The sequence below is a fragment of the Ambystoma mexicanum genome, chromosome 9, assembly GCF_040938575.1.
Source record: "Ambystoma mexicanum isolate Mex_15411 chromosome 9, UKY_AmexF1_1, whole genome shotgun sequence".
NCBI classification, from domain to species: Eukaryota; Metazoa; Chordata; class Amphibia; order Caudata; family Ambystomatidae; genus Ambystoma; species Ambystoma mexicanum.
The window spans coordinates 1,406,844,815-1,406,916,903 of NC_090931.1; positions in this window are offsets into that span (position 1 = coordinate 1,406,844,815).

Here is a 72,089-nt window from a genome sequence, read left to right on the forward strand (position 1 = left end):
ATGCTGGCAGCCACATTGGCAACTAAAGAAGCATGCATTATTGGAGAAACCCTTTGCAGGGTGACTTAATTGTTGCAGCCACAGATGTGGGGGAATTAAATCACACTCAGAGGCACCCTTCAGGCAAGCACCAGGTCTTGCCTCAAGAACCCCTATGTCAAGATGGGATGTTACAGGTCTGGGCTTGGTGAAGCATCAAGAGACCCAGAAGGCCACGAGGGAGAATGAAGCAGGTCTTTCCTTGGTATGGTATGGTATGGTATTGTTTATTTAAATAGCACCTATACACAGGCAAGTGTTTCAAAGCACTGAAGGAGGGTGGGAACACAGGGAAAATACAACAGTCCCTCAGAGCCCTTGAAAATCTGAGACGATAATATTCTGCACAGGCAGAGTAAGTACATAAAATACATTTAACAGTAGGGATGTAGCGAATAGGCCTGACAGCTATTCTGCAATTTAACAGTACAATTAGGAGTGAGGATCTAATAAGTGCACATAGGGTCACAGGGAGAGGAGGCCAAGTGCACCTGGTCGGTTGAGACTGGGTTAAGTACAGAGAGGGCCACTCTCTTGGGTTAATTTCTCAGAGCGTTGAGTGTGGGTGGGGTGTAGGGCCCTGAGGCAAGTGGGAGAGAGGACTGGCGGGGGTGCTGGGTACCAGTGAGACTCTGAGGTACACCTGTAAGGTACATTTACCCACCCAGCAGAATTCCCTTCCATCACCAATCTGCACTTCAGCATTTACCAGCAAAATGGCTGTGCTGGCACTGTTGAGCACTATCGCCTTGCCTTAAAAACTGTGTTTTGCGGTCACTAAAATAATGGCTGTGCTGTCTTTGCCAAGCACATATGGGGCAAGATGGAACCGGGAACACACCAAGAAAGGCTGCCAGTGTGTTTCCTGATATGCACCAAAGAAGAGTGTTGAAAAGCAGCGCTGCTTGGCTGCAACCTCCAGAATTTCCCATGAAAAAAGGAAATATTTTGCATTAAAATGGTGGAGCCTGATGCCCTTTCATCTGTTCAACAATACACAGTCCTGATCCAGTGAGACCCAGCTATGCCCAGCCATATTCAGGTTGTGTTCAGGCAAAAGAAAACATTTTTCACTGGTTGACATGCTGTGACAGGCCAAAAATATGCGAAATCACAAGAAACTTTATTCCCAGCCATATGGAAAAACACTTGACCTTTGCTACAAAATATCCCAGATAAACTCTTCAACAGAAACCCTATATCTCTGTGCACATTTCAGTTTCAAGGGATCTTTGTTTGGACAGATGCCTGTGTATTAAAAACATGACTGGGGCTTTGGAAAGATTCAGAAAATAAATGTAAGATGGCCGCATTTGAAAGTGACATCCCAGCAGAATTAACAATATATTAAAATTGTTGCTTTTGCAAAAAAGATAAAGGTCTGTTTTAAAAGGGTAATGTTGAATAAGGCCCTGTCCTTGGCTAGAAATGTAAGGGGCTGAGGGGTTTGTTTGAAATCTAAGATAATGTTTTAGTCCAACAGCCTTGCTTTTGGCTCAGGACATTTTTTTTAATGCATTTGCTGTACTGGGGAACCAACAAAATAGTGTTTAAGAATTGGTGACAAGGCAGGCGCTCGGTTGCCAGTCAAGATTTCCTGCATTTGATTTTTTTAATTTGATTTAGTTGATACACAACTTTTCTAATATTTAAACAAATACAAATTAGATACAGAATGCATACAACCAGACAGAAGAAAATAAAAAACAAAAAATACTTTTCATTTAAACTTTACACTTCAGATAATTTATACATCAGTGTGCTAAAATAATCATAAAATACTACCACTTTACATTTATCTTAATCAGCAAATAATACATAAGAAAAAAGGGGCAAAATACCCGAGGAGGGCTTTAGCACTTAAGAACACCCACCATTGCTAGGCACAGCATCATTGATTTATACTAATGAGATAAACCCTGCGCATCATGGTGAGTGACTTCATCCTTTGGAAGAACCAGTCTCAGAAATTGCACTATTGCAATCGGAACTCTTTCTCTTGGAGTTGAGAACAGAATTTGCCATTTTTGCTCTCCTGAGACCTGAGTGTGAAATGCAAGTACATTCTGAAAACATCTTTCCTGAGCCAGCTTTAGAATTAGACAATCGACCAACAAGTGTTGAAGAGTTTCCTTTTGTCGTGATTCTAGGCAGTTTCTACAGTAGTTTTGGTCTGTAGTAATCAGTTTGCACCTACACAATACATCGCGAGTGCCACATAGATTAAATCTAAACCTTAGGAACTCAGCCCGAATAGCCGGCGACGGGCATTTCACCAAGTATTGGGCCATCATTCCATAAGGTTTTACACCAAAAGCCCAGATGTTAAAGTCTTTATACTGTGTACACTTAGATAGTGTCCTAGCCCAGTCTGCACGATAGCTCTTCACTTTAGCGTGCACCGGATTCTGTAACAACAATTCAAGTGTTACATCTGTGTCCACCATGTAATTCAATACACACTTCAACCATTTCCTCGGGAATGCGTTTCTGGATTTTAGCAAAGCAGCAGCAAGAACCTCTAGAATTGTGCCACTATTTACACCTAACAAGCACTTGCGTAACAAGGCGCAATGTCTCCAACTTGCCTGTGCATGTAGAGATGACAACCCCAATTCATAGCGTGTCAGCGCAATTGGTACTGCCTTGGGCAAGCCTAGAAACTCCTTCCAGTATTTTGACGTTAAGGCCTCCTATGGATGGATTTTGTCTAAAAACGTACTCTCGACACCATACAGCATAATCGGGACCACTTTCATTTTATAAAAGTCCACGACATGTTTCAGGGAGAATTTACCAAATGTTTTTATTAGAATTCTATACTGGGAGATCAGTTGCAGTAATTTGTTCTGACCCACATCTCCCTTACATTGTCTGTTGGTAATTTCAATCCCCAGATATTTGTACTGGGACGCCCTTACCAACTTAGTTTCCTTTATCGACCATGAGAGCAGGGGGTATTCCTTCCTAGGTGCCAACGTGGAACTACAAGATATAACTAGAGATTTAGCAACATTAATGATCAATCTGTTTCCACAAGCATAATCCCCTAACCTTGCTAACATGCGCTGTAGACCTTGCAGAGTTGTGACAATAATACCAGGTCATCCACGTATAGCAGGTAAGGGATGAGCCTCTCACCTATCCTAGGAGCGTCTCCCTTACAATCCAAAAATTCATGTCCCAAGTCAAGAATGAAAAAATTCAACAAGAACGCTGCCAGCGCGCAACCTTGTTTTAGGCCACGTTGGGTTTCAATTTCTGGTTACAGCTTCCCATCTGAACTAATGCGGACCCGCATCAATGATTTTGAATGAAACAAAATAATTAGGGACAGGAGTGAGGTCGGGCACTCGTGTGCTTCCAATTTTTGAAACAGCAGATCTCGATCCACGGAATTGAATGCTGCTTTAAAGTCAATAAACCCCATATACAGGGGTTGTGATCTTTCTGCCTGCTGTGCCTTGATCAAATTCAGTAGCATTATATTTGGAATAGTTCCTAAACCCTTTACGAAACCGGATTGCAATGGGTCTGTCAATTTTTTAGACCTCACCCATAATTGTAGTTCCCTCAGAATTATACGACAATACAATTTCCCTGGGGCATCAAGCAGAGAGATGGGCCTATAACTGCTTGGTTCTAGTCTGTCCCCTTTTTTGTAGATGTGTATGGTGAGCGCTTGAGTCCATGAGCAGGGCAGTCTCTGAGTTACATTTACTAGCTGGAAGATTTTATTCAGAACAGCTGCCCATAACTCTGGAAATGATTTCAATTCAAAGTTAGATAGAGCATCATGGCCTCTTGCCTTTGAATTAGATGCTGATTTAATCAAAAATAAGCTATCTGCCAAATCAACATCTAGATGGAAGGGCACCATTGGTCTAGAATATTCGGAGCACTCCTTTGGGACCGGTCGGGCATAAAGCTGAGAGAAGTGTGCAATCCACTTCTGGGTTTGGATTGCACTCACCTGCAAACTTATCTGTGAACCAGTAGCGGAGTGATTTATGGACGACCACATTTTCGCTATGTTCTTACCTGCTAGAAATCTCAACATACTTGCTCCATCCTCCTGGAACAGAGCCACCCTCTGACCTCTAACCCAGTTTCTATATACAGTTTTCAGTCTAGTGGCCAGAGTTTTCCTAATCATTGCAGGCGCAATTCGAACCGCTCTAATATCAGTACGCAATCTAGCTTTCTTTTCTTTTACCTCTTTGTTATAAACATGGAGATGTAGTGTAGATAGCTTGGTCTTACTGCTTTGTGGATAGGAAACATGTATTAAGTCAGGCCGTTCATTAGGGTCATTTCCTACCAACAAAGTGTAATCAAGATGGCCCCTTTCTAGCAATAGGTCACGATTGGTTACATCCTTCTCCGACCATCACAGTTTACTCCCACCAGCATACACTGCACACGTTGGTTCCAAATACTTAAAATAATTTCTAATGACTGTTGGGTCGCACCTCCAATGTACTTTCAGTATATTATGGTCACTTGCATTTGATTTTAACACACAAAAGTTCGCTACTGCCGGCCAGAGAACATCATTTGCATATATATAATCAAAGATTGACCTACTATCTCTTTTTTGCCCGGTCGGAGCAGGGGGATATCAGTTCCAAAGCCTCCATTGAGCACAATCAGACCTCTAGCTTTTACAAGAGAGTCCCACCTTCTCCATCTGGTTTTGTTTTTACATCCAGCCTCACTCAAACAATTTAGGTTTAGATCACCCACAACAACAATTCCTCTTATATTCAGCTCCAAAACCACCAGATCTAGAATAGTGTTTAGGTCATTAAAGAAGGAGTCATCCGACATGGCAATTGGGTTCCAGTAGATGTTTAAGAGTGCATAAGCCTCTGTACCGACCATTACTTTCACCAATAACATATAACTGTTTGACATAGCCCAGAATACAGAGGCCAGGCCTCTGCCCATTTTTACTGCTATGACAAGTCCTGACATCGAGCGGCCTACCACAGGTTTAATGGCGGGAATCAAATGTAATTCATGATCATCCCAAATTGGGACATCGGTGAGCCATGTCTCCTGCAAAAATACAATGTCATATTTACTCAGTTCATTCTGGTCATTATTTATGAGGTGGGTAAATCCCCTGGTCTTCCAGCTTACCAATGATATCAGCTCCTCCCGCCCCCCTCCCTCACATTACTTCTGTACAGGTCCACTACTTCTCAAAGCAGGAGTTGGGCAGACATGCTGACCCAGTTCGTATGTATTGATCTCTGTACCTCCCATCTGACTGCTCCTATACAAGGTCGGGGCGGGCTGCTTTGGCATTCTATCTGATATCAGCTCAAGAGCGAAACCCAAAGCAAACAACTCCTCCTTGGCCTGCCAAATTATATTTTGGACCACTCTGGACGTCAACCACAATGTGACTGAGTTTAGTTGTTTTTTTGGAAGACATTCTACTAATGAGATATCAGAGGAGGCAACATCCTGTAATTGAGGAATCTCGGAGAAGATTGCCATCACTGCCCGCCTATTGAGAACATATTGTGTACAGGGTGGTCACCTACAAGATAGTACTAATGGAAATGATGCAAGGATACTTCTCGGAGGGGGCTTATGAATTGTACCTTTAATCTGATTACCCCTAGCATGTGAGTTCACATCTTCTACTTGAGAGTTGGATCCTTGCATTTTCTTCAGGGTACTCTTAATTAGGGAAATGATCGGCCCCGGGATTTGGGAAATATCACCAATGTTATCTTTCTGTGATGATGCACCTTGGGGCTGGCCGGACATACCACATCCTGGGGGAGCATTCACTTCCACACTCTTTATAGGCTCCCTAGACTCAGCTCTTATCTGAAGCAGTTTGTCCGGGGACAATCTGCTCAGACAGGAAGACGCAGCACCTACTGCTCTTTCCAAGACCAAGCTACTATTCCCCATATATAGCACATCTGAGCTACCAGACACGCTCGGCTTGGCCGGCGGCAATAGTAAAGTTGGGGTTACTTTTGCCATATACTCATCAACAGCTTTCCTGATTTCGGCTCGATGTACATCCAAGGAAGAATCTTTTCCCCCTAACTCAGGCTTCGATTTTGGAGGAGTTTTTACCTTCATCATTTTCTCTGAGTTTGACGTTTCGCTCATACCACTGACTGGCTTTGACAACTCAACCACTAGGTTATCCAATGGCGGATATTCCAAGGCATTGACAGGACGAAAATTCAAAGAACCATTTCTTCGGTCAAGTGTCCGCACTTGATATTTTTGTTTAATGGCATGGGAGGCAGCAATGGTGGGACGTTTGGGTACTGGGATTACCTTAAAGAACTGTTTGACAGACAATTTCCCTATATTCTTTGGGATTTGTTGGTTCTTCAGCAACTTTTTCTTTTCGCTGCCACCTTCGCTGGTTTGATTTTATGTTTATCGGGGGACTCAACTATCTCGACCATCTTGCCCTTTAATTGTTCTACAGGCAAATCCTCAGTGCTAGCTTGTAGGACTTTCAAACTGTCTTCACCCAGTGCCATTTGCCCGCCTCCCCCTCTTGAACTTTCATAAATGACATCATCGAAACACGGGATCACTGATTTAACAACATTTAGGTTTAGGTTCAGGTTTTTGTCATTACCCATTAAACTGCTAGTATCGGCGTATTCATATAAGGTTTCCATTCACTTGATAACACACACTTATCCATAATTTTGACTAGTGGCTCTACATTGGCCACTAGGAGTAGAACATGTCTGGGAGGCTTCACCATGTTTTCGAGTGTCCCCTGCTTTCACGCTCCTGAGAGGACTACGGGCTGGCATTCCCGATTTTAAGGATAAGTGCATTGTGCTCATTGCGCTCCCTTACCTATCTTCTCTTATTACTTGGAACTCCACTCCCGGAGAGCCCCACAGCTGTGATGCTGCTGCGAAGTGGCAAAGCGGGACTCTCCGGGACTCCATGGGTGCACGCGCGCAGTGCGCGTGGGTGTACAATTTTATAGTAACGCCCACAGGAGCGTTGCAAAGCCTGCACAAATGAAAATAAAAGTGTAAGTACACAAGTACGGGGCTTATTAGGGTCCACTATTCAGTGTTTTGCTCTATCTTCACCTTGTAGGTAACGTAGTCCGGCAATGATAAAGTTCCAAAGCTGAAGGGACTCCAAGGAGCAGGCTCGTGTGCGGCAAAGCGGGACTCTCTGGGACTCCACGGGTGCGCGCACGCGGTGCGCGCGGTTGCACAATTTTATAGTAACGCCCACAGGAGCATTGCAAAGCCTGCACAAATGAAAATAAAAGTGTAAGTACACAAGTACGGGGCTTATTAGGGTCTACTATTCAGTGTTTTGCTCTATCTTCACCTTGTAGGTAACATAGTCCGGCAAAGATAAAGTTCCAAAGCTGAAGGGACTCCAAGGAGTAGGCTTGTGTGCGGCAAAGCGGGACTCTCCGGGACTCCACGTTTTCCTGCATTAGCTTCTCCTCCAAACACATGTTTTCATGACTCCATCAATCTTCAGGGAGGGTGTGTTTCTTTGCTTTTTCAGGCGGGTCTTCATTTCCTTTTCAGGTGTGGCAAGTTAATTGACTCTAAGGATTCTGGTACTTGTATTTTTCACACTTAATTTATCCTGCAGGTGGCTGGAAAGAACTCCCTCCATAAAACAAATCTTCCCCTTGATGGGGCAGGGAGAAAGCCATGGTTGTGGCTCTCCATTGGAAGGCATGATGGACCAACAAAACAGGTTTTCTTGCTTGGCTTCAAAGGACATTTGTGTACTGGCAACATGAGTGGCCTTCCCCCAAAAGGAGCCACCCCCTTGGAAACTTTGAATGGACCAAGAGGAAGCATATCACACGCTCGTTAGACTTTGCGTCTGGGCTTCAGCCTGTTACAATAGAGTTCCAGGACACTTAGGTGTGAAATTGCAAATAACACATCCCCTCAATTTCAACAGGGGGGCTTCAAAGCCAGCTCCAGAACAGCCTTGGAAGCTATGCTTACTTAAGCTTATTTGGGAGACAATGCTGACCATCTGGCTCAAAAGACTATTTTATTAATAAACTTTAAGACGTTTATCTCTGCAACCGGACCACTCCGGACTGTAAACGTTTTACAGTTTAAATGCAATTTTGGTGGCTTTAAATTAAGACGTGGTAGCCTTCACTAGAATGTTGGGGACTGAAATGATGGAAAATTGTATATTCTGAGGAAAGTGTGTATGGTGCCATGTCGAAATGCAATACTAACATGCCTTATAATAATAGGTATACATATATAAAGTTATTGAATTTCTCACTGAAAATTATGAAAAGTTATTAGAAGGACGAAACAAAATCCTACAAACATGGGAGTGGGAGTAATATGCTCTGTGTGGAATATGTAAGTTGCCTGTATGATTTGTGGAAGCGCCACTACTGTAAAAATGTGTGCTTTATGTCCTAAAATGATTTTAGCAAAAGTGAATGTAGGATGGATCTGTACCTTATAAAACACACCCCATAAAACTCAGTCCCCGTCTTCAGTTCAATCTGCCCCTAAGGAGGAGGCAACATAACATAGGCAGACCTATCAGATTCTTAGGGGTAGGTCTAGCTTAGTTCTGCCCAACAATAAATCCTGTGATGTCACCCGCCTTATAAAAGTAGAGGCTCACAGAGACAAGGACACACACTCTTCTGAATTTTCCAGCGCCTGCGTATCCACACTTTTTATATTCATCCTGCTGATTCCAGACTCCACTTCCAGGAAAGGGATAGTTGGTTCAGGCCCTCCTATCCACGCAGAACCACGCTTCAGAACTAAACCCCATAACAAAATCCCACTAAATTCAGGGAGAAAGGGGAAAGGTGGCTGAGCCCGCTTTGGGATTCTCCAATGCCGCCTGCTTGCCCTGCTACACTGTGCCGTGACCAGACCTTTGCCCAGCTGTCTTCTGCCAGGAGAGTCCCGCGCAGTGACCAGATCCTTTGAGTCCAGAAACCCGGTTGGCTGTCCCAAATCCCAAACCTAAGCGCGGATTGTGAGTATTTCTCCATCGCATAGCATCACATAGTATACCCTATCGTGATACCTTGTCTGTGTTCCACTCTCTTAGTCATCCCATCCATACCCTGATAACGTGTTTAAGATAGTCTGAATCTTCTGTGTATTCTGTCCTTGATCTCCCAGTGCTAGCTCCATTCTTTCACTCATAACCGTCTTGCATAAGTCTGTAGTCATATTTTTAATAATTTAAATGAATTGCCACATAGAGCAGAATGTGGGATACAAAATTAACCTTGCAAATTAACCTTGGAGCGTACTGTGTCTTTCTTTAACAATCTAGCTATTACATCTAGTTTAAGTGAAACTTGTCTTTTCTTTTTTAAACCGATTTTCTCTTTTAACTGCTTTTATTTTTAAAACCAAATTTTCTTTCACCTTAAAAATCTCATCCAGTTCTCCAGCTAGAGACACACTTTCACTTTCCTATTATCCCTGTGATGTGCATCTATCACCCTGCCTAAAAACCGCATTCCGATTTTGTCTATTGCACCCGTTTTTCAAACCGTTTTTGATATTTAAACCTGTTTAATTTAGAAAATGCAAATTCTATACGTGTGATTCTGGCTGCACTGTGTTGTCACTCCAAAGTGGATTTTTGAACTGTATGCGTTTTGTTGGTACCTTGCTTTGTAGTTGCTAGTGCTATTACATCCCTGGTACTGTGATACATCATATTTACCTCACATATTCAACCGCACATTTAAATAGATTATTTATCAATTCCGAGTGTCATTTATGCAATTGCAAAGGTTTAGTATCTCTGACTCCTTGCTGCTCCTTTCTACACACTCAAAATTAATTGGGGTTTGGGAGAGCATTGCAGGGGGAAATCTTAACTCGGGTGCTACATACCCGAACAGTAAAATTGCTTCTATTCATCTGTGCTTTGGATATGTTCTAGTAGAAGGCCAACCTAGAGTATTTCATCAGTTTACATTGATGATTGAGCCCAATATTAAAATGGTGTATTTTTCTGTGAATCTAAATTCCCACCAACCGGCCTGGTTCATGGTCCATTGTGACCCAGGGTATTTGTAAAAGGGGGTGTGAGACGGGTTGAGTGCCAGCTAAATCTGAATTCTAGGAAGTAAAGAAAAAGCATTCTAATTGCGCATTATATGCTAGGCTAAGGGCAAGGGTCTTGGTCTGGTGTGTGATGCCCGATTAGAATGCTTAACAAATTGGGGTCTCGTGCCTGGGATTGGGTAAATGTTGACACCCGTGGCAGCTTAATACAGCAGGCTAACCTTCAAGGTAGTGATACTTTGTGTGGCTGGAAAGCTGTGCTACGCTGTAAAAAGAGCCTCCCCAAGAATAGACCCTAAGTACCAGGCCTGTGTATAAAATGAAAGCTGAATCAATTCCAAAATAGACAAAAAGCAACAGAATAAAGATTACCCTGACATAAATACATTAATAAAGAAAGAACACTTTCCAAAATGATCACAATAGAGATAAATATGGCCAGGGAGCACCTTCTGCACAAATAATTTGTCATAGGCGAATGGGCAGAGCAAGATGAGAACGTCTGGCTAGCAGAAATGATGCAACAGGTCACTGCCATGGACATGGACACGTGGCAGGACGGTGGCCTGTTACATGAAGCTTTGAGCGAGTTGTACATGACTCCGAAAATTAAAGAGGAGGAGATTAAAATTGTCAGAATCACAGCCTACATGTATCTCCATATAGGAGAGATGCGGGCAAAGCATGAAGAAAATAGAACTCATGTGCAAAACCAATCTGAATTCTTAACTCAAATCCAGACTGAGCTAAAATTGGCAGAAGAAAAATTGCAAAAGAGCAAAAATTGTGGGGTTGGACTGGAAAATTACATTAAACAGCAAAATTAGTACTTGGCCCTACAACAACAGAATAATTCAGACCAAGAGCCCCAATTAAATGCATTGAAAGAGGAGTGCCAGGAAAAGGCTGACTCTCTAGAAGAGAGTCAACAAAAACTAAATCAACAACTAAAATATAATAAAGTTTGCTCAGAACCGATCATCGTATTGCAAAAGCAGATTGAGAAAGTGGAAGAGGAAAGTTATAAATACATTATTATAGAATTTCATCAAGAAGGCCAGAAATTAAATATTATCAAGCAACAAAGAGATAACCTGGATCAACAGAGGGGTGCACTGCACGATTAAAAAGATGCCCTATGTCAGGAAGTCAGCAGCCTAAAAATAGATCTACAGGAAAGAGAGTTAGGCCTCCAGAAACTAAATGAATTGAAAAATGAATATGAAAAGTTAATGGAGCACACCAGAGCAAGGTGCTCTGGAAGAGAACACCCAAACTAAAAATGCGCAAACTCAGGAAGTGAATCTCCTGCAACAAAAATGATCTCATTTTTCCTTATATCTCATATCTCATTATTCCCAAACCATACAGGCAGTGCAAAGAGACAATGAGACCCTCTGTGAGCAGAACCAGGGACTCCACAAGCAGGTGGCAACTCAAGAGCGGGCCATGGAGGCCAGTAAAGCCTTGATAGTGGAAAAAAAAAGATCAGACCTTTGCCTATTTTCAAGAGGTAGGGGCTGAGACGGAGAAACTAGGGAGGTTGAGAAAGAGTATGCCAGGCTGAATCCAAACTTGAGGGACCCTGAACAAGTAGAGAGGGATAGGGCTACTCCTGATCCCAGTGTGGTGCCCTCTGTGCTAAGGGACTGAAACCCATTTAATACTTTGTGCACTGCTGACTTCATGTCTACTGGTTGACATGAGCCAGAAACCATGAGGCCATCAGAATTAAATAGGCCTAGCATGATGGACTGACAGGGCAGCGCCCCTTAGAAATTGATGGACAGGCGTCCCTGTATAGATACAAAAATATTATGGTTGATGTCGCTGACCAGGAAGCCTCCGATGAGGAGAAAGTCAGGGAATTAGATCTGCAGAAACACTATCTCTAAAGGGACCATTTGGTTCGATTTGCACAAAAACAGCATGAAATGAGGCCACAAAAGAGCATTCTGAAGACCTCCACCCAATCAGCACAGTGGGGGGGAATCCTCCGCCAACCCTGAAAGCAGGGAGGAGTCAGAAGACTACTCTCCTGTGCGCCACATGGGAGAAGAAACTAGACCCGCCATTCTGCACCCCCCTCACAAGCTCAAAGAATCAGGGAGCGCCTAGAAGATCATAAGGGGTCCTACAACAGTAGCACCTCTGAGTCTGAGGGCGAGTGGAATCAGGTGACGTAGAAAAAGAAGGCAAATAAACAAAAGAGAGCACTGGTGAAAGACCCCATTAGGCAGATCAAGGCCATTAGGAATTTCATAACACCGTACCACCAAAACGCAAAATATTCTGTTTGGGAGCATTTGGAACTCTATGAACAAATGATGGACACTTTTCACCTTAAAGATAGCCAGAACTGCACAGATTATGCCAAATGGGTGTTCTCTCCGGAGTTCTCCAGCTTTTTTGCTGGACTGGAAGACCAAAACCATTCAAGATGGTCCACCTACAAGGTGGCCATCTTCAAGCACTTTTCTGCCCACAGAAACCCCCAAGTGCTCACAAAGCGGCCTACAATTTGCAATGCGGAGAAGATCAGGCCCCACGAGAATTTGTGCAGCAGCTAAAACACGCCTTTGCAAAAACTACCAGGAGGGTGCACACGGATAGCAGAGAGTGTATAACTATCTACTTCCATGCGCTTCCAAAATACATTATGACACAGCTGGTGAGGGATTTTCATGATAAAGGACCCTGGACTGGGTAATAAAGCAGGCTACCTGCATTTATGATGTCCAAAAACCTGCAGAAAATAAATAAAAAAACAACCAACACCCATGCTGCTGCTAAGGAGGCAGAGGTGAAGGTTGGCCTCATTTTGGACCTAGAAATGGGGGGAGAGCTAAAAGTGCACCTACCCAAAACCAGCAAAATCAGAGGCAAAGAAAGCCTTCTAACCAATCACCAACCAGTGACAGTCAGGGAGGTAATCCCACCAATGGGACCCCTAACTCTCCTGATTATGTAAATCCCAGATACAAGGGCAACCAACCTATCTTGAGGTATGTATGGACTCCCACAGCCCAAGGGGGGATCCAACCAGGTAAGTACTGCCCCAGGAAACTTCCTTCCGAACTTCCCGCAGGAGGGCAGTAAGCCTCCAAATACGGGGTTGTTTCTTTCCGGTATCTGCAAAACCCCAACCTGCAAGAGAACCCTCCTTTCTTTCAGTCTAGACCACACAATCTGGGAGAGGGGAGGCCAAGAGTGTTACCAAAATCCCCAATACCCAGTGTACTGCGGGAGAAGGGATAGTTACCCTTCCCGTGAATCCCCTAGGTATGAACAAAGACCGCTGTACCAGCCGGAACGGGTGTCAAAACTGGAGCGCCAGGTCCAGAACCTAACACAGGATCTGAGTTATATGTTGAGGGCTCAGCAGAACCCTCAGATGAACATGGCGGCTCAGAACCCCACAAACCCAGGGTCTGGCAACCCAGAACAATGGCGGGGAGAGAACTCAGATAATTCACTGGTTCTAGAGGAGGAGGCACGGGGGAGGAGTGTGTAAAGCCTTAGAGGAAGCTTCCTTCCTCACCCGTGAAAAGCCCCTGGACACCTCGGACCCGGAAGTAAAATCCCTTGCCCCCGAAAATCCGCAACCCAGGGAACAGAGGGTGGGTAGGAGAAATAAAGACATCAAGAAGGTCCATTGTGTGGAGGAAGTTAGTGTCCTCCAGTTTGAAGGGGAAGAATCCTTAGAGGACGGGGGAATTCCTCCCAAAATAAAATGGGTCACAAGAGATCTGAATGAAGACTGGGTGGTTGCGGGGACTGATTCAGAGTCACCCATCCCGGAACCCCAGAATGGTCATCCTGAGAGAAAAATATGAATGGAGGGATCCTCCCAACAAACTGGTTCTAGGGACTGCCTCCATTTAAGAGAGGGCAGCACAGTGCTTTGGGAAAAAGGGGATTCCAAAATCCCATCTATTTCAGGATGCCAAATTGTTATTATAGATTCCCAGACTCCGGAACGGAAAATTGTCCAAAACTCAACCATGTCAAAGTCTAAAATGAAGAAATTGACCACCCAACTTGCCCAGCATGCTCATTACCTTTTCCCACTTGAGGAGAAAGAGGGGAGATTCTGTGCCCCCGTTTGAGAGCAAGGATAATGTGCATTTTCAGCACTGGTGGACACTGGATCCCAAGCCACTCTTCTGTCAAAAAGACCCTTTGTGCAGCTAAATTTAGGAAGGGGGCGAGACCCCAGATCCCTCTCATGTCTCTTCCTGGGCAACTCCAGAACTTCGATGGGAATGAAATTCCTGTTGAGGGGACTGCTGATTTGGAAATTAAAATTGGGCAACATAAGATGAAACATCGGTCACAGTCGTGAGTCCAGAAGGAACCCCCTGTCTATAAGGGAATTACATCCTTCGCAGGCTGTCTCCCCTAATAGACTGTGTGAACAGGGTCCTCCGGACTTAGACTAACCTGCCAATAAAATTAAAACAGAGCGTCAAGCATGTTAGTTTAAATGGCACATGCCACATGATTGAACAAAAATCTGATCATATTGAGTTTCATTCGCAGAATATTCAAATACCTGATGTTAGAGTGATTGCTGTAGGACAACAAACTGGTGATGGGAACTCCTCTCCATTCCTGAAAATCAAAACTTTGAATTCACAATCTACAAATCCCAATTCTATAGTCAAAAGTGATGAAAACCAGCTCAAAGTTTAGCTGACATTCAGAAAATTAGTGAACAGTTGTTCCTCCCTATTCAGTTAAATGAGGGGAAGGAGTCTGTTCTCACCCAAGTGTGCGTGAACAACGGAAAGAGCTTCATCAGCAAAGCTATGTTCAGAAAACACCCAAAAGATCCAACTATTCCCACATTTAAATTGATTGATATGTGGGAAATGGTCCTGGAATCTCCCATTTCCAAACATCTCCCGCCTAGCAGGTGTATGCTCAAAATTTCTAAGCATAGATCATAATTGCTGGGTCTTGCAAGATGTCCCTGCTGCATTCTATTTAGGCAGTGTCATTATCAATCGGTATTCATTTGGACCTGATAAATTACAAGGCCTGGTCCCAACTAGGGGGCAATCCCATGGGCTTTGATGATTCAGAAAAAGCATTTTTCGGTGGGCTCAATTGCTGCCGTATGCATTTGAATTTCGAATTGGAGAGGAGGTCACCATCCCAGGATGGACCTGACAATTCCCACTTGAATTAAAAATTAAAAGAGGACAGAAACTGCAAAATCCTGATGCCTACGTACATCTCAATGCCCATCTCCAACAGCAGGGATTGCGGTTAAACCCAACACCATTAGTCAAAGTAGATCACAACACCATTCCAGTATTGATGGATAACAGCGACCCTAGGAGTATCACTCTGGGCGCGAAATCCACATTTATGCCACCTGCACACACCATTCCCTGTGAATTTGATACCTACGAGAAAATGGTTACCAGTGCCATCCAAAAAGGGCTTACAAAAAGACATTTCTATCCTGACAATCTTACCACAGAAGAAAGGAAAGCCCTCACCTCACTGAAGACCAACCACAACATTACCATCAAACCTGCCAACAAGGGAGTCGGGATTGTAATCTCCAACACCACGGACTACGACAATGAATGTCTACGCTTGCTCAGTGACACTGAAGCCTACTTACCTCTATGAAGAGACCCCACGAAAGAATTACAGGAAGAAATTCGGAGCTTGACCATCCACGCTCAACAAGAAGCCTGGATCTGTGACGATGAGCATCGTTTCTTGAACAAAAGCCATCCACGCATCACAGCTTTCTACATACTTCCCAAAATACACAAGAATGCTACAAATCCACCAGGTAGACCCATCGTCTCGGCATGTGACTCAATCTTGGAACCGCTGTCAGTTCACACCGATTTTTTTCTCAAACATTTTGTCAACAAAATGGCCTCCTACATAAAAGACAGCACCAACACCATTGTGATGCTTGATGCCATCACCATGAAACAGGAATACATCCTAGCCACCCTACATGTTGAAGCACTGTACACATCCATACCACAACAAGAAGGCCTGGAAGTATTGAAACTTTTTTTGGACACCAGAACAGATACCACAACCGTACCCACAGACTTTATATTGGAATGTGTAAGATTGGCTATGACCGAAAATGTCTTTCTCTTCAGGGACCAGTTGTACAAACAAATTAAAGGCGTAAGCATGGGCGCGACATTCGCACCAGACATAGCGAACCTTTACATGGCCCACTACGAAACTGAACACATCACGTCAGCCACCAATCGCTACAAAGAAAAAATCACCCTATGGAAAAGATACATTGAAGATGTCCTCCTCATATGGCATGGGAATCCTGAAGACCTCATGGCCTTCCACAGATGGCGAAACCAGCGGAATCAGCACATCAGATTCACCATACATTGGGATTTCCACGGTATCGACTTTCTGGATCTCCACATCTACAGATCGGGCGATTACCTACATACAGACCTGTTCCGCAAACCTACCGACAGAAACACCCTGCTACACTTCTAAAGTTACCACCCCGGGGTCTGAAGTACAATCTACCTTATGGACAGTTCCTGTGGATCAAAAGAAACTTCACGGGCCGCACAAATTTTGAGAAACATGCCACTGATCTCCAAACACGACTGTCTGACAGAGGTTACCCGAAGAAAGCCATCAAGAACGCAAAGAATCGGGTTGCCAACACACACCGCAACATATGTCTCACAAAAACAACTAAAAAAGAACTAGACAGGCTAGTGTGTGTCACTACCTACAGTCCACTGAGTAATCTCATCAAGAAAACAGTCAAACAACATTGGCCTCTGATAAAAAATGTGGGATCCCTTCAGAAAGTCCCACTGTTTGCATTCACAAATAACCGTAACATCAAAGAAAGTCTGGTCCACACCTTCATTGAACCAGCCAGACAGACCAACACCTTATGGAATTTACCACCTACACAAGGCCACTACCGATGCGGCAAATGCACTTTATGCCAATTCACCGAAACTACGAAAGTATTCCTCCACAATGAGATCAAGTGGACCCTGCAAGATCATACGAACTGTAACAGCAAACAGGTTATTTACATCATAACCTGTCCATGTGGACTCCTTTATGTGGGCAAAACCATGAGACCAGTCAAGACCAGAATCTGCGAGCACCGCTCGCGCATAAAAAACAAAGTACTGGACAAACCCCTCATCGACCACTATGTCCGTAAGAATCACACCAATATGGACTTGAAGTGGGTAGTGATACAAAAGGTGTCTTCCAGCAAAAGAGGCGGGGACATTGATAAAACCTTGACCCACCATGAACAAAAATGGGTACACAAATTGGACACTGTCAAGAAAGGCTTAAATATCACTGTCGAGTGGAAGCATTTCCTGTAACCCTGTCTTCCTTGAAACCCTTCTGGACATGCAGCCGGCCGCAACCCAGAGCACGACTCCATTAGTACCAGCTTCACATGTTTCCACCACTTACTGCATGATTTCTGTGTTGCCTTACATGATCTATTTTCTAGCTGTATCGATTCTGTTCTGACTCTGCACTAACCAATGACACCGGTAATGACATGTATTATGATCTTTGTACTACGGTGCTCCAGGATGATGCATATTTGGAGACCCATGTTCCAATACACCGTGACCAACCACATGCACTTGGGTATGTGACCCGCAAAGACATTTATTGTAATCTCTAGACTACTTTGTTCCAGGATGATGCATACACTGTTGGTTTAGTAAATCTTCCTAATCACCACAAGTTCCCTTACTCCACGGTACGACTTCAGTGGCATGTTATAGTCGTCCATGTCATTTGCCTGCACCTATGTGCTTCTCTGCTCACAATAGTGCCCACTGTGCAGTCAGTAGATACTCATCCGGCAGGACTCAGGGAATGTGCTGCGACATTGTCCCCGTTCGAGCCCACACCCCGCAGGCACATTCATGGGCAACCCCGCCCGGTAACACCCCAAAATGCCCGCCTATATATTATTGTGTCTGCAAACTCATTGCTGACAGTGCGCCACTCATGGGTCTCGTGCATGCCTACAGACATCCTGCTGCAGCCTTCCACTGTCCGACCTCAAGGTAAGCTTATCCAACGCGTAGAATAGTCACAGCGATCCTCATCATTATGCCGCACACACGGCCACGTTCAGCATCTGTCTCATGTTTACACATGCACACTTGGATACCTTTACTCGTATTGCCACACCTCCCCAGCTTGGCAATTCATTTGAATTTTTACTAACCCCACAGACTCCTGCACTAGCCCTTTGGACACCAGTTCGCAACCCGGCACAGCAGCACCCGCAATTGATCGTTGCACTTACCAGCATGTTATAGTTGCACTCGCCAGCTTTTTAAAGTAATTGTACTCACCAAACGGCAAGCATGCAACAACACAGGCCATACTACACCGACTCCTATCATGCCTGTTACCACACTGTGTGACACGTGCACCTAGACATCCGCGAGACCCTGGCACACATCTTGTATGTACATCATGCTAATTTCACCCACAGTCTTCCACCTTGGCGGATTGACACAGCGTTACCCAACGCCTACCTGACGCAGCTTCCTGCCTCAGGTTACCCATAGGTAAGTCACTACCCACCCTGCTGCATTTTTATAAATCAGCAGACACTGGCAATTAATGCCCCTTGTCCTTCCTATTTTTCCACAGGAACGGGCACATTTAGGACCTTGTAATCCTCACAGTGCACTCAGACACTGCCTCCTTTCGAGCCACTGAGCTCCCAAGATCCGGTAACCACAGGCTTTTCCTCCGGTGATTTCTTTCACTTTCTCACTGCTAGACCCTACTGGTTTGACTCACTCCTAAAACATTCCTGTCTGTTTACTCAAACAGACCTCAAAAGATAGTTGCACCCTTGGAATCATCTTGTCCTGATGAAGGCCACTCTACCAGAGCTCATTTAGCTCACCTCCTGGCCAAAACACTGTCGTGCTGACCTTTTGTAATTTATGTGTTGTTGTTGTTCAACCCTACATTGTTCTGACGCATTGTCCGCCGTTAAATGTTCTATAAAATCACTAAATCCGCTGGTCTCCTTCCCAAGGACACCTCAGTGGACGTAGAAGCAATAGATTGAGACCACAAATATTCAGAATTTGTACCCCACAAACTGGTTACTACACCTTGAAAATGTACACCGGCTGATGTATCTTTTGCTCCAGATTATGTGTATTGAAAACACCAGCTGCAATCTAATTAAAACCCTATTGCAGCCCACAGAATTGTCTTGTCAAATATTTGTCACAACTATTGATATTAGTTCACTACCACTACTCAATGGTGGTTCTTATTTAGGAGTTTGTTCATCCGATTTTCAGCATTAAGACCCTCATGTCCTTACTCAATTTTGTTCTACTCACATCACTCTGGGCACGGACACCATTATTGGAATGGCGGTTGATGACCAACATTTTTCCATGGATCTAGGAAACAAACTGATAGGACCAATCCCCAATGACTGCTTTGACAATGACAGTGACGATGACATAACACCAGAAAAGATTTTCACCCAGAAAGGGGGAAATTTCCTGGTGTACTCTTCCTGCCCTGACGCGGAGGAAGAAGTGACCTGTGACATAAGGCAGGATGAGTTGATATTCCAGGTCCACAATGACTGCCTCTCCTACGTGAAACCCTCTGTCCAGGTCAATACTCTAACCAACGACCTCTCCACCCAATTGGACAAGATTGCTGAGATAACAAAACCCAAAGTCTTTCCATGCTTCAGGCAAATGGTTGAAGAGCGGGTCAACCTAGCTGATGCCTGTGACACTACGGAGCAAAAGCAAAAGTTGAAACTGGTGTTCTTAGATTTCCAAGATATCTTTTCTGTGGACTTGTATGACTGTAGTCGCACCGAGATACATACTACCACAATTTCCATGGACCGTGGAATGACTCAGGTATTTGTGAAGCAATATCGCTTGCCTCTCGCATCTATGGAGTCCCTGATGGAAATAATCAAATACCTTAAGTCCCGTGGGTAAATTTGTCCTGTCACAGCACCTTTAATAATCCGGTGCTGGGGATTTTAAAACCAAATGGCCAATGGAGACTCTGCGCAGACCTAAGGGAGCTGAACAAACGGGTCCACACGTCCCAATGGCCTCTCTCCTACATTGACTAAGGGCTGGCCCAGATCCAGGGGTCAACGGTATACACTGCCATTGATCTGACAAATGGATACTGGACCGTGCCGTCAGTAGGGAAGACCAATACTATCTGGCCTTTACCTTCGGGGGCAGCAGTACACGTTGACCAGGACTCCCTCCGGCAATGAATTCAACATCTTCTTACATAAGGCCATGGCGACCTCGGTGAAAAGGTAAACCTGGCCTATGTGGATGATGTCCTGATAAAAAGCTCAACTGTGGAGGAACACATAGCGGAAATCCGTTATGTTCTGACCCAGTTGAGGGTTGTCGGAGCAAAACTGTCCTTCCAGAAGGCAGAGTGGTGCAGGACCCGTGTCAACTTCTTGGGACATGAAATAACTCCTGAGGGTTTCTGTCTCTAGGAGAAGAAAGTGGAAGCACTCCTAAAACTAAAAGATCCTACAACTCTGCGTGAGCTTAAAGTTAATTGAGAATTACGCAGAGGTCACAAGACCCCTAATCCATCTGTTGAAGGGGGTGTCAAGTGGGAGTGGGGTCCAGAACAAACCGAGGCAGTAAAATAACTCAAAAGAAGCCTCTCACAACTAACTTACCCTGTCAAAAGCAAGGAGTTTTTTTTGGAGATAGGGTTCTTGAATACATGCTTGACAGCTGTATTATATCAAAATCATGACAAGGTCAATAAAACCATCTCCTATGCAAGCAAGACATTATCTTCTGTCGAGGAAAAATTCAACGATTGTGAGATGGCACTCCTGGCAACGGTATGAGCATTGAAGAATTACTGCCCGTTCATCCAGGGGGAACACATCATAGTGGAGACTCCACACCAGCCTTTGCAATACCTCCAAAGTGACAGAATCTGGGCCGGAAATGTGAGTAATTCCAGAATTACTTCCTGGATTCTATCAATGCAAGGCCTTCCTATAGAGATCAGATATGGCTGAAACAAGAAGAGTCCCCTCGCGCAAGGTCTGGCTGACTTGCATGATTGTGCCAGAGAAAACTGTCTCGCAGTCGAAAGTCTTAAAACCCAGGACAACATGGAGGCATACCTGAATTCCCCGCATGAAGTCTATGAAGAAGACAAGTGCCAGGGGATGCCCACAGTTTATGCGGACGGGTGCTCCTACCATGTTGACAACAACGGGGAAAAGGGACTGGCGGCCAGCGTTGGGAATGCCTGGGTGAATGATGCCCCTAAACCCTCAGCTCGGTACAAAATAGGCCCCCATAGTAGTCAGGTGGCAGAGTTGATGGCAGTTCCTCAGGCCATCCTCACTGCTGTCCAACACCAATTCCACAAACTGGTCATAATCACTGATTCAGAATATGTGCGGAACGGGTTCATGGAGCACCTGGTTAATTGGAAAACCAGAGGCATGCTGTGTGCTAATAACAAACCGCTTAAACATGGCAAGCTAATACAAAATATTGATAATCTGGTCACCTCTAGTGGGATGGCCATCTATTGGAGGAAGATCAAGGGACATTCCAGAATAGATGGGCCAGACAAAACTGGGAACGACTTAGCTGATCAGCGGGCCAAAACCAGAGCCATCCAGGTGAATCTCCTCGAGATCGAGTCCCTGTTGGGGGAAATCCAGGTCACTGCTGTCACAAGGTCCCAGACAAATGCTCACAATGAACTCTCAACTGGCCAGTGGACTAAGGAGACCCCAGATGCTGATTTAATCACGGCACAAAAAGGGGATCCGATTATTGGGAAATGTTATCATCACATTGAGGACTCTGAGAACTTTCCTCTGACGGATACCGATTACATTGGGAAAGAGGACCTCAGGGTATTGATGAAGTGTCCCAAAATGTTCAGAATCCAAGACGGGTTGTTGGTAAGGAGATCCATCTCTGGATGTGACCAGTGGGTGGTACCTACCTCATTCCAAAGCCTGATGCTAAGCCACACCCATGGCACAGCCACACCCGGTCATAGCGGGTTTCACACTACTCTAGAAATCTTGCGGGAAGTTGCATACTGGCCACAGATGGGACAGGACCTCGACAAATGTTTGAAAGGGTGTCTTGTGTGTGCACAATTTCAGCCAACTTCACTCACAAAGCAAGCTCCCCTCCAGAAGAGGGGGATGACACTGCCTCAGATATACAAGTAGATTTCATCGGGCCCATAATTCACTCCAAATGGGTGGGATGTCTCCCGGTCCCAAATTGCAAGGCAGAAACGGCAGCTGCCCTGATGATCAACCACATCTTCTCACGTTTTGGCCTACCCCAAAGGATGGAGTCAGACCGAGGAATTGCTTCACCAGCGAAGTGATGACAAAGATGTGGGAGATACTTGGGGTAAAAAGGAAACTTCACATTGCATATCGTGGTCCTCTAGTGGGGGAGTTGAGAGGTACAATAAAACAATGGTGAGCATTCTAAAAAAGATTGTGGCAGATTGTGGGCCAAGTTGGGACATCCGATTAACACTTGTCCTGATGGCCATCAGATCTATCCCATCTTCACCTACCAAGATGTCTCCATTTGAGCTAATGACTGGACAAAGGATGGTGCTACCTCAGCATCTGCTCTATAGAACACAAGAGCAGACACTGATAAACGTCTCCACAACATATGAGTATGTTGAGAATCTAAGAGAACACCTTCAACATGCTTTTGCGTACGCTCAGCGGAATCTGGAAAAATCTGCAGAGGGGATAAAGACTCAATATGACTTCAAAACAATCAAAAAGGAATACCAAGTAGGAGACAGGGGCCCTCATTACAAGTCAGGCGTTAAGGGTTTAACGACGCCGTCGGCGCCGTTAACCCTTAATGCCTGATTCACACTTTAACGCCTGCTTTTTGCAGGCGTTAAAGTCCAAGGCGCTAAGCCACCTCGGTGCTTATTACGGCAACGTAATTTACGGTGCCGTAATTAGCGCCTTCACCATCCCCATTATGCCCTATGGGGCAAAAATGGGAATGGGGAAGGGCAAATGGTGAATGGGGAATTACCGCCCCACTCACCTTGGAATGGGGCGGTAATTCCGCCATCCACCATGGCGGAATCTGGCATGGACCATGGTGCTAATAGCACCATGGTCCACCGCCTGAGTTGTAATGAGGGCCAGGGTCTACTTGTGCAATTTCCAAAGGAACCAGACCAAGGAGCAGAAATTCCTCTCTAGCTGGCACGGTCCTTTTGTAACTGTAGATAAAATTTCACCTGTCGCCTACAGAATCCGCATCCCCAAACGAGAGTTGGCAGAAGAGAAATGGCTCCATATTAATCCGTTAAAGAGTTGTCACCCCAGGCACACTTTGCAGCTGATTGAGGAGCCAAGAGAAAATCAAATAGAGAGGAAATCTGGAGAATGAGCACAAGAAAAAGAAGAACCAGAAGGGAACAGGTAGGTTCATATGTATATCTTTCTACCAGGGAGTATTTTTTTTTCATTGTCCGTGCAATAGGATATCACCAAAAGCCCTAGTAAAATATCAATAGTTATCTTTGTCTTGTAAGGAATAATTTTGTTGTTATTGTCTGTTTGCGTGAATGACCATAAGGAATGTATGTCCAACTGCTGTAAACCTTCCGGGAAGACAGTCAGTGGGAAAATGTTGTGACTGTCTTTATTCATCCATTAGATTAGTACTGATTTCGCTCCTGATTACCAAGGAGAACTTCCCCGGTGACCTGGAAAAGAATGACTGAAGAAAAATCTGGGGGTGTCACTCCACATTCCAAGGAAAGACCAAAGGATAATCTGTGGGTGTCACTCCACACTCCAACAAAAGACAATGGAATGATCGTGGCATACTGTTCCCTGACGGAAGAAGGACTCCCCCTGATGAACCCCACTTTGCCCTACTCTCCCTCCACAAGAAGTCTCAGGAGAGTCGGTGGGGGGATTTGTGGGGTACATTTACCCACCCAGCAGAATTCCCCTCCTTCACCAATTTACACTTCAGCATTTACCAGAAAAATGGATGTGCTGGCGCTGTTGAGCACTATCGCCTTGCCTTAAAAACTGCATTTTGCAGTCACCAGAATAATGGCTGTGCTGTCTTTGCCAAGCACATATGGGGCAAGATGGAACTGGGAACACACCAAGAAAGGCTGCCAGTGTGTTTCCTGATATGCACCAAAGAAGAGAGTTAAAAAGCAGCGCTGCTTGATGGCTGCGCTGTCTTTGCCAAACACATATGGGGCAAGATGGAACAGGAACACACCAAGAAAGGCAGCTAGTGTGTTTGCTGATATGCACCAAAGAAGAGAGTTTACAAAAGCAGTGCTGCTTGGCTGCGAGCTCCAAAATGTACCATGAAAAAAGGAAATATTTTGCATTAAAATGATGGAGCCTGATGCTCTTTTTCATCTGTTCAACAATACACAGTCCTGATCCAGTGAGACCCAGCTATGCCCAGCCATATTCAGGTTGTGTTCCAGCAAAAGAAAGCATATTTCCCTGAATGACAGGCTGTCTGAGGCCAAAAATCAGTGAAATCGCAAGCAACTTTTATTGCCAGCTGTACAGAAAAACGCTTGACTTTTGCAAAAAAATATCCGGATAAACTCTTCAAAAGAAACCCTATATCTCTGTGCATATGGCAGTTTCAAGGGATCTTTATTTGGACAGACACCTGTGTATTAGAAACATGCCTGGGGCTTTGGAAAGATTCAGAAAATAAATGTAAGAAGTTTGCATTTGAAAGTGACATCCCAGCAGAGTTAACCATGTGTAAAAATAGTTGCTTTTGCAAACAAGAAAAATGTCTGTTTTAAAAGTGCAATGTTGAATAAGGCCATGACCTTGCCTAGAAATGTAAGGGGGTTTTGTTTGAAAGCTAAGATTATGTTTTATTCCAACAGTCTTGCTTTTGGCTCAGGAAAAAAATACATAATTAAATGCATTTGCTGTACTGGGTTGCCACCAAAACAGGTTTTCCTGCTTGGCTTCAAAGGACATTTGTGTGCTGGCAACAGGAGTGGACTTCCCCCAAAAGGAGCCACTCCCTTGGAAACTTTGAATGAACCAAGAGGAAGCATATCACACACTCGTCAGACTTGTGTCTGGGCTTCAGCCTGTTACAATAGAGTTCAGGACACCTAGGTGTGCAATTGCAAATAACGCCTCCCCTCTATTTCAACTGGGGGGCTTCAAAGCCAGCCTCAGAACAGCCTTGGAAGCTATGCCCTTATTTGGGTGACAATGCTGGCCTCTGGCTCAAAAGACTTTTTTATTAATAAACTTTAAGTCTTTTATCTCTGTAACCGAACCACATTGGAATGTAAAAGTTTTACAGTTTAAATGCAATTTTAGTGGCTTTAAATTGAGATGTGGTAGCGGTAGCCTTCACTAGCATGTTGGGGACTGAAATGACGGACAATTGTATATTCTGAGGAAAGTGTTTATGGTCCCATGTTGAAATTCAATACTAACATGCTTTATAATAATAGTTATACATGTATAAAGTTATAGAACTTGAGGTAAAATGTTTCTCACTGAAAATGATGAAAAATTATTAGAAGGATGAAACAAAGTCCTACAAACGTGTGAGTGGGAGTACTATGCTCTGTGTGGAATATGTAAGTTGCCTATATGATTTGTGGAAGCACCACTACTGTAGAAATGTGCGATTTATGTCCTAAAATGATTTTGGCAAAAGTGAATGTAGGATGGATCTGTACCTTATAAAACACACCCCATAAAATTCAGTCCCCTCCTTCAGTTCAATCTGCCACTAAGGAGGAGGCGACATAACATAGGCTGACCTATCCGATTCTTATGGGTAGGTCTAGCTTAGTTCTGCCCAACAATAAATCCTGTGATGTCACCCGCCTTATAAAAGGACAGGATGCCGCCTCAGTCAACACCAGGCAGATCAAGGCAAAGCCTAGTAACGCTGGTCTGATCAAGGCCGCCATGATCAACGCATGGTCCCTAGCAGCCCACGCCCTGGACATTGCGGATCTCATCAAGACTCAGGAGCTTGACTTCATTGCCATCTCTGAGACCTGGCTGCACCCCGCCTCCGGCCCAGCTCTTTCATTGGCTATCCCACCGAATTATGCCATTACCAGATGCGACCGTACCGCCAGAGGTGGTGGAATCGCATTCATCTACAAAAACTCACTAGGACTTAGAACTCTACTGAGTATTAAGCTGGAAACTGCTGAGTTACTCTCGGTCAAACTCACACTATCAGCCAACCAAACGGCCACTATCCACTTAATCTACAGACCACCTGGTCCCCCCACTTCCTTCGTGGATGACATCACCACTCTAGTACTTGACAAAGCAAAAAACAACTCTCAAATTATTATCCTTGGTGACCTTAATTTAGGTTTCCAAGACCCTAATGACCCGGCGGCATTTGATCTTGCCAACACCTTAACATAACTAGGTTTCTCTCACCACATACAAGAACCTACCCACAATAAAGGGCAAGCCTTAGACTGGCTCAGCGACACCAACTGCAACCTCTGCCTACTATCCAGCGCTCCTTGCGTTTGGTCGGATCACCACATCATCACCTTCAGTATTGAAGCAGCCACACTACCAATGCCTCCTGTCGCCCCAGCCACCCTCACCAGAAATAAAAAGAACATAACCACAGAAAAGCCACTCCCTCTCATCCTCCCCACTCTCAATAATGCCACTGACTCCTGCTCTGACCCCATTACCTTAGCCAACATCTACAACCAGTCAGTTCTCACAGCCATAGACTCTATCGCCCCACTGAAACTTAGAAGACCCAAACAACATGCGCACCTTAACTCGTGGTTCACACCTCAGCTCAGAGTGCTACGCAAAGAGAAACGTAACGCAGAGTCACGCTAGAAAAGCCACTCCTCTGACACACACAAGGACAGCCTCCTATTAGCCACCCTTAACTATAAAGAAGCTCTTCTCCAGGCCAAAAAAGACTCATACTATAACCGTATTGCATCAGCACAATCAAACACTAAGGAATTATTCAAAATTCTCAAGGAACTTGAGTCACCTGTAGCCCCCCTGACTCCTGTCCCAAAGATAGCAACTGGTGCACTAACATCCAGACAGCACTCCTGGGTAAAATTGCCACCCTTCAAACTAAAATCAGAAATAAACAAAAGTCACTACAGTTGGACCAACGACTGTTCACATCCACAACTAGCTCCCAACAACAAGCCAACCTATCTGTTAAACCATTCGCCTTCTCCCCTCTTTCCATCCCTGAAGTGGAAGGAATCATAAACAACCTCAAACCGTCCAACTGCCAAGGTGACCCATGCCCAGCTCCTATCATTAAGGAAGCCTTGCACCACCTTGCGCCATTCATCACATCTTTCACAAATGCCTCCTTCAAAACGGGTATTGTCCCTGACAACCTCAAGGATGCGTGGGTAATCCCACTACTCAAAAAACCATCCCTTGACCCTAACATCCCAACTCATTTCAGACCTAACACCATGGTCCCATTCCTGCTCAAGATTCTTGATCGCGCAGCTTACCTGCAGATCCAAGACTACCTTGAGTCTAACAAACTCCTGGGTCTACGACAATCAGGCTTCCGCCCCAAACACGGCACCGAATCAGCCCTAATTGACCTGAAAACCCAGATGGAGACACTAAAAGACAACGGAAAGCTTGCGTTACTCCTTCTTCTCGATCTATCTGCGACATTTGATTTGGTCAACCACCAAATACTCTGCCAACATCTCAAATCCGCTGCCTACTTCTCTGACTCTGCTAATGCCTGGATCCACTCGTTCCTCAGCAACAGATCTATGCGGGTATTCTCACCCTCAGCATCGGCAGACCCCTCCCACATTCTCTGCGTCATCCCTCAAGGCTCTTGTGTATCGCCTACACTGTATAATGTATTCACCAAGCCCCTCTTCGATGTGCTTGACTACCTGGGTGTGTCCTACACTAACTACACGGATGACACCCAGATACTCATTCCCATTACTGGTGACTACAGAGCTGATACCAAAGCCTTGAATGATATCTACCCGGTCATTCAAGCCTGGATGGCTCAGCATGAACTCTGCCTCAACGATGATAAGACGGAGCTCTTACTACTAGGATCTACCTATCGTCTTAACAAACTCAACCAAGCCTATAAGTCCTTCACGATTGACGGCAACACCATCAAGGTCTCCAAAGACACCAAAACATTAGGCATTTATCTGGACTCCACCCTCTCCCTGAACAGACAAACAAATGCTGTTAGGTCGGCCTCCGCCTACACATGTAAACTTATCACCGCCTGCAGACCATTTCTGAGCACTCACAACTGCACTACATTGGCCAGAACCCTCATCATGTCCAAAATAGACTACTGTAGTGCCCTCTACCTAGGGACTAGTCAGTCCAACCTTAATAAACTCCAAACTATCCAAACTAATGCCATAAGGGCAGCTCTCAATATCCCTAGACAATCCCATATCTCTATAGTTAGATCTGACCTACGCTGGCTCCCGGTAAAACAAAGAATTGCCTTGAAAACGCTAGCTTTGACACACAAATGCTTCAACAACGATGCCCCACCTTACCTCACATCGCGTCTTGCACTTCACTCCTCTTCCCGTCCCACCAGATCTGCCCAAATTCATAGCCTTACCTTGCCGAGATTCAAACTCCAAAAAGCGGGTGGCGTGAGGTTCCCTGTCCTAGCTTCCAAACTGTGGAACACTCTGCCAACCCACATAAGAACTGAACCTTCGTTCCTAATGTTCAAGAACAGTGCTAAAGCTTGGCTGTTCACCCATAAAGCATAAGGTCCCCTCGCTAGCCGGACCTCTACCTGTATTATATCTTATCTGTGTAAATATGCCTTACTGTATCGCTCATAACTTGTATTCTGTATTCATGTACTACCAGTAAATCTGGCCCTGTGTATATACTTTGTGTAACCTGTATTTAAGAGTATGCGCCCGGTTGCCCATGGGCCTGGTGCGCTTTACAAATAAACAAATAAATAAATAAATAGACAAGGACACACACTGAATTTTCCAGCACCTGCGTATCCACACTTTTCATATTCATCCTGCTGATTCCAGATCCACCCTGCAGATTCCAGACTCCACTGCCAGGAAAGGGATAGTTGGTTTAGGCCCTCCTATCCAGGCAGAACCACCCTTCAGAACTAAACCCCATAACAAAATCCCAGTAATTTCAGGGACAAAGGGGAAAGGTGGCTGAGCCCACTTTGGGATTCTCCAGTGCCGCCTGCTTGCCCTGCTACCTGCCCCATGCAGAAAATCTCATCCAGTTCTCCAGCTAGAGTCACTCTTTCACTTTCCTTTTATCGCTGTGATGTGTATCTATTACCCTGCCTAAAAAACGCATTTCGATTCTGTCTATTTCACCTGTTTTTCAAACCGTTTTTGACATTTAAACCTGTGTAACTTAGAAAAAGCAAATCTGTGCGTGTGATTCTGGCTGCATTGGGTTGCCACTTCACAGTGTTTTTTTGAACTGTAGGTCCTTTGTTGGTACCTTGAATTGTAGTTGCTAGTGCTATTACATTCCTGATACTGCGATACATCATATTTACGTCAGTTATTCAACCACACATTTAAATTAATTATTTACCAATTCCGAGTGTCATTTATGCAATCGCAAAGGTTTTCAAACCCGACTTTGCCTCCCATTTTGTGAGGGAAGGTCGGATTTTAATTCCGTTCGCTGCCTAGTATCCCTGGCTCCTTGCTGCTCCTTTCCTTTCTATCCTCTCAAAATTCGATTCATTGGGGTTTGAGGGTGCATTTTAGGGGGAAATCTTAACTCGGGTGCTATCTACCCGAAAAGTAAAATTGCTCCTATTCATCTGTGCTTTGGATATGTTCTAGTATGAGGTTAATCAAGTGTATCTCATCAGTTTACATTGTAATGATCACCTCATTGGAGATTGAGCCCAATATTAAAATTGTTTATTTTTCTGTGGATCTAAAATAAATAAAGATTGCATTCCCACCAACCGGCCTGGTTCATGGTCCATTGTGACCCGGGGTATTTGTAAAAGGGGTTGTGAGACGGGTTGGGTGGCAGCTCAATCTGAATTCTAGGAAGTAAAGAAAAAGCATTCTAATTGAGCGCTACATCCTAGACAAAGGGCAAGGGTCCTGGTCCGGTGTGTGACACCTGATTAGAACCCTTAACGCACCAGGCAGCCAGCCAGCATGTTGTAAGGAATAGGAGGGAGAGATGGAAAGGACAGAGAACTAGGTTAGCAGGGTAGACGGAGAGAGAAGGAAGAGGAGAAGAGGAAGGTCTTGAGGAGTTTCCGGAATTTCTAGAGATCCAGCGCAAGACGTAGGGAGGCAGGAAGGCTATTACAGGTGGAGGCACCTGCTTCCTGATAGAGGTTCATCAATGCTACAGCATTACAGGAGACTACTTGAAATTGTCTGCCAAACCCAAGTCAAAGGAATGTGCTTCGACACCAAAATTGTCTGTGAGCGTGTGATTGTTTTGAAGAATGCTCATTTGTGCACAGGGAGCTCTGGAGCTTGTATAGCAACACCCCCTTTGAGTTGTTTTTCTGTCAACTAGATATTCCATACCCTATTGAAAGTTTGAAAGTAATTAGAGGTGGGGAACCATTCTTAAGTGTTGTGTGTTCTGTTGCATCCAACCCATTAAATGATATATACACACATTGCAAGTCATAGTTACACACGCACAATGCAACTCATAGTTCAACACATTCAGTGTATGTGAAAATATAGTTGAACATAAAGTAGGCCAAAACAAAAAGGTCACAATATTGAATCAAAATAAAGGACATTGATGGAACTATTAGCACGGTGCAAAGTGACTTTGCACTGGTGCAAAGTGACTTTTCACTGCCAACAAACACCCGGATTCACAGAGTGGTGCAAAGTGTATTTTTGCAAAGCAAAGTCACTTTGCACTCCAAAAGTACTCTTTGCACCACTCATTTAGCGCTATGCAAAGAGCACTTTTGCAGTGAGTGACTTTGCTTTATAAAAATCCACTTTGCACCGCACTGTGAATCAGGCTGTTTGCTGGAGGTGCAAAGTAAGTTCCATGAGTTTGGCCCAAAGAGTCTAAAAATGAGGTAATCAAAAATAAAGTTGCAGGCCTTAGAGATGCTGTGGTATTAGGTAGCCACAGGCGAATCAGGACCACTTGGAAGGAGATTGCAACTGTTCATTCTCCACCAGTCAAACACATTTTTAGAAAATTCAATGGGCACAAGTAAAAACATTTTTTTCATGAAAATCAATTAAATTAATAGAGATCTAATATTCTTGCACCAGGTGCAATATATACATTAGAAATACACCATTCTGGCTTACCTATTATGAGGCTGATATTAAGGTAAACGTTTTTATGCACAATTATATCATGACAACACACCTGCAATGCAAGCCATAGATACATACTTTCAGTGAAAGCCACAGTTGCACACCTGCACTGCAAAGCATAGCTTCCATGATTAAAATTAAAGGCACAGTTGCACACCCACAAGGACATGTATGCCCTTTCCACAATAGGGACAGAGCAGAAAGGTGAAGGCTGGAAGGTTTTAAATAAATCATAACCTCGGGCATTGCTCTGGGCAACCATACAGAATGTGATTTTTAGCCTGCCATTACAGAAGGGGAAAGACCATATGCAAAGCATATTCTCACTCATCCTTCCACAGAAAACTCAAATCCTGGCTCCTGACACGCAAACGGTAGCAACGTACCAGGCAATGTATCTTGCACTATTACTAAGTACCGATGATCATATTGTAAACTGTAAATATTGTATAAACTGTACAAATGTATCCTGCCTCCATTTATGCAATTTATGGAAATGGTCCAACTTTATGTTCTCTCCAGCGCCCAGATACCCACGGATTAGGCGCGCTCTACAAATGCCAAAGAAGCTTCGTCCCACTCTAAACCGCGCCCTCCAGCCGGAACTGATCGGTCACATTCATTCTGCACGAAATATGTTGCAGCCTCATTGAGTATAATCTGTGCGTTGCATAAAGTGTACTACACGTTGCACAATAGAGTAATTTGGTTGCATTACACAACACTGGAAAGTAGCCTGAGGCCACGAGAATCGAGTTAATGGTACTCCTGAAGGAGATGGTAATGAAGGGAACAGCCTTAGACGGGGTGGGCATGGTGTTATGTTAGTGGGAAAGATGGAGACTTATGATACAAGACGTTCAGCCTTCAAGTATAATTAAGGGGTAAACCCTCCATAGTTGTTTTTTCTTATCTTAGCACTATTCAGAAGCCCTGTACTTAAAATGCAGATATGCTCCCACATGTGAGCTAGTACCCCCATGGCAAAGTATTTTAGTATAGTTTTCTGGCAGCACTTTTAAAAAGAGATGGTATTGTAGGAGCTGGTACATTGTATGAATCCCACCAGACCTGCAAAATGTTTATCCTGGCATTGCTGTTGTGGGCTGTAAGATTAACTAGCGGGTTTTGAGAGCACAGGGCGCAGCACCACTGCACAGGATCAATGTATAGCATGTTTTTTTTTTTTAAGTGCAGCGCCGCTGCATGGGTTTGGTGCATTGATATAATGTGGTACAGCAAGACATGTGTTATTGAGCATTTTTTTGCAGCGCCACTGCATGGGTTTAATGCAATTGCTTCAAGCTATGTGGATATGTAAATGAAGACAGGCTACACAGGTTAAAAACAAACCATTTTTCTCATTTAAAAGCCCATTTTATTTTTCATATTCAAAATGCACACAATTTTTTCTTTTCATCTGAAATGCCTATGTTGCAAGAGACACATTTGAAGATTAATGAACTAATATAATTAACCCTATTAACATGATTCTAACTTCTTAATAATATAATGTGTTCTTCACTGCAAAATGAGGCAGGCGGAAACTCATTTCAGACTGTGTGCAGATTTCTTTTTTTCTCTCTTCTGGTTTTTCTGTGCTGCTTTGTCCATAGTAGTTGCAGGAAACAAGGATTCGAATAGCAGGAAATCAGTTTTGTTACAGTTGCTTACTGTAAAAGATTTCTATTGTGTGCAGAGGGTGGATAGGGCATGATAGAATTTTATTGGTTAGGATCCTTTGGTAGGAGGTAACCAGAGTTTTCTTGTATAATCTCGGGGAAGAAGCTGGGGGAGGACATCTTGACACAGCTCGAAGAAGGACTGGGTTGATAGCTGGGGATGCCTGATTCCTAAAGCAGATTCAACTTGGTTGCAGAGACTGGGATTTCCAGTCAACAAGTCCCTGTTTGAGTGACAGCAAATGCTTGTCCTTGCTGGGTGAACACATCCAGAAGGCGACCAGCCGAAGAATTTCACATGCTGAACAGATTAGGTAATTATACATTGCAAAGTGCGGGGGCAGAGTGTGTGAATGCGAAACTATTCAGTCAGTGTAGAAGAAAGAATTCCAGTGTCTTATCAACAGGTTTAATGTTGCAAATTAGACTATTCTCGCCACTCACAGATAATGTTGTTACTGTGCTATTTCATTTATTTCTGTAAAAAGGGTGAGATCGTGTTTAAATGCAACTTTTATAATACACAAAAATATCTGAAAGCAGACGGGTAGTGTGTTTTATTTTCTCCTTCCTTTGTGCATTTACCAATACAGTGCTGATGATGTGGGGAGATGTTTAGACAGTGCAATTGTCATTTTTAAGGTAGCTAAAAATAAGACTTGGCTGCAGCTGTGTGCACAATTTCATTCAGTATGAGCAATTATAACTAACTGTGTCTGTTATAGCCGGCTGCCGGAGGTCTATGAGTTGGCCGAAAGAGAGGCCCTGGACATAGCTCACCAAACGTAAATAAGTTGGTGATAAATACCACTTGTTCGCTCGCTGTTGTACATAATTCAGTGATAAATTGCCCATAGTGGCACACTAAAAATGAAAATGTGGTGTTCCTGAAATGCAAGCATGAGGTCTCTCTAGTGATCACACAAACAACCTAAACAAAAATAAGGGATTCTGGATATTGGGGCCACAAATAAAACAAAGGAATTATGCTCACCAAAAATACCACCAACCACGCATACCAACCACGCATGTCTGTGTACTGAAATAATGCATATCCACTGTATTATTATTATACATAACCCAATCTGAATACAAGGAGTGATTGTTGCTAAATTATTTTTCGCGGTAAGAAAATACCTCCAGGCCCCAAATCTACACAAAATACCCAACATATTTATGGTGCATTGCAGGGCGGGAAAGTGATCACAGAGCACCTACTGGGCGTGGCAAGTGTGTCTCACACTGCCATCTGTACATTAAGGGAACCCATTTTAGTAACACGGTGTGTTACTAAAAACGAATTTCAGAATGTCACAAAGGGAAACCACATTCTCAGACCTAGTGCAATATTTAGAGGCAAAGTTATTTGCACATGGGACGTGGTCATCGAACACTACTTTAGAATGGCATGACCACATTCAGGGTGAGGTGCAGAAAGAAAAACTAGACAATATTTTTGCAGAAGGCAGCATAATTCAGGTCTGCCTTACAAGGTTATTGAATGCAGCCGATAAAACTGCAGAGAAAGACTGTTTAATACGGCTATGCGCCAAGATCTGGTTTATTTTGAATAGGTCCCTGCGAATGCAAGAAAATGATAACCAGCTAATTAACAGGTTAAAGACTGACTTAGATGGGGCAAGCAAAAAAGAGGAGATGTTAAGAGCAGAATTGGATGTATGCCAAAAAGACATGCAATTAAAATGCAGAGATTTTGATGCTCAGTTGTCCAAAAGCAAGAAACAATTTGAGGACAGTGAGCAAGAATTGGTACACTTAAAAGCCTTAGTGGACCACATTAGACAGGATAAAGATGAGATTGTTTCAGAAATGCAGATGTTACAAAAAGAAAATTTTGAAAAAGAAAGTGATCTCCAAGGTGCAGAGCAAGAAATGGTGAAAATGATTCAAGATAAAGACAAGAGAAACAAAGAATTCAATGAATGCCAAATGCAAATGTGCGACATGCAGGAGGTAATAGATAAAATGAGTGATGAAAACAACTATCTGCAAAATGAAGCACGCAGGCTCCTTAAAAAGTGCAAAGACTTAGAACAACAAATGTGCATTCCCAGGTCCCAGGAGAGGCGGCAGGGTACTACATTCAATGTAGTGGAGGTGAATTCTAGTTCTGCCCAAAGAGCTAGTGCTCCAGTGACTGGGCCGGTGAATGAACTTGATTGCAGCGCCCTTGGGGGATTTGATACTCCCATTGGGGGCAGCCACCAATCCCATACACCTGAAACCAGGATTGAATCACAAAATGGTGCAATTCCATGTATTGCAACAAGTAGCCCCATAAAGATAATGAAATCCATTAAAGCCCTGATCAAACCATTTAAAAAAGGAGGGGAATGCTGCATTGAGGATCACTTAGAAGCGGTTCATGACATTTTTAAAGCACTCCAGATACCTAAGGAACAGTACAGACAATATTTTCATTTAACCTTAGATGCCCCGACGGCCAGCCTCATAAGGGGATTAAATGAACAGCAGAATATGACATGGGTGGAGTTTGAAAAGGAAATTAGGTGTCATTTTTCTCCTTTTCTGTCATTGCAGGAGGCAAAGAAAGTCGCTTACACAATCACTGCTGGGCCTAACACATCCCCTCGCCAATTTTTACAGGACTTAAAAAGGGCATTTTCTCGCTTTGATCTATCTTTTGACCCCAATTCCAATGAGTTTAAAACTGCCTATTTCTATGGACTACAGAAAGACATCATATCACAATTGGTCCGTGAATTTGACCGTGACAAGTCCCTTGAATGGATTGTACATCAAAGCACAAAACTATATGAGGTACTCTATTGTCAGGGTAGAGAAATTGATAAAATGAAAGATATTGGACCTAAATCTAAAGAACCCTCAGCCACAGTGATGGAAATCAGGTCAGCCAAAATGTCCCTTGAGTCTGCTCAAAGTCCAGGCAAAAATAATTCGGCACCTGAACAAAGGGTTAATCAACAAAGGTCACCACACTCTGCACCAATGTTCTAATCACATGCTCCTAGTAATAGGGAGAGCTACATCAGCCCTAGGTATTTAGGGGATAGACCCCGGGCAGGATATCGGCCTGATATGTCAGGTATGAATAATAACCAAAGACAAAATCAAGATCAAAGAAATGAGGGTCCCTACCACACATTGGGGACACAGAGCAGATTTGAACCCAACACCATGATATATGGTAGTCAGGATAGACCCCGATATGTGGATCGATTTGCTGATAATGGGAATCAACATAGGGGTCAGTACCCACAACATGAGAGACAGGACATGAGAAAGAACATGAATTATACTCCACGTCAGTACAATGATTCCCCACCAGGGAACTACAACCAAAGGATGAGTGCAACCCGCTCCTCTCCACAAATGAATCAAGAGTTCAGGAACCATCCCAATAGAAATCACTCACCTGAGAGGTATCAGAATAGATCCAATAAGGGGGAAAACAACCAATATCGACCTAGGCCACAGAAAGAGGATTCTAGAGAGATGGAAAGGTTCCAGTGCCTCGAGGCCCAAGTGAAAATGTTAGCTGAGCAAATATGGAAGCTCTATACAGCGCAAAAACAACCATCCAAAGAGGGGGCTGATGGACATAGCAATGACCGGGGGGCTTCTTCTGAAAAGTGACTAAGTACTCATGATACCTACAACGCCGAAAAGACAGATTGCCCTAATGTAATTTTGCATAATGACTCTGAGATGCCTAATGATGTAAAAGTGAAAGCACCAATGAATGAACATGTAATAGAAAGTGCAAATCATTCTAAAAGAGAGGTACGGTTTAACCCAGAGCTAAATCAAACATTGGAGATTTGTACAAATGAAATAAGAAAACCTGAAACTCCAAGAGAACAAAGAGACAGATTTAAGAAAAATGGCTCATGCATGGAGAATATCAGTGAACAGGGAGTAAGTGGGGATGCTATAGCTCCTTCCCTGGACAGTCAAAACGGTGAACAAACACAGACAGAAAAAGGAAATTCTCAAAAGGAGGGTACAAATCAATCACCTGAAGAATTCTTTGAGCCACATATTTTTGAAGAAACTGAAAGGGCTGGTAAAACACTAAATGATCACAAATGCACAGAATTAAACAATGACAAATTACTAAATGATGTTGTTACACATGTTCAGTTGGAAGGTTGTAATGTGGTCCCTGATGATACCCAGATGGGTGGGCGAACAGTGGCCACACTCCAAAAAACCTCTGAGAAATGAATAAAGTCTCTCGCGCAGAAATGGGTAAAAAGGAAGGAAAAATGTTTTTCCATTTACCAATGTGCTTAGCCAAAAGTGAAAAAGGCCTGAGAAAGGTGAGCCCTGAAATCAGTATGAATTCACACTTCTTATGTGTATTAGAGGAAGTTGAGGACAGATATTATGCACCCATCACTGTAGAAGAACACTGGCGCACAGGCCACAATTATGTCCAAGGAGCTTGTAAAGAGTATCAATGAAGGGAGACCCCCACAGAATCAGATCACAGTGAAGGAAAATCAAGGTCCAGTGCATAACTTTAATGGGGAGGAGGTGCCCATCATAGGTGTAACTGAGGTTGACATAAAAATAGGAAAGCACAGAATGAAACAAGAGGTATTGATCACATCTATTTGTGAAATTCCATTTCTGATGGGGACAGATTGCCTGAAAAGATTGTCTCCTCTCAAAGATGGGGTGAATGGAGTGCTGTGGTCCTTAACCAAAAAACCATTGAGACCTAAGAAACTAAAATCACAAAACAGCAACATAAATGAATGTCACACCGTTGCCAAAACAAATGATGCTGTGGAGGTATATCTCCAGAATAGTTGCATACCTAGTGTCACGGTTATATTAATGTGTCAAGACAAAATGCAGAGCGACAATGAAGAACTACCTGTACAAATATACTTGGACCCAAGGAAAAATTGGCAGACTGCCATAGATGAACACACATTACGTTTTTATTTAAAAGAGAAAATAATCAAACAGAATATTGCTCCTAAAACCGATTCAGAAAAACACATTACCACTCTTGCTGAAATACACATGGAAGATGAGCAACCATGGGTTCATGTTGGTATAAATGACTGTTTTAAAATAATGAAAGCCACTTTAGCGCTTGAACAGGAGAGGAGCTTCATTAATGAGAAATTGTTGCAAAAGATAATGGAGAGGGAGGAAATCCCGAAATTTAGGATTAAAAACCAATATGTTTCTGGGTTGGACAGTCCAGACTTAATTGCAGGCAGATGCATGCTTAAAATTAGCATTGGGCAGAAAACAATTTACCATAATGTATGGATAGTGAGTGGAGCACAAAATGATTTTTACATGGGCAATGACATCATGCACAGAATGTGTATGGTGTTAGATTTCCTTAATCAAAAAATATGGTCGTGCCTAGGTGGGCCGGCACCTGAATTTGAAAACAAAAGAAGGGCTTATCATTGTGCACACCTGGTTCCTTATGCAATCGAATTACAAATGAGGAAAGATACTATTATTCCTGCATTTACAAAACAGTTTGCAATAACACTGAAATGCAAAAATGGACAGCAGATGAAAGACTCTTATGCATTTCTATGCCTGAATGAATCCATAAAACAGCAAGGCCTGGATTATGAATACATTCCATTGGTAGATATTGGTGAAGGATCTGTACAAATTATGTTAAATAATAAAGGTTGTCAGGATATTCATTTAGAGGAAAACTCCCCATTAGGAATGGCCATACAAAAATCACATTATACGGCAGATTTAAATAACATGGTGATTGGAAATATCCCTGAAAAGTATGTAGATGCCAAGTATCCAGAACACCTGGACTCTCAGCCCAAAGGAATATTTAAAATTCATTCTGTGTATCCTTATGATTCAAATGAGACAGTGTGCTTCCATCAAGAGGATTGCATAACATTTAATTTAAATGAAAATAAAACAGAAAATCAGCCCATTGAAGTGGAAGCTGATATGCCAAAATATTTAAAAGTGGCAGCTTTACAAAAAGACACAGCCACACAGTTAGAGGAAAGCGCCGAGATTCCCTTACCAGAAGATTTTCCCGAATTTTCCAATATGGTAGAAGAGCAGATCTCCTTAGCGGATGCGTGTGACAAGGATGAGGATAGGAACGAACTGAGAAAGATATTTATGGAATTTAAAGATGTATTTGCAAAAGATGCTTATGATTGCGGTTTAACAGATTTACATGTGGCCACACTTCCGGAAGGGTGTAGCAGAAGTCCAGTATTTGTACGCCAGTATAGACTACCGCTGACATGTTTAGAATCATTAGCAGAGATTATAAAGAATTTGGAAGCTCTGGGAATCATCAGGCCCATTCATAGCACATCCAATACACCTTTTTTAGGTGTGTTAAAGCCAAATGGTCAATGGCGGCTATGTGCAGACTTGAGGGAGTTAAATAAAAGAGTGCCAGTATCCAGATGGCCACTGCCATTCATTGATCAGGGCCTAGCTCAGGTACATGGTTCAAAAGTGTTTACCACATTAGATCTCACCTCTGGATATTGGTGCGTGCCATTGGCAGAGGAGATACAGAATTTATTTTCCTTTACATTTGACAGGACTCAATACGCCTGGCTTAGAGCTCCGTTCGGGTACATCAATAGTGGGAGTGAATTTGCCATATTTTTGAGAAAGGCCATGCCAGATGCAGCGGAAAGAGGAACCATAGTTTATGTGGATGATGTCCTGATAAAAAATGAAAGCCTGAAAAGCCATTTTGATGAAATAAGACATGTGCTTGGCCAATTGCAGAAAACAGGCGCCAAAGTGTCTTTACAAAAAGCACAATGGTGCAAGAAAAAAGTTAACTTTCTAGGCCATGAAGTAACTGAACATGGGCTAAATCCACAAAAGAAGAAAATAGAGGCCATACAAAAACTAAAGGACTCTAAAAATGTGAAAGAGGTAAAAAGTTTATTAGGGATGACAGGCTATAACAGAAAGTTCATTGAAAATTAGGCTGAATTCACTCAACCATTGACTAAACTGCTTAAACTGAATACACCCTGGATATGGGAAAAAGAGCAGTCTGAGGCAGTGGCTAAATTGAAGGAATGTCTTGTAAAGGCACCATGTTTAGCATATCCCATAAAGGGTAGGGATTTCTTTATAGAAATAGGGTTCTCTGAACATTGTATGTCAGCAGTGTTATCACAAAAACATGATGTGAATCACAAAACCATTGCATATGCAAGTAAAGCATTTTCCCAAGTTGAAATGAAATTCAATGAATGTGAAAAGGCCCTATTAACCACTGTGTGGGCGCTACAACATTTCCGCCCTATTGTTCAGGGAGAAAAGGTGATTATTGAAACAAATCATCAACCTTTGCAGTTTTTAGAGAGTAAAAGAATTAGGTCAGGTAATCTAGCGCAGTCCAGAATCACTTCATGGACGCTGGCATTACAAGGTTTTCCGGTAGAAGTGAGATATAGACAAAATAAAAAGAGCCCAATTGCTCAAGGGTTAGCTGACTTACATGACTGTGCAGCTGAACAGGTATCAAATGAAATGGAAGTGGAACCTAGTTTGCAGGAATTTGAACAATCACCACACAAAGCTTTTGATGAAAAACATGCAAGGATCTGCCAACTGTATATGTGGATGGTTGTGCTTTTCACGTTGAAAATGACAGTATTAAACAATTAGTGTCAGGAATAGGGAATGTCTGGTTGAAATGTGAAGGCGTCCCCAGTGTAGAGATGAGGATTGGAGCTAGAAGCAGTCAAGTGGCGGAATTGGCGGCCATTTATAAAGCAATTGCTACTGCAGTTGATAATCAATTCAGTGAAATTGTCCTGGTGACTGATTCTGACTATGCACGAAATAGCTTTGTGGAGTATTTACCTGGCTGGAAAGCGAGAGGCATGGTTACATACAACAAAAAGCCACTTAAACATGGAAAAATGATACAAGCCATAGACAAATTGGTGTCAGAAAATGATTTGACAATATACTGGAGAAAAATTTGTGGGCATTTAAAAACACCCGGAGAGGATAAGGAGGGAAATGATAAGGCAGACCACCTGGCTAAAATTGGGGCTGTGATGGGAGAATTGCTACCAATAGATGATTTACTGGGTGAAATACAAATTGATGCAGTAACACGTTCTAAAGCACCAAAGAAGGTATATCAACCAGTGGTACAGTGGGGTCATGATATGCCAGACCAAGATTTGATTGAGGCACAAAAGAATGATCGAATTTTGGGAATCTATTATAACCATTGGATAGATCCTGAACAAAACCCTTTAACAGAAAATGATTGTATGGGAAAAGAAGAGTTGAGGGTGCTATTAAAGAATAAAAAACAAGTTAGACTGCAGGATGGACTCATGATTAGAGAGTCCATAACAGGACAAATACAGTGGGTGGTACCCCTTTCATTCAGAGGGCTAATGCTACAACATGCACATGATGCAATAACTGCAGGAAACAAAGGTTCACAAAAACATTGGAAATACTAAAAGATTATGCTTACTGGCCACAAATGTCCCAAGATGTGGAATTATATACTAGAGGATGTCTAGTATGCGCCCAATTTAAACCTGCTTCACCAATGCATAGAGCCCCATTGATGAAAAGAGGCCTAACTCTTCCATGGTCAGATTTGCAAATAGACTATGTAGGCCCTTTAAAAAGGTTGAGCAGAGGAAACCGTTACATTTTAAGTGTGATATGTTTGATGTCGAAGTGGATTGAATGTATTCCTGCACCAGATTGTAGTGCGCAAACAGCAGCCACATTGCTGGTGAACCATGTGTTCTCAAGGTTTGGGTTGCCACAAAGAATTGAGTCAGACAGAGGAAGTAATTTCACAAGTACTCTAATGAGTAAGGTATGGCAAATACTGGGTGTGAAAAGGAAACTACATATCGCATATCGGGCAGCCTCTTCAGGTGGAGTTGAACGGAGCAATAGGTCTGTTGTGGACATATTAAAGAAATTTGTGGCAGAAGCAGGTTCCAGCTGGGATTTACGTTTACCGTTGGTTTTGATGGCAATCAGATCAACTCCTGCCAAAGCAACAGGTATTAGTCCACATGAGGTATTAACAGGTAGGAAAATGGTGTTACCACAACACCTACTATACAGAAAACATGAGCAGACACTTGTGAGTGCATCCACGGTTCATGAGTACATTGATGAATTGAGGAAGCATTTGCAACATGCATTTGCTTTTGTGCAGAGAAATCTAGAAAGAGCTGCTGACAGTGCAAAGTCATACTACGATAAAAGAACATCAGTGAGAGAATACAGTGTAGGGGATCAGGTGTATAAGTTTCATTTTGGAAAAAGTAAACAAAAAAAATCTAAATTTCTAGTAGCCTGGCAGGGGCCATTTCGAATTATAGATAAGGTTTCTCCTGTAGTTTATAAAATTTAAAGACTGAAGGTGAAATGACAATAGAGCAATTTGTGCACGTAAATCAGATTAAGCCATGCCATCCCAGACACGAGATCAGGCAGCTTGAGCATGTAGAAACAAATAAAGTCCCTTGACCGTAAAAAGGTGGAGTGACTATGTCTAGTCAGGAGGCAGTGACAGAGAAGTTAAAAAAAGATGGTTGAAATGGTACATAAACACTGTAATATATGTAAATATATATAAAATATAAATAATATAAAAAGTAAATAAATAAAAAAAATAATGGAAGCTCATGGAGTCGGTGTGCAGAATGAAAATGCAATAAATATTGAATGTTGTTTTATGTATGCTTGTTCTCTATAACCTGTGCTTAATTTCAGAAGGCGAAGAAAAAAAGGCGAAGTGTTATACAAAGCATGTTTTATTTTTGGCAAAAGGGTGAAGTTAGTATTGTGCTATATACTTAATCTGTTTCTTTTCTATTTGATTTAGAATATTAACATATTTGTACCGGAGGTCATGGGAGACGATGGAGTCCTGGAGCCCACGTGGACGGATTCCGGAAAAGCCCCGAAGGGGGGCGAAGACCAAGGCTGCGAAGCAATCAGCATTGAAGATGACACCAACAATATGGTTAATGATGATGATATTCGGAGGGATCTTAAAAAATTCAGAAGCACAGGTTGTCATTGAACCTGGACCGGCATCTGGTATCGCGGTAGAAGAGACACCAGGATCCATCATGAGTGATAGAAGGATGATTTTCCAAAATATCTACATACCATTGAATCCGGGGATTTTGATTGAAACACATTTGAACAATACTGGAATTAAGATTGAACAGACTAAAGAGTGGCTAGAAATACGAAAAGAGGACTCTAAGCAGTCAATAAGAGATATATTGATGCAATTGGAGAAAACATTTGTGAATACAGCAGACATTAAGAAGAGGAGAGGAAAGAGAGAAGTCGTGATGCTGGCAATCTCATTGGTAATGTCTATAATTGGAGCCATAATAGGTACCACGATATCAACAGCCAATGCCATTTCAGTAGGGACACTAAGCACTGAAGCACAACAACTGAGTGTTGACCTAGAAATAATACAAAAAACATTAGATGGAATCAGAGGGGGATTGGATGAACAAGTAAGGTTCATAAATGAAACTGCGATCATATTGAATGAACAGGCGGATGTGATGCAACGAGCAACTAAGTTAATTATTAAGCATGACAAAACACTCAGTGAGATTTTGAATATAATGAGTCCTGTGGATAGACTATTGATAAATTATATGAGAGAAGTTCAAGCTGCAATTTCACAATTGATTCAAGGACGTATACCATTGTATACAGGATATTATTACAGGATATTATTCATCAAATGATAGAAAAGTTGACCAGGAGGGAGATTGATGTGCTACAAGTAAAAATTGCATTTGAAATGGGTAATGCAATGCCATTATATGTGGACTTGGAGAGGTTGGAGATGGGGTTTTTACTATGCATCCCATATGTGGCTCCTGAACTTATTTATCAGACCAAGTGGGTACACAATGTGGGATTTTGGCAAGAGGACAAATTTATTAAGATTAAGACTCCATAAGTAGTGGCATTTCAGTCGTGGGAACCTGAAGTTTACTTAATACCAAACTTGGAAACGTGTGTCAAATTTAAAGAACAAAACTATATGTGCCCGGGTAAACCGTTTGTTCCTGATGCCACAGACGCTATTTGTGGTTTGAGATCTGACCTAAGTTTATCAGAAGGATGTGAAGTGATCATTAGCAATATGGGGAGTGAAGAATTGGCAAAGGCTAAGATGGTCAGAGGTAAATGGTTAGTCAGCACCCATTTAAAGAACATGACAATAGTACATTTGAATCATGGAACATATGTGGTTAAACAGGTGAAATATAATGTTTTTTACTTGCAGGTTCCGAAGGATACAATTGTGTCAATTGGAGGGTTAACATTGTTTCATGTAACAAACGATATTTGGGAAAGCCAAGTAGAGAATATAGATTTTTTTCAAAGGGACACATTTCCAATAGATCCGGATGTGGAGTTTTTATTGAATCACAAAGAAAAACATGTAATAAGAAAGAATCTAAAAAAAAAACAATATTACAGTTAGTAACCTGGGTATAATAGAAGTGGAAAGATTTAAATGGGGAACCTGGGGAGAATGGATTTGGCTGTCCTGGTGCTAATCATGGGTGGATGGTTGATCGTTCTATCAGTAAAAATGAATATGTTGATAATTTTAGTAGCTACGTCAGGAAGAGAAAGATATCCCAATACACACACATTTTGAAAAGAAGAAAAGAAGCAGGTTGTTTTTTCAAAATTGGCTTGGATCGGAGCCAAGTTCTAAAAAAAAGGAGGGTATATGTAAGATTAATTAGCGGGTTTTGGGAGCACAGAGCGCAGCACCACTGCACAGGATCAATGTAAAGAATGTTTTATTTTTGAAGTGCAGCGCCACTGCATGGGTTTGGTGCATTGATATAATGTGGTACAGCAAGACATGTGTTATTGAGCATTTTTATGCAACGCCACTGCACGGGTTTAATGCAATTGCTTCAAGCTATGTGTTGCCAGTGCAACATATGGATATGTAAATGAAGACAGGCTACACAGGTTAAAAACAAACCATTTTTCTCATTTAAAAGCGCATTTTATTTTTCATATTCAAAATGCACAAAACATTTTCTTTTCATCTGAAATGCCTATGTTGCAAGAGACACATTTGAAGATTAATGAACTAATATAATTAACCCTATTAACATGATTCTAACTTCTTAATAATATAATGTGTTCTTCACTGCAAAATGAGGCAGGCTGAAACTCATTTCAGACTGTGTGCAGATTTTTTTTTTTTCTCTCTTCTGGTTTTTCTGTGCTGCTTTGTCCATAGTAGTTGCAGGAAGCAAGGATTCGAATAGCAAGAAATCAGTTTTGTTACAGTTGCTTACTGTAAAAGATTTCTATTGTGTGCAGAGGGTGGATAGGGCATGATAGAATTTTATTGGTTAGGATCCTTTGGTAGAAGGTAACCAGAGTTTTCTTGTATAATCTCGGGGAAGAAGCTGGGGGAGGACATCTTGACACAGCTCGGAGAAGGACTCGGTTGATAGCTGGGGATGCCTGATTCCTAAAGCAGATTCAACTTGGTTGCAGAGACTGGGATTTCCAGTCAACAAGTCCCAGTTTGAGTGACAGCAAATGCTTGTCCTTGCTGGGTGAACACATCCAGAAGGCGACCAGCCGAAGAATTTCACATGCTGAACAAATTAGATAATTATACATTGCAAAGTACGAGGGCAGAGTGTGTGAATGCGAAACTATTCAGTCAGTGTAGAAGAAAGAATTCCAGTGTCTTATCAACAGGTTTAATGTTGTAAATTAGACTATTCTCGCCGCTCACAGATAATGTTGTTACTGTGCTATTTCATTTATTTCTGTAAAGAGGGTGAGATTGTGTTTAAATGCAACTTTTATAATACACAAAAATATCTGAAAGCAGACGTGTAGTGTGTTTTATTTTCTCCTTCCTTTGTGCATTTACCAATACAGTGCTGATGATGTGGGGAGATGTTTAGACAGTGCAATTGTCATTTTTAAGGTAGCTAAAAATAAGACTTGGCTGCAGCTGTGTGCACAATTTCATTCAGTATGAGCAATTATAACTAACTGTGCGTGTTATAGCCGGCTGCCGGAGGTCTATGAGTCGGCAGAACGAGAGGCCCTGGACATAGCTCACCAAACGTAAATAAGTTGGTGATAAATACCACATGTTCGCTCGCTGTTGTAAATAATTCAGTGAGAAATTGCCCATAGTGGCACACTAAAAATGAAAATGTGGTGTTCCTGAAATGCAAGCCTGAGGTCTCTCTAGTGATCACACAAACAACCTAAACAAAAATAAGGGGTTCTGGATATTGGGGCCACAAATAAAACAAAGGAATTATGCTCACCAAAAATACCACCAACCACGCATACCAACCACGCATGTCTGTGTACTGAAATAACGCATATCCACTGTATTATTATTATACATAACCCAATCTGAATACAAGGAGTGATTGTTGCTAAATTATTTTTCGGCGGTAAGAAAATACCGCCAGGCCCCAAATCTACACAAAATACCCAACAGGGCCCTATTCAGAAAGCATTTCTACACTCACAAGTGCATTTGCAGTCATAAAATACATCTGGGCAAAGTTCACCTCACAGTGGCTGAAGCGGCTTTTAATGGCCGGTGGGGTTGGTGTCTCTTAAGGGGGCACCAGCATTGCAAATGATTCCAAGTCTGGGAATATTTTTAGTGAAGGGGTATTTCATCACCCACAATAAGCCGGAGTGTCCTAAGCAATGGAGGGCAGTTCTGGGGTCCACACCCGTCAAGGAATAGGTTTGAAGTAATGGGCAAATGGTGCATTTTACAGCATCATTTTTATAGAAATAATGAGTAATTTACAATTAGTTCCCTAGTATATCAAAGGGAATAATCCAATAGATTCCAGTACACACAACAGTTCTGCATTACAGACCATTTTCATTATGCCTGTGTTGACAAAGTATGCCAGCATTGCCACTGCATATCATGTTAATTCAGCTGTGCCTAGCATTGTAAATCACTTCTATAATATTTCAGAGTATTGGCACTGAAAATAGCTCTTATGAACTGCACTCTTAATATAAGCCGGCATTATCACTGTAAGTGACTTTCATCAAGCTGTGCCAATGTACACCAGCATTGCCTTTGTAGCTAAAGGTCATTCATTGCACTAATAATATATATGCAAGCTTTGCCACTACAAATCATTTTTGTGAAACTGCTCTGCAAGGTTCTATGTTCTTTCATCGTCAGGATTTATAACGTCTGCTTTTTAAACGAGGAGAACGTTATTTATTTATTTATTCACATTTGTAGAACGAGCAACAGCCCAGAGGCATCATGAAACATTTCATCTTTTTTTATGGGGGGGTTCCCCCAACCTCCCCCCCTTCCGCCACCTATTTTTAACTATTCCCGACGCCCCCAATTCCTTATCTGCCCTTTCCCACCCACCCACAAACATTTGATAACCTTATTTGTAATATTCTCCTCGTTTAAAAGGCAGACTTTTAAAAGTGTGCCGATTAAAGGACGTTATACCCTCTGCAATATGTCTGAATATTGCCACTGTATATCATGCTAATGTACTGTGCCCATAATATATGTCAGCATTTTGATGTCATGTACATATGCCAGAACTCTTATTTACAATAACTTTCATCGTGTTGCACAGTCCCACAACAAAGGAACACATGAAAGCATACCACTTAAAAACACACAAACACAAATGCCCACGCCATTACATGCAAACATGCATACACGCAATTCCATTCAGAAATGTACACCCTTACATTCCAATGCATACAAACACTTTTTTTAATTAAATATACACACCTTTACATGCCCTCATGTGCTGAGTCTGCATTCCAGGATGGGAAGCACATTGGAAAGGATTCTGCATAACTAGTCCCCCAGTAGGATCAGAAAACAGCTTAGTTACCTAGCAACCATGGGGAGATCACCTGGCGCACAGGTGCCATGCGCACAGCTCACTCCTGCAGTTATATGTATTTTTTAAAGCAGTACTCAGTCAATCAAATGCCAGCCTTGTGGGAGGCCAGGGAGGCACAAAGGACATGGAGGAGAGGTGAACGGGGTCGGGACTACTCCCCGTGACCACTCCTCTTTCCTCCACTGGCACCTGGTGTACCCAACCAAAAACATGATTATATGCGATTGATCATATTGAAAAGGCATGTGGGCAAATAGTGTCAGAAATACACAATTTGCGTATATGCAGATAGCTGACTTTATTTATAATTGTATTTCTTTAATTAAATTCATATAGCGCTTTTGCCAAAAACACTAATACAAATAAGAATAACAGCGGTACAATCAAGAAGAGCAATGCATTGCATGTAAAACTAGAAGAGGGGCAAGGGATAAGGCCCAATTGTTAGAACGAGCAGGTAACAGATCCGCTTTGATATTAGACTGACAAATACAAATCCATTAAGACAAACACATAGAGAAAGGAAGAGAGTTCCAGTGTTTAGGCGCAAGAAGAGCAAAGGACCGGAAGCAAGAAGACACACCTGGAGGTTTAGGGGCAGAGAGAAGAAACTGATTCTGGGAACAGAGGGGCTGGATGGGGAATAGAGTGAGATAAGGGAAAACAGATGAAGAGCGACGAGACCATGGATACAATTAAAGACAATCAAGAGGAAATGATAAAGGAGACAAGACTCGAAAGGAAGAAGCAATATTGAAAGCAAAGAAGATGTGATCAGAGAAGACAAACTAAGAATTGTAGATGGAGCAAAGAGACCTCCATTAACACTACTTTGGAAATGCAACACTGGCACGTGTGGATGGACATCAAGAGCCATGCAGTGCAAAGGATTTATAAACCTGTATGTGCAGATGGAACACTTTTGTTCACAATGAAAGAGCAGCCCATTTGCTCCAGTATGAATTTGCCGCTGTGATTACCTGGCCTACGACAGAATTGGCGCGCATGCAAATCAGCAGAAACAAATGAAACTGTTTGAAACATGTTTTTTCCGGAAAGTGGGTTCACAATTTGACACCAGTCTCATTAAGAAAATGTTACAACATTTTGTTTTTTCCCTTCCTATGTTAAATTGAACGTCCACAGACTTTGCACCTGGGTATTTTCTCTATTTTGTTTTGTTAATCTTGTGGTTTTTGCACACAAATTTAGTAATTTGTACAGTGCCTTTATCCAATTCTTATTTATTTATTTTGACCTTTGTAAAGGGCACCTAACCCAGAGGCAACTGGGCGCTGGTTACGTAAGAGTGGTGGTTACAGTAGTTCCATGTTGCATTGGGTTACAGCAGTTACATGTTGCATTGAGTTACATGGCCTCAAAGCGCTGTGTGTGAATGCCCTCGGGGGACCATAGTCCAAGGTTTGGGAAGTTGAACAAAGGAGTTTAGAATGCATGCTTGCACTTTGGCTTAAGCAGAGTTGGGTAGAGCTGGCGAGGTCTCTACTAGCTGCCGATTTTGACCTGGCGTGTGGATGGCTGCTTTGAAGTTGACAAGAGAGCATGTGAGAGTAGTAGAACTCCTTACGTGTCCAGCTAGGCCGAGCTTTTGACATTTGAGATAGCTGCATTCTAATGGTGGCCGTTTTGTGTGATGTGTGTGCGGGTGGCTTTCCTTGCCTTCGGCTATCTTTCATAAGCATGGAGTGTGATACACACCCATGTTCTCTAGCTGGCTTCTTGGTTTCGTAGATGTGGCATGGACTCTCTCACACATAGTGCATATGATTGCAAATCAACACGTGCATACGTTTTGCATGAGGGTTTAAGAGGACAATGCGCCTACCACATGTGTGATAGAGTTTCCATATGGTGTGCACAAAGGGCCAATGAATCAATGGAGATGCTGCTCATTAACCGGTAGAATGCAAGAAGAGCACGCACTTTTTGTTTCTTGCATTAATGCAAAAACTCTAGCACCATTACAACAAACTCCTATTGTGAGGATGCACACTGTCATTTTAACATGTGTCACCAAAAGCAATAATTGCAAATTAGTGTTGGGCTCGTCATGCAAAAATCACTTGCAACAGGGCCAGATTACAGAAACTTTGCACCGGTTCAAGTGCAAAGTTTGCCCTATTTTTAAAACCACTGGAACACATTAAAAAACTATTGCACCTCGACAAGTGCAGTTTGGCATATTAAAAGCACTAGGGCTAAAATTGCCCTAGTGCTAAGAAGATACATTTTTTGATGCATTGTTTGCATCAGGGCAAAGTTTGCCCTGGTGCTAATATCATTCCATATTAGCACTAGGGCAAACTTTGCACTAGGCAATTTGTTCCCTGGTGCATTTAATATGCCAAATTGCACTTGTCGAGGTGCAATGCTTTTTTAATATGTGCCATTTAAAAAAATAATAATAGGGCATACTTAGCCGTAGTTCTAATACTGTGCAAACTTTGCACTTACACCGGTGCAAAGTTTATGTAATCTGGCCCAAAGCATCTCAGAAAAACAGGTTGAATGCTTGGAAAATGAAAACATGAGACTATTTGCACGTTCATCGCGTTCATTTGGCCTGGCCCCATCTTTGGACATTTTAGCATGCAGGAGGGTCCACCGATGCAGCAGGAAAGCCTGAAGAGAGGTCCACATCCTTCACAGACAATAGTGCAGCTGTTTCACAAGCAGAGATGTTTGTCGCTGTTGCTCCATTCTTTGCTGCAGCGGGAAGCTTGATAAGTCCTGATATTGCTGACTTTGCAGCATGGCCATTGGCTGCTTAGGTCAGTGTCTACGGGCACTTGTTCTTATGTGAGCATGCATGCAGGTTACTTGTATAGTGCTAATGTCCCCTTCAAAAAGGTTCAGCAAGCTGTAGGGGATGAGAAGGATGGGTGGGAGGATAGGACATAAAGGGGGAGGGGGAGGCAACACAGGAGAGATAAGAAGAGACATCTCGAAGGGCATTGGACAGGCAAGGTTTGAAGTGGGCAAGGTCAAATGACCATCCAAGCGCATACAGTGTCTGTGTCACCACTGTAGGAGTTCCTTAATATTCTGCATTCATTTGCACTCAAACCAGTATTACATTCAAGTTGCTATGGTCCTTCGGGCGGTCCAATCGCGGCGTGTACCAACAAGCAACTTGTACATGAGCATTGTTGCCATCTGCAGCTTCATCTTTTCCGTGATATCCCGCATCTGGAACGACCTAATGTTAAGCTGTGACCAAGTTCTCCCGAGCTCTCTAGAGTAACTACAGCCTGCACAGCCTTTCCAGGGCAGGCAGCTCCCTGAACCTTCATCATTGGCAGGGGTCCCTTATCCAGGCGTTTCAGCCCCCCCCCCCACGACCACCCCCACTTGCCCCCACCACATCCCCCTTGGTTAGAGCACTAATGCACTAATGCATAGGTAAAGAAACCTTACAAACACTCACCACTTGCTGCTAGAAGGTTGCTAGACAAACAGACAACTATTCCCTCCTGTTTGTATGGATGTGTGCATGTTTAGAATCTTATGTGTCTGGTGTTCGTGTGTGTGCGTGACTTTGATTGAGTGTTTATGGAAGGGTATCCGCGTGTCTGTGAGCCTGCATGTTTGTATTTGCATTTTTAAATCAGGGACAATGGGCGGTATCTAGTGTGAGTGTGTGATTGTGATTGACTGAGTGTGCAAATTGTTAGACTGGATTTCTATACTCTGACCTGGTGGACAGATGTACAGGAGGCAAACCTAGTTAGTGAACATGGACAAGTCTTGGAGCTGTAGCTAAACCAATGAAGGTAGCAGTGGAGCGGTCAAGGCTAAGTCTCAGGAAGGGGCGGGCCTGGTAAAGTGTCCACAATGAGTCCACAGGGTAATTAATCAAAGATTACACTTAGACAAGTAGTTATAAAAATACTCAATTTATTTGTGGCATAAGCAGTAGTAATATCACACAGCACTCATAATAAAAACAAAATATACAGTCCCAGTACCCATTGCAATAAAACCACAATACCCCCACCCCACAATATTGAAAGGAAAGGTAATGGTTGGATTTGCAATGGCAGTCCACAAGAATGCACCCCTAACCTTAGAGGCCCAAACCTAAATTGACTGGTGAAATGTGCCCTGAAAGTTCACACATTTTCCTGTAGTTTTGTGAGCTGAGGAAAAATTAGGTGGACGGATGGGAAATCAGTTCCAAGAGTCAGGTGAGTATCTATTCGAGTAAATGAAACAGCCCCCAGCTTTCGGAGGGTTTTCGAAAACAAGTATTGTCAAAGTAAATACATTTTTAAAGTTTTAAAGTGTTTAAAACGATTATAGGTGGAGACACAGCGTGGAAGGGAAGTACTAGTGTAACTCACCACCCGTACTCTGGTTTCTCCTCAAGCTTAGCAGGTCATCATGGGGTCATCATAGGTCAGATTTCTCACCATTGCTTCCGGTCGCCAGAGCCCAGGAGTCACGAATGCCGGAGATGTCCTGGTTGGAAATAGAAGGTGGCGCAACCTGTTCTCATCGATGAATGCAACTGAAACTGATGCAGCATTCCTCTCGGCAGTGGACCAGATGTGGGAAAGCTGGTTTCAACGATGGTTACCCATGCACTGAGACACAAAGGGATACAGCTGTTGTGGTCAGAGTCAGTCTCCTACCTCGGGTCACATTGAACCTGGAATAATGACATGTCGTAGGTGGGACTCTTGTAGCATAAGCTTAGCGTCCCCAAAGTTCTGAGCTGAAACATGGGACGACAATGCCCATACCACGGTAGACCAAACTGAAGTTGGTCAGTCCACAAGATGGTTCCAGGAACACTTCCGAAGATTTCAGATGGCTGGGCACCAAGCAGACGTCAGGAATGGTTGGTCTCAACACTCCAAGGGTCGAAGTACCACCAAAGACCTTCTCAAGGTCACCAGCCAGACAGGGTACCACCTGGACTGCAGCACAGGTTTGTCGCCAGGACCACAGTCTTCCATGGTCTTCGCAGCTGGGTAGAATACTTGTCTCCTTACAGGATTTCTGCACGATCATCAGGGTTTTTTAGAAAATAAATCCCTCATGGATCGTCTCCAATCCAATTTTCATCTAAATCTGGTATGGAAACTGCACTCGCAGCAGTCTGGGATGAACTTCTGCAGGTCGCAGATCAATGACAACTCTCCTTACTGGTAATGCTGGACTTGTCAGCAGTGGTTGATACCGTAGATCATTGTATCTTTACCAAATGACTGAGAGAAGTAGGACAGGTCTCAGCAAGTGAAATCAAGTGGCTTACCTCTTTCTTATATGAGCGTCAGCAACGGGTGAGGCTGGAGGCTATCTGTCAGATTCCCTCTCGAAGGACTGTGAAGATCCGCAGGGATCTTCCCTCCCTCCGCTTCTATTTATTCTTAATTTACGGCCGCTAACGGAAATATATGGTCTGTTTTCAGTCATGTGCAGAGACACACAGGTGCTCATTAGACTGGATAATGTAGAGGAATCACTTATGAGGGTCAACCTCTGTCTAGATGAAATCACAGCTGGATGTCCACTATTTGTTATGTTATGATGATACCCAGAGGTTTCTAAGTGCGGACCCGGGGATCGAACCTGTGTTGCTCCGTGTCGTCTTGCTTTCAAGAAAAGCACGTTGCCCCCAGGCTATCCTCCTGAGACAAGTGTTATAATCTATGATTGTAATCAGTCATTCTATGGAGTTAATGCGCGCACCCATGGAAATGAATTCAATAGCTTGGGTGACATGTGTGAGGTTCGATTGGAGTCGGTTGAGAGTGCCCGCTGGGTGGGAAGCCGGTGTCTGCTCTCCTATATGTCACCTAGTAATTGGAGGCATTAAAGACTTAAGAAGTACTTACCTTGAGTGCGGACCTACTTTATTACACTGGCGACGAACATGGGTGGCCGGGTGGACCTATTAGAGTATCAGTGTAGTGGCTTGTTCCTCCATAGTGTGCAGGGCGCCTGCTGGGCCCTGCGTTCTTTAAATGTGGTGTCGGGGGGAAATTCTCCCGGGGTCGGCAGAGCCGTCCGCGGACCTCCGGGCAGGGAGGCCCCAACTCCTCCCGTGTATCCCAAAAATGAGTATGAGGCACACGCAAGAAGCAAGGTGGTTCTGCTGTTTATTGAACAAACGGCAGGGATGGGTCAAGGAACGTACGCGTCCGTCCTGACACTCTCCTCACCATGGGCTTGCAGGCCCTTTTTACCTTAGTATGACGCGCTACTTGCGTCACCTGGGAAAGTTATAAAAAAACCTATCGCCACTCTGGATTGGCTCTTCGAGTGGTAGGGTTAGTATAGCATACGTATAGAGAGCATTATTAGTGGATGAGGGTTAGTCAGGTGGTATACTTGGGTTGTCCCTTCAAATTGATACATGAAAATTGTTACATGGAGACCCCTGAGGATTGGTCAATGTTAGTGGCGTCAGTGATAAGAGCCCCATTTTCTGATTGGTTCACACACAAGCCCCCCAGTCTGGGACCATCGTTGTTCCCAGCTCGCGGTGCACCTGTCATTTGCAACAATGTTTCACTATGGGTATGTGTAGACAATGTAAGATTTATTCATATGCTGGAAGGCCGGCTACTCCCACCGCTGCAGATGTCCTTTGAGACGCTTAATTGTATCTGCCTGAGTCTTGAAGCGGGGAATCCAGGCGTCTCCCTCCTCCCGGGCCTGGCACTCTGTCAGGTTTGGCTTGGTCACGTGAGGTGGGACCGTGGTTGAGGCATAATTCTGCACAATTAATATTGCATATTCCACTGTGCGCCTCGCTTAATTGCATGTGTGACCTTGGTGTCGACTTGTGGCATGCGAGTTAGCAACATCGTGCCCTTGACTGTCTGCTTTCGCCGGGCTCATTCTGCGGGCTCAGCAACTGTACTCTTGCTCATTCAATGTTCATGGAAACTCTTGCTTGAGGCCTACTTAGGCCTGGTGTATAGGTGGAGCCGTTTTGTACACAGGCGCTTTAGGTTATGGTGCCATATTGTTTTGTCCCCAGTATCGTGTCTTCATTATACTTTTCATTATTGCGCACGGGTTTAGGAGAAGCGTAAGCAAGCTTTTAGATGAGTTCATTGTGCGTCTTGCGTTTCTGCATTTTGAGAAGTCTAAGTGAAAAATAATAAAGATGCGTGTCTGTGGGTATGTCCGTCACCTACGTCATAGCACTGAGTATGTTCTTCGTGCGGATTGGTGTGGGAGTGTCCAGTGTGTATGTTGCACGGGTATTCTGTCCGCTGGCTGAGTCGTCATGGCATCTCTAACGATGTGTTGAGTTAGTGCTGGATGATTCAGTCGAGTCCCTCCATGCCGCAGGCGTCGGCAAGGGTATGGCAGGCTGGCGGGCACGCGGGTGGGCACTCGGGAGGGCATATCCGTATGTTCTTGTACCAGGGTATTTGGTCATCTGGTAGATGGGCAAACTCCTCTCGTGGTGGGTGTCTGGGCCGTGATCCTCTAGGCCATGGGTGGGAGATGATTGTTGGGAGCCATTTCTTACATTCTCCCACTTCAGTGGAGTTAAGGTTGCATAGTTAATTGGCAGGTTCAGTATTCAGTTGTTAGGTTTCAGTATTGGTATCCTGATTTGGTAGGTTTCTGTATGGTGTGTTGTGGCTTCTAGGTTGTTTGAATGGGTTATTCCGGGGTGATGGACCGGTGTGTAGTGCTTTGTGTGGTGATGCTCTTAGAGGATTCTGGATGGCCGGGTGGGTCCATTTCTTCTGGGTATGCTGTGAGTTGGGATTTTGGGCGTCCGAGAGGGTCCATGTCCTTTGGGTAGTGCTGGTGGATCGGGATCTTGGACTGCCAGGAGGGTCCATTTCCTTTGGGTTGTGCTCCGGTGTGGCAGGCTGGAGGTCCTGGGGTGGCAGCCTGGGGCAGATGGTTGTTAGTGCACTGTTGGTTGGGAGTGTTAGTTTGGTTCAGAGCGTCAGGTGTGGCAGACCTGTTCTCCGAGGGGCAGCTCAAAGTGATTTGGTGTTGGGGTTGTTTCCTCGTGGGTCGGTCCTGGGTTGTAGGTGTAGGAACTAGGGTGTGTTGAACTGATGTTCTTTGAGTAGGTAGTGTTGGTGTTCTAGGTGGTTATTGGTTGGGTAATGTGCAAGGTAAGGATCATACGTTGTCTTGGCACATGGTTTCTTCTCACTCAGATTGTGGATTTCTAGTTGCACCTATTGGATTGTGGGGTACACAATTTCAGCAGTGGTAAGGGAGTGCACATCATGGTGGCCACATGTTGTGCATTCTGTGTTGGTGGGTTTAGCCCTCCTTGAATTCTTGAGTAATCATAGGGGGGGGAAGGGTTATAATCTATGATTGTAATCAGTCATTTCTATGGAGTGAATGCGCGTGCCCATGGAAATTAATTTGATAGCTTGGGTGACGTGTGTGAGGTTCGATTGGAGTCGGTTGAGAGTGCCCGCTGGGTGGGAAGCCGGTGTCTGCTCTCCTATATGTCATCTAGTAATTGGAGGCATTAAAGACTTAAGAAGTACTTACCTTGAGTGCGAAACCTACTTTATTACAACAAGCTTAAGCCAAACAAAATGGAGGTTACCCTATTTGGACCAAAACATCTGCTCAGTGGGGATATTTGTCCCCACCACCAGTTTTCCTTGGCACCAAATTAAGTATGCATCCATGTTGAAAAATCTTGGCTGCATGTGGCAGAATGATCTCAGCAGTGAATGCCACATTGGAGCCAAAGTGCAGGCAATGTTCTATTCTCTGCGCCTGCTATGACATGCTCTCCCTTTTGTCCCTGCAAAAGATCATGCAGCGGTGGTGGGAGAGTTGACAAATTCACAGCTGGAGTATTTCAAGCATCTCGTAGCTGCTGTTCCCGGCAAAACAAATTCAGCGACACCAGAAGGCGCAGAATGCCGTTGTCAGACTGGTGTTTGGAGTGAAGATGTCTACACCCATCTAAGGGCTGCATCACTCACTGCACTCGGGGATGTCATTTGGGGTTTTCAGAGGGTCTCACCATACTACCACAGTGGTCTCTCTTGCTACCCCTAAAAATAAAAACATGCATTTTTTAAATTGAAGCTCATGGGATGTGGCCAGCGCCATGTGGCTCTTTATTTCTGAAGTGGCTGGCTTTCTTGTTTAGGCCTCCTTAATAAAACAGGGGCTTCCAAAACTGTAACACCTGGAGCAGTGACCCTAAATAAGAAAGAATAGGAATAACACATAATTTGTCTTTCTGGAATTCTGTACAAAAACTGCTAGACACATTAAAGGTTTATTTCAGGCACACTTCAGGGGGTGAGTCACTGATTTAGCCGGCTCATGAACACCTCAAATCAAATTGACAATGCAGACAAAAACTTCCAAAAAGCATTTAGAGTAGAATGAGCATCCATTTTGGACTATGTAGTTTGCTTTTTTCGCAAGTTGCAGCTATAGCATGTTTTCTTCTGCGTTTGTCTCTGTTACGTTCATCACAAGACATTCCATCTCAGTGTCCTCGTTCACTTGAAAATCCTTGTGCCTTAAAGCTGGTGTACAGTGTAGAATAGTTTCACCACAGCTCATAAAGTGACCCTTGATTTCATTGTGCCACAATTAATGCTTTGTTGGAATGTGTCTATCTTTCTTATCTTCATGGCATGCTGTTCAGGATGTTTGTTTGCGTGTATGAGGTAATGAGTGCCCAGAGTACGGGATGGTGTGGGAGTGCTACTTTCACTGCACTACTCTAAATTCTTTAATACACAGTTATGGACGCTCCCAATGGTATGTATTTTGTCAACCACTGAAGCCTGAAAAGTAGTTCCACGCAGGCTTGACATGTGGACAACTTTGCACCACACCTGCAGATGAACTGGCCTGCTGTTAAATCTCAGTTACCAGTTTAATGGTATCCACTACAGATTGTAATTTGCTTTCTGACTTTGAGAACATTCAGACGTTTAATTGCACCTTTTACTATAGCCGGTGAGATAATTCTAGCCGGTAAAATAGCTCAGCGGGTGGAGCGCTTGTTGGCGTCATGTGTGTGTGATCTGCAGTTTGTAGGTTCGAATCCCGGCAAGGCCAACTTGAGCCTTTCATCCTTCTGAGGTTGATAAATGAGTCCCACAGGTTGGGTGATATTGTATGCATATTTGTTCTATAAAAAGCGCTTAAGCGTAAATGCTATATAAAAACACATCATTATCAATTGGCCTTGGACGTCTGGGCCTATACACACTGATATTAACAATACATATGATTATACATTCCTGTATGAAATGCATCACATTACAGTTATATTGTAACCATATTTTTCGTAGTGTACTTAGGAACAATGCTATGTGATGCCACTATCTGTGTTGTCAAGGGGTGAAAGGCTGTGTTCCGTCACTTCCCGTGATATCACTTTGGGGTGGGGTCAAATGGCATCACTTCCTGTGATGCCATCAGTGGTCAAAGGTCATGTGATATACCTTCCGCTAACCCTGGCATTTTGGTGAAAGTACGTCCCTGGCTGCACTGGTTGGCTGTGGAGGATAGGAATACATTTAAGATCCACTGCATGATATTTAAGGGCCTGAATAACCAGCTAGCCATGTATCTGACAGAAAACATAATCTCTATCAGCCAACATGGGCACTTCAACCGCGGGATAAGCCCCTTTTGTCTATTCCTCCATCTTCTTGTGTCCACAGAGGCGACCATAGATTTTCCATTCATGGACCCAAGTTATGGAACAGTCTTCCATGGAAGATTTTTGAGTAATTTCTCCAGTTCTGAAAAATTGTGAAAACCCACCTATACAATTATGTTGAGGGACTATGGGCCTCATTACGAGTTTGGCGGTAGCCGTGCCAGTGAAAACTGCGTGGCTGCCAACAAACTCATGAATTTACTGGCACCCGGCAATGGGGACGAACATGGGCATTCTGACTCTGGTGGACCTTGTCCGTCCCCATTTCCGGGTGCCAGTATTCATTACTCCCCATTTCCATTTGAGCCCGAATGGGGAGGTCGGATGCACCGGCACCATTCATGAATGACGTGTTGTGCCCGCGGGTGCCGGTCTGCCCGTCAGGTCAGAACTGGCGGCACAAAGGCACCCCCGAGCACAACTCTGAGTTTTCCGGTCCGTAAACAATCGTACTGGCAACTTTACCGGTACTGTTGTTTGCAGACCGGCAACCTCATAATGAGCCCCTATGACTATATTGTCTTAGGAAATGTGTCCTGGATACCTGCAACCAATCTTTTCGGCTTTCTTTTGTCAACTGCACCTAGATACGATTTACTTCATCCTTGCAGCAGGCTATAAAAATCTATCAATTAATTAGGATCTCGGAGCCATGGCACCAGGACTCCTCCTTTTATCCAGAAAATCAACTGAAACAGAAACTCAGCTCACTCATTGGAAGATCTGCCCCTCACACACACCCCAGCAGTGGTCCAGTCAAGACCACTGACAGTGAAACTCATGCATACACTCTAAACATTCAGAAACCAGCTTGTGGATTGGGACTAATCTGTCCCAACCAACTTCCTGGGAATACGTACACATGGCCATGCACTAGCCTGTGAAAACCAAGGCTTTTCCGGGCAGTGCATGACCATAAAAGGAATTTCCTGACCTGTCAAGACAGGATGAAGGACACAGGACAAGATGGTCAAAACCTTGCGTCACGGCCATGTTCGGACACTAGCCACAGTTAGTAGCCATACACAATAAATATGGTAAGGCTAACTAAAAGTATTGTAAAAATAGTCATAATACAATTGCTGACACCAGCTTGTCTTCAGGCACATCTAAAGTAAAGAAGAAAAATCCCTTGAGTGTAGTCTACGGTCCTACAAAAGATACATTGTGCAATGATAAAAAATAAATAACATGTATAATGAAAAGGGAAACATAGTTTCCCGGCACTGACAGCCTTAAGGACTCGTCGGTTTCCCCATAACAATGAGAAAAAGTGCACTGGAGTGAAGCTGAAGACTTCACTTCACTGGAAAAAGGCAGGACAGAGTTCAAAAACAAAAGTACACAGTTTGCGGGTCCATAGAAATGGAGGGAAAGTTGGGGCTCACCAGAATTATGGAAGAAAATACAGTGACAAAGTTGGTTACTTTGTGAGTGTAAAATCATGAAAGCCATTTACAGTGGAGTGCCAACATATAATGTTAGTGCAACATCATGAACGTGATTTATAGTGGCAATGCCACATGTATTATGGGCACAACATCACCAAAGCTATTTACAGTGGTAATGTTTAATGTATTGTGTGTAAAGCATCATCAGAGTGATTTACAATGGCAATGCTGGCATATGTTGTGGGTAATGTCATGAAAGTGAAGTACAGTGGGAATACTGCATCTATTGATCGCACAACCACATCAATCTACTTTAATTTATTACATGTGTTATTGTTTTAAATTACAACTTTACACATATACATTCATTGCTTAACATGTAACTTACAACATCTTAAACATAGAATTTGATTCAATTCAATTAATTCCTATCATGCTATATAATTATACAATCTTACAAATCTTACAATTTACAAACATATCATGCATACATCATTCAAATGCCATAAAATACCATACAAACCCTCAGTTAGTATGTCATACAAATAAAACAGATACAACTGTATCAATATCAGCATCAATTGCATGGGCCTAAAAGCCTAACTAGGCTTATTCATATTCAAAGCAAATGGCACTTCCATATTAATCCTTTATTTGTGCTCCCTGATATATGCTCAGTTAGATGTTACAATGATTAATTATGGGTCTGATCCAAATTTAGGCATGTCTCCACCACCTTCCAAACCCTATAAAGTGCCATATGCTTGCTCCCATTCTGCGTGTTTAAACAATTTTTCCAGAAAGTAGAATCTTTTTTCGAGTCCTGGAGGTGGACAAACCTACTAAAATATTTCAGTTATACCTTCTCCATACTGCTACAGTTGGTGAGGACATGTCTGGCCGACTCCTGTACAGCACATTTACCACAAATACATCCAACACCGGAAGCCTATTCATTCGTAGTAGGAGAATGAATCGCCTCAGAACTTTTGATTGACAGAAAGCCAGGTAGGGTTGGATCTTTTCATAAGTGTAAAGAACATCTATTACAAACCTATAGCTTTTCAGGGATCCCAGATGTTTAAAGTTTTCACCCCAGTCCCATTGGTCCAGGTGTTTAAAAAAGGCATCTTTGGAGATTGGAGATGTTTTTCCCCCAGTTAGAATTCCAGCCAATTTCCTTAAATAATAGGTCCATTCCTCTACTAAGGCCCAATTTCATTTCCGTTGTCTGAATCGTAGTGCCCAAAGAACTTAATAGTGGATTTGAAGGGCCATTCATCAATTTTATGAATAAAGCAACCCTCTTCTTTAGTACCATGGCTTTAAGAGAGTGCACGCCTAACTCCAATCTAGGGAGAGCCATAGGGACACAACCTGGGAAACCCAAAAGCTTTTTCCAAAATTTAATTTCAATTAATTGCAGCCATTGATGGTCAATTTCCATTAGACTCTCCAGTCCATAAATAACTATCGGGACCAAACATTGCATATGCAGCTGTTTTATACCCAGTAGCGAGTAGCCAGCTCGTTTCCTTGCAAACTGGCGGATCAGTGCTGTGAGTTGTAGAGCCTTTCTTGCCCCGGATTCAATACAATTTTATAGCCCCTTCGGACTTCGAATTCTATTGCCAGATATTTATATACTGAAGTATATGCAATCTCAGTGTTTTGGATCAAAAGTCTTGGTCTTGCAACTTGCCTAGCTGTAAATAGGATCATTTGGGTTTTGAAGTTGTTGATGACTAGTCCATTTTTACCTGCATATTCCCATAGGCCCCTAGCAATACGCTGAATACCAGTAAAGGTGTGGTCTAAAAGGACCAAGTCATCGGCGTATGCCAGTACTCGACAGTGGGAATCAATGGCCAAATAATCCTGAAGATTGGAAACAAAAAGGTTGTATAGAATTGGTGCTGTTACAAAACCTTATTTAACTCCCACCGTTTGCCTAACTGGAGGAGTCATTGTTCCACTATTATCCAGCCTAAGATAGACCATGTTGTTACTGTGGAGTAATTTCAGGAAGTATAAAAGGCCCAGTGGACAGCCTACGACCTCTAATTTCCTCCAAAGCAGCTCCCTCCTAACGGTGTCGAAAGCTGCTTTAAAGTCGACAAAAATTGCAGATAGAGGGGGGCCTATTGATCATGTGTGCCTGTTCGACCATATGGTCAAGCAGGAGAAGATTATGGACTGTGTGAGTAACCGGCACGGAACCCACTCTGGAATGTATCTATTATGTTTTCATGCTCTGCCCAAGACTGAAGTTCTTTAAGTAAAGATTAGGCAAACAGCTTTCCCGAGTAACAACCTATAATTACCAGGTTCAAGGGTAGAGCCTTTTTTCAGAATCGGTACCAGGTGGGCCGTTTAGCAGGAGATAGGAATTTTGCCTTCAGCCAAAACTGTACCAAACAATATTTTGAATAAGGAGGACCAAAAGAACAAATTGTGGGACATGACTGCATTCGCGAGGCCATTAGGGCCCGCTGCCAGAGAGGATTTCAGGCTCTTTATTTTCCTGTAGATGTCTTCCACTGTGATCTTAATAGCTATTCCTGTTGGCTTACAGTCCACCCCCACAAGGGCAGGTTCCTGCTCCATTGTATTACGATACCCCAGGAACTTTACCCATGCACTGCTCTTACTGGGGTTGATCATATCATGATTGGTGTTTCCCTTGGCTCCACCCAAAATCCTCCAAATACTACGCGTGTTCCCACTGTCAAGAGTCACAGCCATATTTTGACAAGCTACATTATTACTGCTCCATCGCCACCTGTTCACCCAGTTTCCATAGGCATTTTTTAGAGCTCTCCTCTGTTTGAGGCATGCATCACTGGAAAGATTAGCACTTTGGAGACCCTGGAGATCTCTTCCACGTTTACATTTAGCCTCTCTGATGACTTTATCATAGGACTTATATACTTTTGATCCTTTGGCCAGGACTGAAATCTTTTCCCCAGCATGTTTAATCGAAAAGGCCTGTATCCAGCCCTTGATACTATCTATTGTCATATTCTGAAAGTAACTAATATCTGGTCTCACCCAGATAGCTGTGGCTCGTCAGGCCTTTATGATATTATTGTCAGACCATTTGACCCTATTGCCACTGTGGTTTACTCCCATTTCCCCCATGTGTATAATATTAGGCTGTGCAAACTCAAACCCTAGACTGAGCACTATCGCCTCATGGTCACTCCAAGAATGTAGGCTTACACCAAAGTCATCGACCCTCAGGGCCAGAGTTGCATTCACAAAAATATAATCTAATATAGCACCAGATTTGCCTGACCTCCAGGTAACTTTGCGAGGCCAGTCACTCTTTGTATGACCATTTATCATTTCTAATTCCCAAAAATGAAAGAATCTCATCCAGCCCTCCCCCTCACTATCCATCTGATTTATCCTCATGGAGCTATTTGCTGAGAGCCTCCCCTCAACTTGTGTACACAAAGCCTCTGCACATCTACAATTTAGATCACCCACCACCAAAATTCCAACAGGATTCTGACCACTGTCCCAATTCAGGAATATTTCTTGCAAATCTTCTTGAAAATGCTCTCTGTAAATGGCCCCAGGTGGATTGCAAACATTTATTAAAAGCAGCGTGGCATAGACACTCCCCGAAGGCATGATAACTTCCACTTCCATCATATTAGATGATGTAAACATCATTTGAGAGTTAAAAAAGTTCTTTATGCCCGTGATTAAACCTCCATAAGGTCTCTCGCTTGGGCCCTTATTAGCATAGGACTGGTATATGCTAAAATCATATATTACAATCGGGGATGGCAACCAAGCCTCCTGTAATATAAAAAAGGTGTGTTGAACAATATAGGACATTGACCCCATTGGAATTAGAACATGGGAGAAGGTCTGGGTATTCCAGGACATCAAGAATTTTACTCATTGTTTTTGAAAGCCCAGAGGAAGAGATTAAGCCAGCCATTTTAACATAATTTGTAAGTCCTCCAGTTGAACCTTGGCCTTTCCCGGTAGGTGGGGCACTGTGCCCAAATCACTGGGTTTCCCACTAGCAGTTAGAGATAATGTAGGATCTTCCATCTCCAGATCGACGTCCAATGCTGTACCTCCATCAAACAGTTGTGTGTTAAAGTTTCAAAGTAATTGTATCGTAGTGGAATAGTTACAGTGGATTGCTGAAACGTTGGGATTACAGCCACTGAGTGGCTACACAAATGAGAAATCTACGGATACCAGCACCCGTAATTGTGGGATCAGATGTAAGCGGCCAAGAAAGGCCGCCCGCATCAACCATTTATTCCTGCTTTTTTGGTTTACATTTTTGATAATACAAGTCTTGTTTCCCAGATTAGTCTCCTGAGCCGGAATTTTGGTTGGGACAGCTACTGGTGGTGCAGGTATAGCTCTGCCCTGGACTCTCGGGTGAATATTCGGTGTCAAAGATATATCTCTCACTTCTGGTAGTGGCTGGATCACCAGTGAAGCAGAACTAATATCTTGCTAATCTATTAGTACATTAGTACTTTCACCAGATTCATCTGCAATCATCCATCTGGTCAAAGTTCCCTTCTCCCTGCTTCAGCGTTTATTCTTACGTACAGCCCGCTTGCGACTTTCTTTGTTTTCTTTACTGGAGTGATAATAGGGGGCAGGGACGCTGTCCTCTCGTTGGATGTTTTGCGGGCTGCCACTCTTCTGGCTCACTGCTGTTGTTTCTGGAGTGAAAAATAGCTGAGGTTTCAGTTAGATCATTGTTCCCTGTCTCAGGTACCATACCTCCTGGCACAATGGGATCTACTCCTACTTTGAGTGAATCCGGCACAGAATCCTTGGTATGATTCTTGCTCTTCAGTGATTGCTGTAAGTTCTCATGAATCGTACCACACAGCTCTAGTAAGATTTTCATCGCAAATTGCATTGATAACATAAAAGACTGACGGTCAGCAAATACGGACTGGGTATTAATCTCTGAAACGTGTAGAAGTGATTCTTCCACCTGTACATCTCCTTGCGAGTCTAAAACTAGATTTGGTGAGGCATATATGGGTGGGAAGCGGCCGGTGCCACAGGGGAATTGCCTGCTGATCTTATAACTTGAGCCTCCACCTCAGTCTCAATTCTCTGATGCCCTTCTGCAATTGTGCCCATACTTGGTTGGATAGCTAGACATAAGTCTAGTGAAGAATTATTGTTGATGTCATCATAATTAGAGGAATCATGGGGGACCCTCACTGTGTCCGATCTATCCATATTTGATTCTGTCGCTGTCCCCTCAGAAACAGATGGTACTCCCATAAAAAACGCTGCGATGGTTCCACGCTGTGGGTTAGTGGAGCTCTTCTCTGTTATTCTTTTTGCTACTTTGTTATTCGTGGCCTGCGAGGGGGCATCCATTTCTGCTTTGCGAAGCAAAAATGGATGCCCTCTCGCAGGCCACCAATAACAACCACATTAATAGGATTCACAATGGCATTGTTGCATACATTGTGCAAACAGCTTAAGGAAATATATTACACTATCAGTGCTGGTATAAGTTGTGGGCGCAGAATCATAAATGTAATTTACACTGAACATGCAACTTATATTAATGGTGAAACATCTGAAAGTGATATAGAATGGCAATGCCAAATCTATTATGGGTGTAACACCCTCAATGTGATTTGCAGTGGCCATACTGGATCTATTGTGGGTGCACCCCCATATCAATGTGGTTTAGAGTCCCAATGTTGCATATATTGTGGATGCAGCAACATGAACGTTATTTACAGTGGCAATACTGGCATCTGTGGTGCCTGCAGCGTTATGAAAGTGATTCATAGGGGGTCATTATGAGTTGGGCGGTAAGGGATTACCGGCGCCGGTAATATCTTACCACACAATTCCAAGGTCCCTTAGCAGGAACCGTAAGGAACGTGTAGTTTGTCCACACGTCCCTTACGGGTCCTGCTAAGGGACCAGGGCGCTAATAAAGGGCATGCTAGTCGCAAGCCCATTATTAGCGCCCTCCCCATTCCCATTGAGCGGGGGCTCAAATGGGAATGGGGAATGGTTTGTTCAATGGGGACTGTGCTCATATGCACTATTAATGTCTTGAAGTTATGCTACTGGTTTCATCCATTTAAAATCCCTTTGAGGTTACACCCACTACCGAGCCCTCTCTTGCCCGAATCCTGGCCTACCTTTCCCCTTCGCCTTGCAGGCTCTGAAGTATCCTGTATGCATGTGGAGCATTATGAAATACAGAATAAATACAAATAAATCCATTTATGGAGTCACATGGTTATCCAAGTGATTGACCAGTGGCTGATGCACAATGGGAAGAGGGAAGAGTGTAATACTTCCCATATACCTCATTGATGACTTTCTGTCTCACCAGGAAGAGAGGCTTATGTTTTTGCATTTTAATGTGTGCAAATGGCCTCATTGGAAACCTGTACATTAAGACAAGGGTCACATTGGCAAGTTTCTTGGCTGTGCTCTACCAGAGCCAATAATGTATGCGTACATTTGTTCAAATGCTTTTGTTTAATGCTCACACTGCCAATCAGCAAACTGGCATTGTCAAAGGCAATATCTTTTGGCTGACACATGTCAAGTGCAGCCTCAAGATTGAAAAAAGAGCAATAAAATGAACACTCCTATAGGGTATCACAATCATCTTGGATTGGTGACATCACATCCTGTGGCCATGTTGGATCAGTGACATTACTTCCTGCGGCCATCTTGGATCAGCCCCATCTTCAGCTGAAGGCCACAAGAAGCTCCTCTGGGAGCAGCAATAAGGAAGAAAGCGACTCAACCCAGCAACACCAGGGACAATATCAGAGAGACCAACCAGAGGTGGACTAGGCGATAAGGTGACAAGTGCATGTGTCATCCCTTCTGAACTCACTAGGGGCATCCAGCAAGCAGTGTCTCAGTTTAGGGCATAAAAGTAAAGAGAGCAATGCTCCGGCTATATGCAAGATATGATACTCCATAACACTGTGCTCAAAGATAAGTTGTGAGGCTTTTTTTTAACCACTATGCTTTGTTTGTTAAGGGCTGACCCGCTACCGCCCTAGAATGGCACTAGAGTAGTGCTGCAGCTCCAAACTAAGTGTATAACCAAAACCAATGCTTGCCACCAAGTTCTCTAGAGATCACGACACAGTAGTGGTCCTATTCTAATTTTGAATTACAATGGGGAGTCTCAGAGACTAGGTGATTAGATTGACACAACAATTTGGATGTTGTCCCTGTGACCCACACTGGAGAACTACCCCACAATCCACCAGAGTGTGGCAAACTTCAAGTGTCTGCATGAGACACAAGCTCTGAGCTATGTCTGGAATGTATCAAGGCTTTATCAATATAGATTTTCTGCATCAAAAGTGACCAATTTAGACAGGTCTTGAGGAATGTTCTACATTTAGGGACTATGTACATAAACATGTCGAGCCATGGCCTCAGCTAATTGCAAAGAAGGATATATAACTGACTGTTAATACATAGAATAATAACTCCAAAAGGTCATAGTTTAACCTATTGACTGCATCAAACCATCCAGGTTCTGCATGAAACAGCTTGCTCTATCTTTGTGTATGTGTGGGTCTCAGTGATTGATTTGTATACTTGTATTTTGTATGTACTACAGCCAATTCTGTTTTTTTTTATTTATAAAATGAAGATTTATGTATTTTTTCACACAATGGATTGTTTTTTAGTGTTCCAGTACATTTGTATTCCTTACCACACTATTGTTGCCTAGTTTTCCTTACCCTGTTGTTTTTCTAAGCATATTTTAGATACTGGGGAGGGGTAAGAACCAGACAACTGATGTTGAGAGCCATTTGAATATGCAGGCAGTTCAAAACATTGATTTCCGTCATAGGGCCTAGTGAATGAAGACAAATGGTCCTCTTACAACTTTACCAAAGTGGACAGGAGCTTGAGTGATGGAAAGTGTGCCTCAAAACTTTAAACTGATGAATGTGTCCAATGCATTCCAAAATACATGTGTTGCTGCAAATGCCGTTTTCATAAACTGTGAAAAGACACCATTTGACTGGAAAAGCCTTATAGCAACATATTAACTTAACTTCTATGTAACCTAAAACTGTGATCCAGGAATCTAAGTGAAGCCGAGCAAATTTGCATTTGACATGAATAAAAACACTTACTTTCCAACATATAAAATTCCATAATTTAAAAAGAAAGGCTGACTTGGTTCTAAAGGTGAACACTGGTTTCCCATGGTAAACTGTGGCCTTTGTGTGAACAATGCAGAAAGGGACGCTCATGTCTTTTCAACTATTATATTAAAGAAAGCCTTTACTCATGGACAGCCGGCCCAGATGCAATACAAAATGTTATGTGTAAAACACAGCTTTTCAATTTAAAATGTTATATATTCAGAATTAAGGAACTTTTTTTAACTGACTATACAATAAGATGAAGCACAAAGACAATAAGTTAAGTATGGACTCATTTTGAAGATCCCCAAAAGACTGTCATTTCTATGTAGATATTAACCATATGCCATGTGTGTAATTTGAGTTAGAGATGAAAATGTGTTTGTGACACTCCTATATATCAGAAGAACCCTTAACTTGGTGATCTGATAGAAATAAAAATGAATGTTTGTTTTGTGATGTTTGATATTCATAGCTATTTCAGCAAATGAGTAAACCACAGAACATGATAGCTCCTCTTAGGAAGGTTGTGCTGCAATAAAATGTGTGCCCCCCGATTCATCATAAATTGTAGAATTCAAAACTATAATATTTATGCAGTTATCTGAAAAGAGAAGAAAAACAAATATGTACACGAAAATGTAATTAGAAATGATGCATTTCTCTGCTCCACTCATTATTCATAATCCAGACCTCCTAAACTCTTTGTCCTATCGGCTGGCAGTGAGTGGATTGGTGGGAGGTGGAAGAAGAGAGATGACCAATCCGAAGCTTTAGAATATTGAAAATGTGTATATGCCATTCACGCGTACAAACACTTGTGTACAGGTGCATTATGAAGGACCTATTATATCATATCATATCAGCAATATATAATATCAATTTTCAATCTGAAAAAAAAAACTAGCAACAGAGACAAGGAGAGACCAAAAGATGGAGAGAAAGATCAACCAGAGAAGGGAGATAAAAGCCTAACCAAGACAGACAGACTTTTGCTGGGGACTTATGTTTGGAAAGCTGGGAGCCCTATCTGAGAAAGGACTGTGGCTGGTCGGACCTTACTGTGGACAGAGGCCTGAGGTGTGAGCTGCCAACCTGTTTCCAAATGAGGGTCTGCAATCTGGCTGGCTTCCTGAGCTTAGAATAGAGACCTCTTATGCAAGTAGATATCCCCAAATTATCCATTGTGTTGGGAACTACCTGCCTTAATTTAATTGTGGGTGGTGGGGTGAAACTGTGTAGACCCATAGCACATTCAACTAAAGTTAATTCAATTAATTCCCATATAGAAAAGATCACAGGGTGAGTTTTATTAAAATTTGAAACTAACAAATCACATTCCCAGTGTGTTACAGCCACTGAAGCCAATAAAGCAATTGGGTGACCGTATTTTCCTATTTATTCCCAAACCAGAATCCCAAAAATCCCTGCATGCCATTTTGAATGTAGTGTGTTCCAAAACAAATGTTCTCATTGCGTTCATTTCCCAAAAACTGCCTTTCCGAATAAAAAGCCCAATCAATATTCCCAATCTATTCCCACTCCCTGAACCTTTCCTCCGAACTCAGGGGTTTCACAGATGACTGATGCCTAGAGGGGGATCTGGGCGAAAAGAGAATGTCTTATGTGTGAAAGTGCAGAGACATTCCATTGTGCTGATTTGATTTTCAATCTGTTTTGTTGTTGCAATTGAAAGTGTATTCAAAAATACATGTTGGTCATATTGATGCAAAGACATTTCATAAGTGATTATTGTGCCACAGTGTTGATGGTTTGTGTTATTGTAGATAATTTACTATCAACTGTGTAAATGTAAAAAAATGTATACTATTATTTCTATACACCGCCCTGGTAACTGGCTTATTGGTGATACAGGGGATATCAGTTGAGTGGTATTATACAGGTTGGAGACCTAACCAAATTAGAATCTGCTAACCACTTTGCTGTCCAACACCTTGACGGGGGGGTAACTCCCCGAGTTGAGAGTGACCGTCCAATAAACTGTGACAGAATGCAGAGTCTGTCTGCAATAAACCCTCCTTTACCCCCAACTTCTTCCTTTTTCATTCTCCTTCTCTTGACCTTTGTTGCCCTTCATGACCCTCCCTGCCTCTTCACTCCCTCTCCCCGCCGCACTGGCAGGGGTGGTGGTGTAGTACTGTTTTCATCCTCCAAACTTCCTATCTCTTCTACTCCCCTATCTCCTGCAAATTCTCCCTGATTTGAATATCCTATCTCTATAATCTCTGCCCTATATGGTTTACATATTATCCCTCTCTACAGACGACCTGGTCAGGTAAGTCAATTCTGCCACCACATCTCCCAATTAATTGACTCTCCCCCTCACCACCTCATTGTCATTCGTGAATTCAGCCTCCCCTGCGCTATCCACTGACTTCAAGCATCTTCTACTAAACTACTCACTCTCTTCTGTCCACTCTCTGCCCATCCATTCAAATTGAAACTCCTTTGTCTTATTCTCATTTCCTCCCAACTCTCTGCCTCAATATGTCCACTACGCCTTCTCCCTCTAATCACTCTATTGTCGTTGCCTCAATCTACTCTCCTACTTCTTTCTCACTGCCTCAATCTACCACAACTATTACTAAGTGCAGGTTTCCCTCCTCTAAACTCCCTGCTAACTCTCTGACCTACACCACTCTCTCTCCTCCTGTGCTGAACTCCCCTTTCCATCAACTGGTGAAGCCTTTCTCTACTCTTGACTGCCAAACATGATGTCTATCTCGCTCTTATTTTGTCTCAATCTTCCCAACCTAAGCACCTCCAAAAATCTCTCAACTCAATTCTCTAACTTCCTAATCCCTCCTCCATCTTCTCTACTGTTTCTGCAAGTGATCTTGCCCTCTACTTCGCGTCTAACATTTCTATCATTCATAATACCCTTGCTAATTACCTTCTATCGCCTCTGCTTGCTCACTTTTCTCCACCACTCCTACCCTCCTCTCCTACAGCTGTGTCTTACTTTGCCCCCACCAATCATGGTGAGATTTAAGCCCTACTCCGCAAGGCTAACTCTTCCTGTGCCCCCACCGACCCACTGTCTCCACATATTTTGAAACACATAGCTTTTTTGCTCCACATCTTGCTTCCCTCTTCAACTCCTCTCTTGTCAATTCCATTTTTAATTCATACATTAAAAATAGTTACTGTATTGAAGTTACTGTATTGAAATTACTGTACTAAAGATAGTTACTGTCATCCCTGTCCTTTAGAAGCGTTGTCTAGAACCTGACTGTCCTGCCAACTTTCGCCCTATCTCTCTTCTACCACACTATTCCAAAATCCTAGAGCTTGTAGTGTGCAATCGACTCACCCGTCAACATCTTGGAGCCTCGTTAATCTGGCTTCTGACCTCGGTATTCTACTCAAACAGCTGTCTTCAATGTCACTAATTTCATCTCTTCTGCTCGGTGTGCAAACCTTAATCTATTCTTATTCTTCTGGACTTTTCTGCTGCCTTCAAACTGTCAACCATTGTGTCCATCTGTCTATATTACCTCTCCTTGGCATCAGAGATAAGGCCCTTGCTTGGTTTGCTTCTTACCTTTGCCTTAGAAACATTAAGGTGTCCTCGAGCAGCCTTACCTACACACTCACCCCCCTTACTATTGGAGTTCACCTTTAGTCTGTCCGTGGTCTCCT